The following is a 72,089-nucleotide window of genomic DNA, read 5'->3' on the forward strand; positions in this document are numbered from 1 at the left end:
TACCTCAGTACTTACACTTAAACAAAACGAGGCATGAGGCTTTATTATTTACAAACTTGAATAATTCAAATTGAATTACAAATTGAATTCAAATAATTTACAAAATGAATAAGAAAACGTTGACCATCATATTGTCTATCAAAAACCAGAAAATAAATTAAACCAAGTTGAACAATTATGATATTTTACCTCTCTTCTTTCTGATAGGCAAAACATCATAAAGTAATCCTCAATCTGGTTGACATCTTGCCTTTTTTCAATATTCACTACTTCTAGTTGTTTGTAGTCAAGCTGGTAGACATCTGAATAATGCAACAATCACTAAGATGATGTTTCAACAGACTTGAGTTGTGTAGCAAATTTCACATTTGCATTAGGCTTGTGAACACAGGCAAATTTTATGCTCGGAATGTTACCATCACAACTTTTCCAAGAGAGAATGATTACAAACTATTACAAACAAGTGATCTGAACTTAAAACTGTTTATCAGAGAGGCTGCTAGCCAACAAATTAATGTCATGTCAGAATTTTATTAGTTTTTGATTCGGACAAACTTACTCATAACTGAAGGTCGACCAAGGTCCGATATAGTAGGCCTAATTTTGTCTGAACTTACACAGGCTCTCCCAGTCTTTCAAACTGGTCATGAAACCAACAACACCGTAAACGTAAAGCAGCATAAACAATTTCACAGTCTATTTTTAATTAAACAAAGAAGTGGACTATTTTGTGACTGACAATAGATATTTGTAAAAAAATACAAAAGAGCATGCTGATGTGGATGGTGTGCCCGCTGAAGAGCAAATTGGTCAATGTGCTCTTCTGTTTTACAGCAACGTGTATGTCACCCATATAGACATCTCAAAAGAATTAGACCAATCCTGAAATCTCCGATGACAACAGCTTTGAGATCCTGATCTATGCAACAACGTTTAAGGAGAAAACAGAACCGATTTAACTGATGTTTTGTACCAACTAGTCTAACTTCTAACAAAGTGGTATTTCCTTCAAACAAGAAGTTTAAAATGGCAATCCCTTTGAACAGAGTGTCAGGAACCAGACAACCTCCCCTTATTAGTCTGCTAACGAAAACCCCATTCGCGTAACTGACCTTTCAGCAGCTTCTTCACCTTTTTGCTGTCTGGGCAATATGACTTTGAAAAAAGCACAACTGGTCGCTGCTTAATTTTTTGTTCTACAAATGTAGGAGCAGCAACTCCTGCCATATTATTTTAGTAATAACGAAATCTTGCTAAATAAAGCTGTTAACAAATATGCAAAAGCCGAACGTTATTCTATTTACTTTCACTATTGTGCAGCTAATGCAAATCGAAACCATGTTTATGTTGTCAGGACACGCGTGTAACTTACTCGCAACACCATGAATCGGATTTTCTAAAGTACTTTGAGTAAAATTGTTTAAACTACATGACTCGGAATATATTATTTTTTAAATAAAATCTACATTTAAATTTTTATTGCTTTAATTTATTGTATTTAAAAAAATAATATATATATAGTCAACAAGGCAATGCCGTAACCCCACACGTAATTTTAATATCCGTCACCTTTGCAGGGCGCCGAAAGAAGTACCCTAATTGTTTTTAGTCGTTATCGAACATAAAATAGGATTTACACTTGTCTAAAATTTTATTCAGTGAGATATAACAATTGTGTAAATGCTTTTGTTACAAACTTTTTCTGTATTTTGTGAAATAGTTCACAAGGATTATAGATATAAATTTCTCTCTCACCCATTTCATTAGCATTGTTGTTGCAAGATAGTTGTTTACCTTAGTAGTGTTGAGTGATTCGAGTGTTGACGTTAATGTAAATAAACTAAGTGGCTGGCCAGCCCTAATAATAGTAATAAGTTTTAGCTGTTAACTGATTGTCTAACGCCATCGTCTTATACCATGCTTGAACCGTAGTCTCGTCAACTCTCGTTGTTGTACTATTGGCTAATCCAGTGTTATCATAAATCTAATCGGTTAATACGTGACATAACAATTGCTGTATAGAAATATCACCAAAACATGTTACTGTATTGTTTTGGTCGGTACTTATCTTAATGGATGCTTTGGAAACTATACGATAACTGTATTTATATGGTACTAACGCCATGTTGGTTAAACCGGAAACTTCTCGAGCTGTGTCCCCATACAACAGTGTAAATACCAAAACCAGTCTACACAAACAAAATAGCAGATGTATACCGGCACCTATATACTAATGTTGCACGATAAAACGATATCATTCGATGTGGCGATATAATTCAGTGGATGATTGTATATCTGGTCAGTTTTCAATTTGATATGAATAGCGAAGTCGATAGTTTATCAAAAATAAGCCGATATTTTTTTCAAAACTGGAGTTGTCACTTACCTTATTGTAAAGAGGGGACAATTCCTGTTTTTAACTGATATTAACCCGCATCCTTTCATATCGTTCATGTTAAAGCCCAACACTACATATCGATAGAAGACTACTCCGAAGTTCGTTATTTTTTCAATATTCGATATATTTAGAGACCAAATAATCAAATGTACATGCAAAGATATTGTGCAGCACTAATATATACATATGTTACATCTATACATAATATACTTCTGGTATTTGAAACATTGTGGCTCCTAAACCCTCATTGCTAGCATCAGTTGCTGCAATAGTCTCAAGCTTAGGGTTATAATAAGCCATAGTTTGTGCTGATGTCAGGGGTTCCTTGATCTTTTTGAAAGCCGACTCCTGTAGTTTATCTTATAGCCATTCTCTCTGTTCTTTCAGTAGCTCCCTCGTAGGTGCATTAATCGTAGCCAGCTGCAGAATGAATCGAGCCATCTGGTTTAGCATTCCATTTAACCCTCTTAGCTCAGTCTTATTATCAGGTGAAGGAAAGTTTTTGAATGCCTGTACCTAAGCTGAATCTGGTTTCGCTTCCTCATCATCTATGACATAACCCAAGAGGTTTAGTGTAGGTGCTCTAAACTGACACTGAGTGATTCCTGGCTCCTGCATCGTTTCTAACACAAAGCCAGGTCATGACTTTCCAAGTCTTCACCATAAATGAGATGTCATCCATGTGAAAAATCACTCCTGGTCACTCAGATAACCTGTTCATAGCTCTTTGGAATATCTCGGTAGCACTAGATATGCCAAAAGGTAGATGATTAAAGCAAAATCCACCAAACGGTAATAAGAAAGTTGCAAGTTTCCTGGATTCTTCTTCAAGATTTACCTGCCAAAAGCTGCTGTTGACGTCAAGCTCTGAAAATATTCTGCTGTTTCTTAGTTGACTTAGACTTTCATCTATTGTAGCCAATAGGGGAATCTCTCTTCTTACTGCATTCAGTCCTGTTAGGTCTACCCAGTCTAACATCTCCTGAAGGTTTAAGCACAGTCACTAAACCACTACACCATTCTGTAACCTCTGTGACTGGTAATATAACTCTTTGGTCCACCATCCTGTCGAGTTGTTCCTTGGCTTGTTGTCTCAATGGGTGTGGTATATTTCTTGGTGTGTATATGCATCTAGGCTTAGCATCCGTTTACAAGAAATCTGATATGTATATCCTTTCAAAGCCTTAGACCTGTGCACATCTAAATGAAACTTAGCCACAACCTTATCTTTGTGAGAAGCCATTTTGCTTTCATCTATGCGAGAAGTAACCAGAGGTAGTGCTAGACAAGCTGACCTACTAAGAAAAAAGGTTGGTTGATCTTTAACAACGTGAACTACCTCTGTGTGGTTTCTCCCTTTGTAAGAAATTACAGCCTTCAAAGGTGCCTAAAACTTCAATTTGTTTTTAGCCTGGACCATGAAGCTCGATTACTGGCTTTGAGAGATTTACATTATTAAGCCAAGGTTCCAAATGACTAATAACTGTCCCATCTGCTGTCGTATCTAATTTGAAGGTAGTCTGGCAGCCATTTACATCGACCTCAGCTTTTCACGCGGCCACCTCATTTATTATGAGTTTATTATGAAAAAGTAGTCTTGACCACTGGTTGAAGCAGTTCTTTCATGAGTAGCTTTACTCCAGCAACACTTTGCCCAATGCCCTGTCTTGACATATTTTACAAGTAGAATTTAGTGCTGGGCCTTTTAGTTTTGGATGTGACTCCTTACCACATCTTGTGCATTGCTCCTTGCTGTTGCTGCCGACTTTTGAGTTATGTTGTCTTCTTTCTGTTGATAGGTTAATACGTTGCCTTGTGAAATTAACTTTGTCCTTAGGTCATCTTCTCTTATTCCTAGCACAATTCTGTCGCGAATCCATTTCATTTAGTAGTGTCTCACCGTCTCCACTATCTCTTTTAAAGTTATTACAACCACATCTTTCTGCTAATGTTTTGACATCAGCATAAAAGGTGTCAAATGATTTACCAGGCGGTTGATTTCTTGTGTTAAAGTTGTATCTTTCTTGAATGACATTTTGCTCCCCCACACAATATTGTTCTAGAATGTCAAGTATTGATGCACAACTCTGATCGGTGGCATATGCTGCAGATGACTCTAACACTTTTGTAGCATTTGGCTCAGCAGTGTATAACAATAACGCTTGCTGATACTCATTATCTTTTTTGAGAGTCAAGTGAGTACAGTCTATGGTCGGTACTTATTTTAAGAGAATGGGTGTTTTAGATTTTATACAATAGCTGTATGAATGAAGTACTAACGCCATGTTGGTTAAACCGAAAACTCCTCGAGCCATGTCCCCATAAAGCAGTGTAAATACCAGTGTGCACATACACACACAATAGCAGATATATATATACAACAGATACCAACAGAGAGTGAAGCCAGACCACAAGATAGGCATACAATGTGTGCAAGCAGCAAAATGTCCTAGGCATCCAAAGCTCCAATAATTACAAAATGTCAAAAAGTAAATTAAAAACTTCAAAAATGGCAGCAATTAATCATAAAAAATGAATCAATCGCCCTGCCAGAAAACCACCAAAGAGACATTGGAAACAAATCAGATGATTACATGTAAACAGATATGCCATCCTCTGCCAGACATGTCCTAATTACCAGGAGAAAGTCACGAGCTCCGCCTTAAATGTTGACATCACTTGCACAAGTTGAAAACTTACGCAAGCAAGATATATTTGTACACCTGGCATAAAGCATTGAGTTTTAACACTAAACCTTTTTTTCCTCAGGCTAGCCTTTCCGCATACTAGACAACTATAAAAACGATAAGTACTAGATAACTATAACAATAACTAGATAACTTTAAAACTACGAATGATTCAGCCTCAAGGGTATGCTGAGGCTTTCCCCTTGCCTATGAGCCTTTTTCTTTTCACAACGAAATGCAGAGCTCAGCTCTCAGCTCAGGCTTTTTCGGAAAGCCTGCTTAAGCGCCTCTGCTTGGTTAGGAGCCTCTATCTCCTGCTTGTATAGTCTTTTTTGCCCTGCGGAAACTTTTTACCTATTGACTGTCATGACTCTCATTTCACTGTCGAGACGCACAGCCTTACGGAACTGAGAACCAATATGAACAATCGTTCGAGTAAGGGTGTAATTTTGTGTGGCAATTTTAACCTTTTATTATTAGTATTATTGTTTTGAGTTATTTTAGTTGTGTATTTTAGTTGTTGGACTTATAGAATAAAGAAGTATCTTTCACTGGTAAATATCAACAATGTTTGCAATAGCTGAACGCCTTCACCGGTACCTGAACCAGTAATAATCAATTCAGTTTCCACAAGCTAAGCAAAAGTTCACCAACTGAACATAGTCAAAATAGAATAAAATGACCAAAGAAAGTTCAATGATACTAAAAACCTTCTAGTTGAGCGCCACCTCTATTTGACGCCCACTATGGATAAATGGTTAAAAGATAAAGCATCACCATTTAATTGAACGCCACCTCCATTTGACTGCCACATTGACATTCTTTGATCTTTACGAACCCAAAATAACAAGTGATGAGTAGAATATGTCTACAAAATCGTGTTAATAATGAATTGTTTTTATCAATTACAATTAATTCTTTCATTGTTCAATTCTAGGTTAGGAGCCTCTCTCTCCAGCTCCTGTCCCTTTTGCTCTGCGAAAACTTTTTACCTATCGACTGTCATGACTCTCATTTGACTGTCAAGATGCGCAGCCTTACAGAACTAAAAAAACGAACATGGACAATCGTTCGAGTAAGATTGTAATTTTTAGTGGCAATTTACCTTTTATTATTAATATTATTGTTTTGAGTTTTTTAAGTTGTGTATTTTAGTTGTTGGACTTATATATATAATACTTTATTGGCAATAATTTCATTTCACAAATAGAAATGTTTTTCAAATTAGGCCATACAACAATAGTAAAACAAAAAAAGGGGAAAAAACAACAGTTAGCCATTAAAATTGAATAAATAGTCTGACAAATAGTGTTTAAAATGCCTTTCTCTGCTAAGAGAACGGATATTTGGTGGAAGATTGTTAAAGCAGCTGGCAATGACATTTTCAAAATGATTGTTAGTGATTGTATGCAATTTGTTCACATCACGTATGTTGAAATGAGTTGAGAACCTGTAATTTTCATGTAAAAAACGAGGACACAAACCATGAAAAATCTTGAAACATTGAATTGAAGTAAAATAAATATTTAGCATAGGCAGAGTAAGAAGACGCAGAGATTTGGAAAGATCATTTGTTGGAATAATATAGCCCAAAAGACTTATAGAATAAAGAAGTATTTTTACTGGTAAATATCAACGATGTTTGCAACAACTGAACACCTTCACCGGTACCTGCACCAGTAATAATCAATTCAGTTTCCACAAGTTAAGCAAAAGTTCACCAACTGAACATAGTCAAAATAAAATAAAATGACCAAAGGAAATTCAATGCATACCAAAAAACCTCTAATTGAACGCCACTTCCATTTGACTGCCACATTGACATTCTTTGATCTTTGCGAACCCAAAATAACAAGTGATGAGTAGAATATGTCTACAAAATCGTATTAATAATGAATCGTTTTTATCAATTACAATTAATTCTCTCATTGTCCAACTCTAAATCTTTTCATTGTTTTTTCGTTAAAACTTTGAAAGCAGCACCATAGATATAATTAATAACTGTCTCAAACTCAAACTGTAGTAGCTCCTTGTTTAACACGGTCTTGATACTTCGAAGTGTATGAAAAATGGTTTATATTTGCGATGGTATATGAACGACTAGTTTTAGGCCAAAAGTTGTGCTTAGCGTCCATGCAGCTAAAAGTTCATCATAACATGTACAGATTTGTGCGAAATGCAACGTGTAAAAGTTTTGTTCTGCAAAAAAATTGTTTCGGCGCTCATATCAACTAGTTCAGCATTGCAGAAGAATAGTTAAGGTCAGAAGACATTGTGGACGATATTAAACAATCAGAATATGTTCATTCCATTGAAAGCATCAATCAGAATACAGCTGGCCGAGCAGACGGTGCAAATATTTTTGTTCTAAAAACGTTAACTTTTGCTTCTGCATGTAATATAAGCATGGTTCATTTATGTCACTTGTTCATGAATATATATTTGTAGCATTTGATAGACTATCATTGTATAACTTATAAATTTGCAGAATTATAGCATATTATTTGATAGCATTAGTGCAGTAATCTGATCTTACAATGGATCAACACTCGTAACTCCTCTTCTATTCCGCATTAAAATCTAGTTTTGGCTACAAACTGTAGCAAACATGTCAGTGAGTACAAGGAGTTTTTTGCAACATTGTTAAGTATAGATATAAAATAAAAAATTCTTCTCAATTTTGGAATGAAATAAAACTTGAATGCTCCAACAATCTGCAAAGCAGGATGTAGGTTATAATATCATCGCAGGTTAATTGCAAGCAATAGATATCAACTAGTAGAGATATTTCTCGGTTTCTCAATGCATATTTATTAAGATATCTTTGACAAGTTGGAGGTAAGTTAGCACCCAATAAAGCTTAATATTGCTCCACCGGAAAAAGGGGGCAAAATATAGACGACATTTGGTTTGCCCATGAAAGGGCTAAACTTATTTTCCCAAAAGTCTGACGAGCCATTTTAAAAGTACACCACCAGCCTCTATTTAAACGCCCCTATAGAAGAAGGGTTGAAAATTAGAGCGCCATGGCGTTCAATTAGAGGTTTACGGTATGTTGTTATTGGATTCGGATTAGTTATGCATAACACAATTTCTCCGTATCCACCTAAACCAGCATTGTATCGTTTGATTATTGGATATTCCAAGTCTGACAAACTGTGTTTGCTTTCTAGGCATGCATATTGTAGCACTCTGTTAGATTATATTGAGTTATGTGATAACGTGGAAGGACATAATTATTTATTATTTTAGGCATCTTACAGAAAATATTTAATAATAAGGTTTCTTCATTCTACTGCACTTTCCTGATTATTAGAGGACGCGTGGCAAAAGATCTTTTATAATTTTACAAATTAGTTGCAAGAATTTTTAGTTTTTGGCCAAAAATAAATGATCATTATTAGCCCTTACATGATTAGACACTAAAGTAATCCCATGTGCATATTTTTTAAAGAATCCGATGCTATAGTTATTGTGAGTTTTGTCTGGTTTTATTTTGTCTAAAATACATAAATCACTCTCACAGTCTGGCTCAGGTACCTAGGCTCATATGCTCTAGGTTCAATTACCATGTAAGGCAATCTTTTTTATGAAATAAAAAACTAAAATACATGATTCACTCTCATACTCTGGCTCAGTGAGATCCCTTTTCAGGCACCATTGTGATAGCAACTGTCACTGTCAACTGTTCCTCTGTTACATTTTTTGAAGTGTAAAAGTGCAATGTCTTTGGGCACCCTTCATCATGCTTTTAAATGCCCATGACCCTTTAAATCGTCTAACGAACTTATAAAAAACTAAGGGAAGTCACTTACGAATAATGAAAAAGTAAATTTACTAGATATGATAGATGCGGCCAGTAACTTTGTGTCTGCGGCAAGAAAGTATAGGCTCAACAATTCTACAGCTATAGAATAATATTATACTTTAGTACTTACATCAATTAAAACAATATTGATAAATATTAAATTTACACTACTTTTCAGATTAAGACCTATCTCGGTGGTCATGGTCTCCATTAGCTGCAATAATTGAGGGAATGCTGTAATCAATACAGTAATACTTCAACTTACGAGTGCTCCAACGTACGAGAAACTTGAGATACGAGCCAGCTTTCAAGCAAGTTTTAGCACTAACATACGAGCCATGTTTGAGATACGAGCACTTGAGTCAGTTGCCAAGTATGCCGGAGGTGTTTTATGAGAACAGCATCACTCTGTATTTTTCAACTGCTCAGGTTATACTGTTGTACCGTGTTTTTTGTGCACGATTTTCTGTGCAGAATTATGTGAATTAAATGTACTGTGCGTAGACCGAAAGTTTGCCAGTAAAATGAAAGATAATACAAAGAAAAAGCAAATGATAACAGTCGATATTAAACGGAAAAATATTGAAAAATATGCAAAATGTGTATGCGTGATTCAGCTAGCTCGGCAATATGACAGAAATACATTCATAATTATCAAACAGAAGGATTATATTCAGGGCATTTAGTTCGCAAAAGGACTAACCATAGTTTCTAAACGGTGCAGCGATCTTCACGACCGCTGATGGCATTGGACAAACAATTGGCCGGTGACAGCGTAACTGAAACGATGCTATGTGAAAAGGCCGGCGCTATCTATCCAAACTGTTTAATAGACATTCGGACAAGTTGGCTAGTGGTCGTGCGTTAACCATTTGTGACGGCACCTGTGTTCGTCCTAATCGCAACATGTTGCAAGGGCGACAAAGGCAAACGTCCTTAGATAGGTTTATCTTAAAACGGCCGGCTAGTCGTGAAAGCGAAAAAAAGGAAAAATTTCTCGCTAACCAGCGAGAAATTTCAAACTATGAACGTAGAAGAAATTTTAATTACGTTTAGTTGAAAATGAAAGTTTGCTTTTAGGTTTGCTTCTAAGTTTGTCTTTTAACACTTTGATAAAATCCAAATTTATCAAGGACAGCTGTTGTAACGAAGGATAACTTATATCTCCTTCCCTGGCAAATGCGAGTGTTAACTGCTATTGTATGTATTTAATTTTACATTTTAATTAATCACATTTCCTTGCATTATTTTTTATTTGTTGCTTTTTGAAAGCATTTAGTACGTAAGGACAATAACCAACATGTTCTTTCTGTTACAATATATTGTTTTTAGTGTTTTATTTGCTTTTTTTAGAGTATGGAAACCAATCAATATATATTTAATTGTTCTATATATAAATGAATTGCACCAACATGCGAGTAAATTGACATACGAGCTCAGTCTCGGAACGCATTAAGCTCGTAAGTTGAAGTATGACTGTACAACAAATCATGGTAGATTTTTTCAGTTATACCTGTGTGAGTATAGCTGAAAAAATTCTATGGCGAAGCCAATGCACAATCAAGTTGCAATTCTCTGCAACTCAGAATGTCCATTGGCTGTGTTAGGCTGCCGACGCACATCCAAGTTGAATTATCATTGGCAATATTAACCATAACAGTTAATTTTATGGTCTCCTAAAGATAAGAGCTTATATATGAGTAATGTCTTTGTGTCATGATATCTGGAAAAGCTTTGTGTACAGCTCGGTTCCCATATACCCCGCAAGCACCGGTGACAGCACCGCAGGGCACCGCTATCAGCGGTGAAATGTGAACCTACGTGCCGAGTACGATAGGGATACCGGTATGGCAACTCACAGCCGATATGGGAGCCAGGCTGTGTTAAGTATGAGAACAGAACATGACCAAAGTAGCTAGCCAATTATATGCTTGCTTGCAGACATTGGGCCAATCATCATTGCGATTTGCCTGAAGCTCTTCTACGTTTTGTTGCAGATCATAGTCAATATAAGATGAGTTTTATACAGCCTTCTCAAGTCAGCCAAAAAGTGAGCAGATGTTAACCAATTGTCACACATTTACATTGTCTCTCACATCGCCCATTTGCTCAATTATCTGATTGTAGATCCTTTACTATATGTATACTAGTACGCTTGCCAGTCCCGTGCTCTGTGAGAGATTGTCATGAGTAATCAGTAGCCATGTACATTATTATTGGATGAGGTGGAAAGGTGAAAGAGCTGTGTAGTGGTAGTGTGCTTGATTTTGAATATGATGCTCTAGGTTCAATTACCGTGTGAGGTAATCTTTTTTCCTGACACTTGATATGACTTCAGATTAGTGCTGGGCACGAGTACTTCTTGGTCAACGGGTTTAGACCCGCCCCCTTCTGTTCGGGTTTTTCGAGTATCGGGTAGCTAGTAGTGCTAGGCTCGGGTATTCCTTTGCCTACGGGTTTTTCGGGTATCGGGTTTTTTGATATGGATTGTATGTTTAAATTTTCTAAACAGATATATCTTCAAATTTACAAAGCAATTATACTTCTTTTCTGTTTATTTATCATTTTTCAGTTTTCATTGACTGACATTCGTACTCGCAGCATTAACAGGTGGATTGTTAAACAGTCAAGATAGTCTGGGGCTACAGGCCATTTTCATGTCAACAGGTGGCAGAAGATAGGGTCTATGGTAGCTTAATACTTAAGCATGTTCTATGTACCTCTCTGACTTTTTGTAGATGGTGCTCCAAATCTCATAAAAAACTTTACATTATCGGCTTTTCCGTTAGTAAGGCTGGTTGGCTTAGTGAAACTTGGTTATAATGAATTATGTAATCCATAATAGCTAGCTGTGGTAATCAATTTAAACAGAGTTATTAAATTTTCACTGCTACTATCAACGCTGATAGCTTTTTCTCACAAGGCGATAGCGGAAACAGACTAAGGACCTATGTGTTATCGGTGATAGCGAACACGCGCCGTATTAAAAATGGCATAGATTTGTTTACGAAGCCGATTTGGCTAATTGCGCAAATAAAATTTGATGTAAGTATTTCTTCTCACCTTTTAATGACAAGTAATCACTGCCTGACTACAATATTTCTAGTAGGCATAGTAAATAAGGTATGATATATTTTATTCTATCTATTAAATTAAAGACTTGTTAAACCCCATTGTCATGCCTCCTTAGCAAAAATGACACAGAAATGCCCTGTGGTCCCAGACTAAGAGCGCAGGGTGCAATAGACCAAGTTTTTGTTAACACTACCCGACGGATCCGTGTACCAAAACCCGAACTTTAAAGTCAAAACCCGAACCCGAAGGACCGGAATACCCGAAATCTCTATTACCCGATACTCGAGAGAAAATAAACCCGCGAGTTCAACGAGTATTACTACCCGTGCCCAGCACTACTTCAGATGGGCCTTAATAACAAGGATGACTTGTTGATGCTGATGTTAGAGTGTCAGTCTAGCAAGCTGAATGTGGCAATTGTCACCTTAATCCTAACCTTTAACTTTGGCTCCGGATAAACGAATGGACAAAAAGACACCGCTTTTATTACAGTAAATATATATTTTTATTTTACTATATTTTAGAAACATGCATGATTTTTTATTTTTTTCATCTCTAAAAAATAGGGAAAAATTGATTTAAATTGACATTGAAGGTGTGCACTGCCCTTAACTTGACGTAGAAATACTGTAATCATGAATCCTAAACCAAGTGTTAGGGATGAGAATAAAGATAAAAGTTGTCGATCACAAACCAACAATAATACACTTACTGTACATTCATTAAATTAGGGTGGTATGTTTAGTTTTTTCCTATTGGCCAAAGGGCTGAGTTTGTGACAATGCTGGAATTGATTGGACAATTTATATGTACAGTCATACTTCAACTTACGAGCTTAATGCGTTCCGAGACTGAGCTCGTATGTTAATTTGCTCGCATGTTGGTGCAATTTATTTATATATAGAACAATTAAATATATATTGATTGGTCTCCTTACTCTAAAAAATGCAAATAAAACACTCAAAACAAGATATTGTAACATAAAGAACATGTTGGTTATTGTCCTAACTTACCACATGCTTTCAAAAAACAACAAATAAAAAATAATGCAAGGAAATGTGATTAATTAAAATGTAAAATAAAATACATACAATAGCAGCTAACGCTAGCATTTGCCAGAGAGGGAGATATAAGTTATCCTTCATTAAGACAGTTGACTTTGATAAATCGGGATTTTATCAATGTCTTAACAGACAAACTTAGAAGCAAACCTAAAAGCAAACTTTCATTTTCAACTTGACGTAATTAAAATTTCTTCGGCGTTCATAGTTTGAAGTTTCTCGCTGGTCAGCTAATTTTTCCTTTGTTTCGCTTTCACGACCAGCCGGCCGTTTTAAGATAAACCTATCTAAAGACGTTTGCTTTTGTTGCCCTTTCAACATGTTGCGATCAGGACGAACAAAGGTATCGTCACAACGGGTTAATGCACGACCACTAGCCAACTAATCCGAATGTCTATTTTTATAGTTTTGATAGATAGCACCCGGCCTTTTCACATAGCATCGTTTCAGTACGCTGTCACTGGCCAATTGTTTATCTTTTAACCAATGTCTGAGCAGTCTCTCCATAAGCGGTCGTGAAGATCGCTGTGCCGTTTATAAACTATCGTTAGTCCTTTTGCGAACTAAATGCCCTGAATATTATCCTTCTGTTTAATAATTGTGGATGTATTTCTGTCAAATTGCTGAGCTAGCTCAATCACGCATATATATTTTGCATATTTTTCAATAATTTCCCGTTTAATATTAACTGTTATCATTCGCTTTTTCTTTGCATTATTTTTCATTTTACTGGCAAACTTTCGGTCAACGCACAGTACTTTTAATTCACATAATTCTGCACTGAAAATCGCGCACACAAAAAACACGATACAAAAGTATAACCTGAGCAGTTGAAAAATACAGAGTGATGCTGTTCTCATAAAACACCTCCGGCATACTTGGCAAGTGACTCACGTGCTCGTATCTCAAACATGGCTCGTATGTTAGTGCTAACACTTGCTTAAAAGCTGGCTCGTATCTCAAATTTCTCATATGTTGGAGCACTCGTAAGTTGAAGTATTACTGCACATGTATTTTATTGTTCGTATGATGCATAACCGGTGTAACATGAACGTTCGCAGAACAGATTATTTACGTTGTATGAGCTTTTACTGTAGTTGATATTCTTAGAAGACTCTTATATGGTGTTTTAACATTTTACTTAGCCTGTGCTCATTAATTTAGGCTAAACCTTTACAAAAAGACTGAGTAAGACTTTTCTAATGCTATAGGCCTATAGGGGAAGGCAGGGTAAGTAGTGCCATGGGATAAGTAGTGTCAATGCAAATGTTAAAAAGGAGACCGCATTTTAGAGTTTTCTTCTCTTCCATTAGACCTATTTCAAAAAGCTGGGTCTTATGGGCCTTTTCTGAACTTCCTGTTGCAAATAGTGAGTCAGATATTTGTATTTTCATGATTTTTTGCTCAAAATGTGTTTTTGTATTGGGTACTTTGGCAAACAGTTACTTGCTAATGACTACTGCTGTTTTAAATGTTTTTAGCATTATGAAAATAGGTTATTCTTAGGATTGATTTGCTGATGAGTAGTTGAATTTAGTGCATTTTCTTTGACTGAAATTACTATTTTTACTCAAAATGGCTGCTTGGGGTAATGCCACAAAATATGGAGTAAGTTGTGCCATGGCACTACTTACTCCATACATTTTATTTTGGTAATAATGAGTTAACTTGTTAAAAAGTACTATATGTTACAATACATAACATGTAACAGCGCGGTATGCTGTTCTAAGGTGGCTTTTCACTCCTAAAGCCGAAAGATTTCTTGAGAGAGAGTGTCGGGTCTTATAAGCATTTATTTAGCAAAACTGTCATGAGTACTGACAGGCTAACAAGACTAACAATGATCACTCTCTTAATAAAAAGTCAGCATTCCTTTATATAGTGTTGGTAGCATAATAGTCATTAATATTACTGTATAATGAGCCAAGTACAAGATACAAAAAGGACACAAATAATAAGTAATACTATTATAATTTTGTTGCAGGCACAATGGTCAGACAAAGAAGGTTAACATTGGCACAGATGGCAACTGGGTGTTTTACAAGATCATGTCCAGGTGTAATGGTGGAATCAGTGCAGTTATTATGTAAATGAATGTTTTAAGAAATGAATACTAATAAAACGTATGTAGATCTGTTACACAATCTTCTGAATGGAATAATAGCTGTCATATAGAGGAGATATCGCAATATTTCAATGTCGAGATAAACATATCTCACAAACATATATTATTGGCGCATAGCAAACGTAATTTTTTTTTTACAGATGCTATATAAAATTCTTCTTCACTCATAGTTATAATGCCACGAATCTACAAAAGAAAGACCAACCGAGCTGATATTAATGAAGATCAACTAAAAAGTGCTGCTCAGCTAGTAAAAGATGGCAGGTCTAGTATAAGAAATGCAGCCATAACTCATCAAGTGAATAGAATGAAACTGGCCAGGTACATCACCAACCAAAAGAAAGGTTATACCAAATGTGCAGATGTACATCGCATATTTACCGATACAGAAGAGAGCAGACTGGAAGATCATATCAAGGACATGGACAACTGTTTTTATGGTCTAAATAGAGAGCGAGCTCGAACACCGGCACATGACTATGCAAAGGCCACCGACATCAAAGTTCCATCAAACTGGACCACTGATGGAATGGCAGGTAAGCATGCATTGGCCGTGCATTTAATACTACAACCTACTATATACTATATGGAACGTAACTCTATCCAATAATTATCGACACATCATAATTAGGCTTATGAATCTATGCAACTGACTTTTTCACCTCAAATTTGACAAGATTTGTTATATTTCAGGTATTGAATGGCTATATGCGTTCATGCGATGACACCGCCTTTCTCTTCGGCAACCTGAAGCCACATCATTGGCAAGTCAAACAGCTTTTAATAGAGGAGCTGTGAACAGATTTTTCACCAAACTGACATAATGCATAGGTATGTTAACCTCCATATTAGATATCATAAATTCTGAGTCAAAGGAATTGAAATTTTGTTTAGTTAGCTGCATCAGTTGGGCACCTTATTTTTAATTATTTTAGCTCTGTGTTTGAAAGTGTCTATGTTTCTGCTGTACAATTTCATTGAAAGTTGACATCTTGCACATTTTTAGACCCTGCTTTGAGGCAAAAGACATATACAACATTGATGAAACCGGAATAACTAGCGTACAAAACCCTGGTAAAGTTATCTCTGCTACTGGGAAACATCAAGTAGGGACAACGACCTCACAGGAACGTGGTGAGCTCACTACCATATGTTGCTCTGCGAGTGCCAGTGGGAACCACTTGCCACCGTTTTATGTATTTCCACGGGTACACATGAAACAATGTTTCATGCCTGGTACTGCTCCTGGCGCAAAAGGAGTATCAGCTCAGTCAGGTTAAATGAACTCTGGTCTATTTTCAGACGAGTTTTTGTCATTTTTTATCCAAAACACTCGCTGCTATAAAGATCACCGTGTGCTTCTCATTCTTGATAATCATTCATCGCACATTTCCTTGACAACTGTCAATATCTGCGAAGAGAATGACATTCATTTACTGACTTTGCCACCCCACACTTCTCACAGGCTGCAACCTCTTGATAGATCGATTTATGGTCCAATGAAAACTTATTATAACCGGGCCATGGATGATTGGATGCGGGTCAATTCTGGCAAGCGTGTGTCAATTTATGAAGTTGGAAAGTTGTCTACGCAAGCTTTCATGAAGAGGATGACACCAGTAAACATAACTTCTGGCTTCAGTTCTACTGGTATCTCTCCTCTCAAATCTTTGAAGATCATGACTTTTGTCCTGCAAATGTCACTGACCAGCCAATGCCTGATGAGACAGAAACTACTGTTGTTTAGACATTATCTTCAGAGCAACCAGTATCAATTGCCACCAATCCTTCCATAAACATTCAGCCATGTTCGCCACAACCTTCGACCTCAACTGGTCAACCTTAAGGAGACCAACTATTAGCCACTACGGCAGGTTTTAGTAATCAAGAAATGGAGGATGATAATGCAGAAATCAGTTATCAACAACTAGTGTCAGGTCCGTTGCCGTCCTCAAATTCTAGTTTGTCCCTACCAATCACAGAAGTCACTCATCTTCTACCATTGCCTAAAGCTACTCAGAATCCTAGATTAAATAGACACAAGATCAAATCAGCAATTCTTACTGACACTCCTGAAAAGTCACGCTTAAGAAAATAAACAAGCAGAAAAAATGACTAAGAAGAAAGGCAAAAGACCAATGAGAAAAAAATACGCAAGCCTAAAAAAGCTTCTATCCCAGATGCATCATCTGATAAAGGTACAGGTGTGGCAGCCTTGGAGTCGAACTCAGAAAGTGCTGATGAAGATTTTTTTGAACCAGAGATTTTAGAAGAGTCCCAACAAATGAAAGTTGGAGCTTATGCTCTGATTAAGTATGTCACTAAACTCAACAAAATTGTACGTTGGTCAAGTATCAGCGCTCATGAAAGAGAGTTTTGAGGTCAAGTTCTTGCGAAAGGTTAAAGGATCGTCGGCTTCGTCTATATTTCCTGAGGATGACAAAGATGTTGTTACATTTGCTGATGTTGTTCTGCTGCTTGGTAATGCTATAGCAGTGTCAGGCACTAAGCGAGTAGCCACTAAAGTAAAGTTTAGCGTGGATTCGGAGAACTTCTCTATTGAATAAGGACAATTTGTGTTAATATAGTAATCAGATAGGTCTTACATTTCATATTGGTATATTATCATAGTGAAGTGTACATTTTACACTGCAAAAACCTTACTGCATATTTTATTTCATGCTCTATTGAAATAAATCAACTTGTAACATAGAACTTTGTTTTTTATTAAAAAGAATCTGCTGGCACTACTTACCCCAAATCAAATCAGCCATGGCACTACTTACCCCGGCCATGGGGTAAGTTGTGCCAGAAAACAGGTCTCACAAAATAATGATTTGCTGGTAATTAGTCAAAACAAGAAGGCATAGGTGCCTATAATAAAGAAAGCAACATATGTAACTACCTTTTAAGAATAACTCAATAGAAAAAAGATAATATTGTGAGCTCAGTCTAAAAAAGTCTAAAAATTGGCACTACTTACCCCACCTTCCCGTATTTTTACTATTTATTAACCAGATCAAAAGTTAATCAAAGTATAGATCAAAACAAAACATAGTTCTTAGGTTATCTTATATTATAGAAGCATAGATCAGACCTTAAGTTAAATCGAACATACTTTAATTAAACACATGTCCTATTTGAGAATGAAAAGGCCAAATACAAATAAGCTTGGCAAGATAAAATGTTTTGGAGTTATTCAAACATTGTTAACACAACTCTCAAACAATTTCTGCGTCGCTGATTGATTTTTACTGCTGATTAAATGTTATATAAAATTTTTATAACATTTTTTTTTGTATAAACACATCTTATTTACACAAGTATGTTATAAATATATATTATAGTGTATTGTATTGACGTTTTCAATGTCAAAGGTCAAAACAATGGCTAAAATTTGTAGTGAACGTGAGGTATGATTTCAAACCGAAAACGATCAAAAATTAGGACAAAATAAGGGAATGTTTGACATTTTCAATGTCACACACTCCATCATCACGAAAGTCTGTCAAATGCTAGAATTAGTTGAGACCTGCCGAATTCTGTCATATTCATCTTTCAATCATTTAGTGATGGCTAGTTTAAAATGTTGAATAATATTGAATTTTAATGCCATGAATTTTCGATAAAGCTTGTGGGATCAACACCAATTATGCTGATGAATGTGAAGAGCCTATGACCAAATATTGCTTGTCTTGTACAATGACACATCATTGTTATTCAGGCTACATGGCTGTGAGAAGAAATGATATAGCCTTAGTACCTGCCAATGGTTACCATTCCTACTACTCACCCCAGTCTCTCAAGCACTATTATGAACAGATTGTGAAGTATCATTTACTGAGGTATTGTTTGAGTTTCATATTTGACTTGGTTTACAGGCGTCTTATGTCGCCCATTGAAAATACTGAGATATCAAGTCATGATTATTGACTGCGAGTCTCTTGTCAAGTGCTGACCTTAGTCAGACTTTTGTTTTCAGGTGATGAAACACCTACTAACTCTGCAGGGTGCTGTCAGTTTCCAGAGTGCTGTCAATATCCAGGGTACTGTCAATATCCAGGGTGCTGTCAATATCCAAAGTGCTGTCAATATCCATGATGCTGTCACCCTGGATATTGATCACTTCCTTTGGAGTTTGAAATTTGTAAAATAAATTTTTAAGCAAATAGCTCCATTACAAGGTTAAATGACATCACAAATTTTATTGCTTCCACATTATCAGATAACATGACATATTGGTGTGTGATTATTTTTGTAGTTTCAACTAAATACCAGGTTTTATCAATATTTTCAAGTCATGAAAGAAGAATTACTTGTACACTCAAACTGATTAGAGTAATTATATAACCATCGTTCGAAGGTTAATGTGAGACGTAGAAATATAGTGCATAGTTTTTCGATATTTGTGGAATCTTCTCCGACCATGCGTTATGATTATCTTTCTTGTTGGTTAACCATAAAAACTTAGGGCAGTGGAGAAACCTATACGAATTGCTGCCAATGGAACTCATTTTGTCAAGCATTACTAAACATGAAAATACTGAACTCAGAGAGAACGAGCGTCGTATCTCTTTCAGGCATTGTGGCAGGGATTTCGGCAAGTAGCATATCGGCATCTTCGTTATTCCGGCATATTCAACGCACCAACTGCCAAATTGAAATTTTGAGAGATGTTTTTGTGCATGTCAGATGGTGAAAAAATGCCGTATCAGGGGGACAAAAAAACATTGTGTTCCACATTGTGAGGACGGAAAATGGTAAATCAGGGACATCGTAACTGTTATAAACTACACTGTCATATCTTGACATACCTTGACATATGAGCCTGATGCATTCTGGGACTGAGTTCACACGTCATTTTACTCATGCCTCAAGGCACTATTTACTATATAAAATAACTAAATGCAAATTAATCTATTACCATACTATGAAAACCACATTCAACAGGATCTTACGATGAAAAAATGTGTTTTTAATGGCTGTAACTCATTACCTACGCTAACAAAGTAACAAATACCTATTTAGTTATTAAAATCTGTATTAAAATGTAATATTTATATGTACACTAATGTAGGTTTTTAGCTTCAAGACAGACGTAGTGGCTGATGGCGGTCTGAGAAACACTTGACAGCCATGCGCTCAGTACACTAAACTTTTGTGACGCTACGTAACAGAAACTTTGAATTTAACTTAAATGAATTTAGCTTACTAAACACACACCTAAAGCTAAGTTTTAATCTTTTACTAAACTTAATGTTAATGTTGTCGTCCTAATTTTTGATCGTTTTCAGTTTGAAATCGTACCTCGTGTTCGCTACACCTTAGCCAATGTTTTGAAAAAATGTCCAAGCTGAAGAGAGAGCGAGCGATGCTGTTCTCAGAAGCAGCCTCTCGCATACTCAGTCATTGAGAATTCCTCGTATGCTCGCTGTCTCAAAGATTACTCGTATTTCAAGGAAGAAACTGGCTAGAAATTCTGATCGTATCTCAATTTTCTCATATGTTGGGGCACTCGTATGTCGAGGCATGACTATTTTTTCTCTGTTTCCCCTATTATGCATGAATTTTGCGTTTTATTTTTGCATGATGAGAAATTTTTTTATAAAAAATTTTAACAGATAATATATATTTTATATCATCATATAGATTCATAATGAACAAGCAGAATAATAGCTAGCAACCACTTGCCCAGTTCATAAGCATTCATAATTGATGAATGAAAAAGGGTTTATCTGTTTGATTCAATGAAATAAGTGTTCTTCATTGGACAGATTACAATTTCCTTTGTAGCTCCTTCTCTCTAAAATCATTTTCATTTGAGATTTGTTTTAGAGGGCTCACAGATTCATCAAATGAAAAGTGCTGAAATCTCGACATTGAGCCAGGGAAATGCCACCCATCAAATCTGGGTCTCAAGTATTTGTTTGCCTGCAAAGTGATGCCAAGGTCTTTAGCGCGCCTACGAGTCACCGCGTCCATATGTAGTCACAATGAGACTGGTGAAAGCCTACAATACAATCAGTCGCAACTAGCCGTACTTCCGTATTCACACGCAATCACATCCCAGAACTGGTCAAGTTGTGATTGTAAAATAAGCCTGAAGGCTGGTTCACACTATATCATATTTTCTCAGCGTTGTCCTCGATTAGTACGGCGATTACTCGTCGTCTATGTGCACGGTAAACTGATGGCATCATCGAGGCCACATAGATATATCAGGACATTCGCAGCTGTCAAACTTTCCAGATAGTTAATCGAGCATCCATGGCAGCGTAAGCAATGTGCACTGCTTCAGCGATGACGATTGGCCATCGTGGATTAGTTGATTTATATTTATTAAATATTTAATAAATATTTATTAAATATTTAATAATGATCTTTAATAACGGTTGCTGTCGGGCTAGTATTTCATCGTTTCCGTAACCGCATTGTATAATGAGCACGCTATACCACAGACTAGTTGCTGATGTAAACGTAGATGGGTTTATGATCGTGTGAACATTGTTATTACAGAGGATCGCTGAAGTATCGGGTGATTAACACTTACATACGGCGATATAGTGTGAACCAGCCTTTAGAGGCATTTTAAATCTATAGCTACTCCCGACCCATCAGCCATGATATTTACATCCTGATGCATTACTGGTACTTTTACAAAGTATGTTGTTCCCGACTAGCTATGGTTCAATGTTTGTCCTGTTTAGTTCCGTCTTTCCAAAAGGGGAGAAATTGTATTATTGCTATAATTCATAACTATTTCTGGTTGTATGAAACAACTTATATTTCAGGTTTTGTCACTTTCAACCATTTTTTAAATAAACTAATGCTTCCCTTTACTCAGTAATATTTATGTAATGTCTGGCATTCACACTCATAAAACAACAAGAACAAAAAGGAATAGAGAAGATGTGACAGCAAGCTTCCTCCAAATACATTTTGGGCCACTAATAGGTGGACCTTGTATAGAAGATTGTAGTTCTGAATCAGATACGGAGTTAAAGTGCCTGACACAACACAAGCTTCCTGATTGCGTCATTCATAGAATAGTGATGGTACATCGGTTATAGGTACAGTGTGCGAAGACAAGCTAGGTAAAATTATGCTAAGGTGCTACGATTCCGTTGTGAATGATATTGATGTCAGTTTAGTGAGAACACAAGCTATTCGGCTTCCATGGGCTGATACCCAAGCACATCGCATTAGTCCATTAATATGCTGAGTTGTACATAGGTAACAGAATGCGAAGAACAGTTTTATGGTGTCAATGCATTGTGCTCGTTATCACGTGTTACACAAAAAAACACATTCAAAGTGAAACTTACGAAAGTAATTTGTCCCGGAAGCCAATTTTTGAGCAAATATTTTGTAACCAGAAACAGATTTTATCAAATAAATATCCGTTCCAAAGCTCCACCAAACTCAGATATGATATTTGTATAAGTTATAAATACTTGTAATGGTTAGAACCTGTAACAAGTACACGTTGAAATTATATTACTACATAATAGAAAAGTTACACAGCGAAAACTGAAATGGCACAGAAATACCTAATAAAAACTGAGCGATAAGCTTGTTTACTTTTGGCAGCCTACACAAGGTTAAGATAAGGCCATGGGAAGATGCGGTTAGAAGAGGTGGGTGTTGTACTGTAGGCTGGTTTGTGTTTTGTTCCAAATGAATGTTTTGAAAAACTCAAGTGGAAATATTTTACATGAGCATGAACTGGAATAACTGGACATAAATAAAACACAGAACTGTAATTGCTAGAATCGAAAGTTGTCCTACCATTCATGCGACATGATGACTCCAATTATTCTAACGGACAAAAATAATGCCTTTGTCATTTACTGATTTTCAATAGAAAAATAAGTTGAGAGAGGTTCTTTAAGACACCTATGAAAGGCGAACGGACCAAAGCACGAAACTAACAAACAAACCAAAATAGATAAGGCTTTTTGGCCTTTCGTACTTAGAAATATCTTTCATATGTTAAAGCCAATTTTCTACCAAAAGTTGTTACATAACTTAAAATTCCGTATGTAGTGTCTCGTAAGTAGAAGTTCCACCCTGTGTACTTTATTGACATATATGTTATTTGTACATATATAATTGTATATTAGTTCTTTATTACAATAAACACTAATAATTTTTGATTTCATCGATATAAGGAGAAAGCTTGTAAGAAAAGGCGTAGGAACATTATTACATTGCATCATTACTCAGTATGTGACAACGGCTGTGCTCATTGTGTGGATAATGTAAGGATTTCCCAGACATAAATACTCACCGCAACGCAAATGATTTATTATTCCTGTGGTGTGTAGTCTTCCTGAGATGGGTGAATATTGATGGTGTAACCTGTGGAGTTTGACCTAGATCCTAACGCAAGCCTAATTATGTCCATGCGTATATGGAGTGTTTAGTAATCTAGATATCTTATATTAGTATTATAATAAATTTATTAAATATTATTTAATAAATTTATTCATTAAATAATATTTATTAAATATTAAACGAGTAACAAAATTTTAGAGTAAGTAGCAATAACCAAAATGCAAGTTAAATAGTATCAAACAATCCCTTATGCCAGAACAGCTGTAGTGCTCTTAAGGTCAGACCTGAGCGCTTACGAGATCTTTTAGTCCATTGAGGATGATCAATTGTGGCTGTAATTTTTTAGTTTTTTATTAGTCTGTAACTAAGGTTTGTGTATATATGTTGTAGGGGGTTGGTATGAGCAATGATATAAATCCCCACAGGATAGGCGACGGCTATCTTATGGGTGGGGTTTAATGATCGGGCTCTGTTGGGATGAACCCGAACACGGCACCAGAACAATGAAATATGCTGAATAAAGCCACTTGTAAATTTACAAATATTATGAACAATAGTGGTTATTTTACTGATCTGTTGATTTCATTTTGTTGTCAAATAAATATAGTTGCCAAATATTGTCACCGTTATGATCAATCAGTTGCCATACACGAGCATTCATGATATTAATAGCTGCCATCGTGAAATAGCCGAAATTCGATTTTAGAATTAGAGTATGAAAACTACACTGCACAGCTTTGCCTGTTGTCCGATCTTATTGGCCAGGTCAAACAATGTGGCAACAATGAAAAACTGTCATTTTATATTAGGCGTAGCAAAATATTAATAAAAAACTAGGGACAAAAGAACATTGTTCGGGTGATTTCGGGTAAATTATATTTAACTTTAGGCATATACTACGACCTCTACCAATCTCAAAATTGGTAAAAATAGGTAATTGTCAAAATGTCTATTTTTCATGGATCCTAGCATATCGCTAAAATTGAAGAGGGAAAGAGAGAATTACGTGTTTGCTGGTTACAGGTTTAGTTGTTTTGTACTAGTAACCGGAAATCAGGTATTATCCGCGATCGACGCATATAGGCGATAAAAATCTAGACCCAAAAACCTAATAAGGCAACGCGACCGCCCCGTGGGAACTGTGTTAGCCCCAAAGCCCAGGCTAGCACAATCCTAACAGAGCTCGATCATTAAACCCCGCCCATATGATAGCCGCACCTATCCTGTGGGGAGTTTAAATCATTGGTATGAGTAAATGCTGTCATTGGGTACGTAAGCAGTTGGGTGCGTTTTGAGTAGGGGATGATGCCATTATAGCATAACTTATCTTCCATCGGAGTGGTTGCTGCTTGTATACACTAGGGTAATGTACTGGATTGAGTTGATTATGAGTTCAAGTGCAAACACAATAGGCAATCTTTAGTGTGATATCGGGCTGTGTGGCGCCAATCTGTGCAAGAACTCCTTCGACGAGCTGATGAAGATCGATAACACTAGACATCCTCAATCAGAACTTTTTCGCATGTGAGCTGCATTTTGATTGGTTGTTTTCCTCACCCCAAGGTGCACTGCTCTAGCTGCGAATTTTTTGGTATCATATTGGCTTTTCGTTAACGGTTGTCACAGTTAAAACGTACCCAAAATTGAATATCGAACTTTACATCGATTTGATAAGGGCAAATCCAGTCTTTTATGATACAAGACACAAAAACTATAACGACTCGTAGTTGAAAATCACATTTGGGAGTCAATCATGGCGCAGGTTGACCAACTTGAGAATGATAGGTAACTATTATTTATTATGAAAATGCTTTCATTGCGCTAAATAATAGTAGTTAATACATTATCTACAAGACAAGTAGTTTTCTTATAAGGGATGTAACTATTAGTTATTTGTTTTTAGTCAAAAGATCCAAGCAGCACCGGAAGTCATCTTTAAGACTGATTTTGAAAGTTCATATTAGAAAAAGGAAAAAGCGCAGAGGTCTGGGGCTCTGGCCTGCCAAGAGTCGAGATGGAAATGGTCTTCATTCATGAAATGGCTTGAAGGCTATTGCATGAATGAAAACCATTTGAATTCATGAAGTTTTACTTCATGAATCGAAATGGACCAATGTTAGTTAATGGAATAGAGATAAGTTTGCAGTTTATATATAGACTTTATTTATAATTTGATTGCCAATATAAACTACAATTGGATATCTTAACTATTACCTATAATGAGTGAAGGCAATTTTGATTTACAGCAGCTATTGTAAACCTCTAATGCAAGCTCAGCAATTGCAGTAAATTATTAATTATGTGCATACAAATACATACACCGGCGTATATTAATATCAACGATCTTAATACACTTCATCATTGCAGCACTACGCGCATGATAGCTACATCAGAGGAGGTGGCAAGATAGAGTCACCATGCGCATCTGCAACCATCTCCTCACCACAATTAAGCTCAGCCTTCCATATACATGTACCTGTAAGATACCTGTATCTTGACTATGACCTAGTTTCATCTTGCCTCTGCCTAGCTGCGGTTTCTACATACCGATGTCAGAACAACTCTCATGTCAGAGCTACATATCGTTTATACATTAAGTTGTTATTTTACTATACGCAAAAGATAAGAACGTAACACTTTTCTATAACATTTCATCATTTGACATCTGACAATTACTACAAGACCAACATCTTTTCCTGCCAAGACTGTCTGTGTCACCATTCGTGTCAGCCTCCATAAACATTCCAACTAGCTAATGATCTGCCCGCATCCGCTTGCTTATCTTTGTCTGTGCGCCTGGAACAAAATTAATTGTGTAAATATTATTCTGCAACCTTTTCGTATCTTGTGTTTGACTCATGCCACCCATATTTTATGCAAGTCATTCTCTCCTATATAAGGGAATCCCATCTTGTTTGTGAGGAGTCTTTCGTTCAAACATACATACTGATATTCTTACGCTCATATTTTATGATACATTCTCACTACATAATATAGATCGTTAAATATACTGTTCTTAAATACAACCTCTGTCTCGTTATCGCAGTATTAAATCTTGTGGTAGAAAAACAGTTCTACAAACATTGGCTTAAACAGAAGAAGCCCCCTAAGGGTAACATTGCTAAGAAGGACGTTAGCAACGGGTTATCACATACCTCAAGCCCCCTTTTCATTAAAGGGTTAGTATTTTTCCTTAAAATTGTATACAATATGCAACAATTGAGCTTAGAGTTGTTGAGTTTCGCGTACATAGACATCTTGCCATTCCACAGCATCATGTCCGACAAAGTAAGATTTAATTCTATTTCTAATGTCAGTGGTGTCTTTAGTATAGCTGTAGTTTGTTTGTACCTGTTATCAACAGGTCTCTAAAGTCGCCAGGTACCCTCTACAATTTCTCCCCAGGTGCTATGGAGTCAGTCGGCAAACCCTGGTTGACTATACCGGTTTATATTGTGCTCCCTCATAACGTTGTGAAAAACACCAGTTGCTAGGATAACTCTTTTCGCATTATCTGCTGACATGGAATAGTACCTAATATAATAACATTTGTTGTAATTTACAGCGCTGTCAAGCAGTACCGGAGATCTCAGATGATTCGTGTATTGAGAACACTGACCTAGAAGTCGTTATGACAAAAACATTTTGAACGGTCCTGCATACCCTGCTTAGCCGATAGTTGTATACTTTTTTATCATGGCAAACCAGCACCCTCCCAGGGAATGAACGCATAAGCTATGATTTGAGAGGGAATGCCTCACCTCTCCCCTTATTATCGCTCCCCTCCCTACTATCACAAATTTTAGTGACTGAAAAGTTCCTAAAATAAATACAAAATCATCAAATAACTTCTATTATACACGGCACTCTGGAGAATTAAAGATGCAATCTAATGCCGATGAGTATTAGGTGGTATTTCAGTGTTGCCATGATCACCAAATATCTGCTCAATTACAAAACAGAAATGAGTTAACATGAATAAAAGATACCGAGTCACAGTATAAAGTAAATGTGCACGTCCGGTTGACAAGAAAACGTTTACTCGAAGTATGAAGACATTGTGGAAACATTTAAAAAACAAGAAAATTGTGAATTGACAAAAAACATTAACTACCTGGCAAGGTTGTTGGGGTTTTTGAGCTGGCCAGACTCTATTGCATCATTTAATTTGAAGACTGGTCAAAAGTTTCACCATCTGAATATCTTCCAGGGGTGCCAACATTAATGTAAGTGAACCAACCGGTACTCAGCATCGTATATTGCCAAAAGTACAACACTGTAAAATAATTATGAAGATATTTGTCATGTAACAAGCAATGTGCTAGTTTACCAGCAGATTGCCAAGACCCAACACTTGGCAACATGGTTGTATTTTATAACATATTTCACAGGTTGGCTCATCACTAATTAAAAAAACTGCAACTCTAAAAAGAGATGTGTTGAGAGAAGGTGAGGAAGAGGGAAAGATAGTATGATAAGAAAAAAGTAATCCTATAAGGGATGCTTTTCAAACATTTTGTTACCTAAAGGTCATCTTGTAGTTCAAATATATGATACCACTGTTACGTGGTGCTTGAATTTGTTTTCTATCTATACTTCTCAAACAACGGAGAAAATTCCATGTTTGCGCAAACTTGTAAAACGAATAGAATCAACTGCCAATACAGACGGTTCCCAACCTACAAACGAGTTACGTTCCGAACGATTGTTCGTAAGGTGAATTTGTTCGTAAGTTGCTTCAGTGCTATATTTTGTATTATAATTTATGTTTAAGGCCTATATAAGTATATTGAAGGTTTATATAAGTATATTTAAGGCTTGTATAAGTAACCTGCATTGGTTTGTACTGAAAAAAATATTTAATAAAATGGAGATAATACTTTGGTGGACTCCGGGCCATGACACTGCATTTCTTATTTATTGTATGTCTTGTCCTTTTTTATTATATTGTCGTTTTAATCATTATGCTATCACTTATCGTTTTTGTCTTATTTTTTTATATGTGTTGTCCTTTTATTATATCGTTGTTTCACTCGTTATGCTATTGTTATATCTGATATCCTGTCATAACACTATCACTGGCCATCACTTATCGTCACTTATATTGTTGTCATACCAACGCACTAGCGGTCCTATTTATTCACCATGTTAGCCGGTGTTCTTACCGTTTGCCGTCAGCCGGAACAGTTGATGTTATTGTATATAAAGGATCACGCTCACTTAGTTGATCAGAGCAGTAGCCGTATGTTCCTCGCCTAGTGAAATTTCCTTCGCTAATAAAAAGCTGAATGAAACTACACGCACTCTCTTCTCTTTATTTATTATTCTAGATCGTGCCAAGTAAAGGCCGACAAATTCCTTTACAATACGTACAGTAAAAATAAAAAAGTTCTTTGCGCACCGGAGATACGTTCACGCACTTATGCGCTGCAACGAACTGGGCAGAGAAAGGTGGATGCTGGGTTGGGCTTCTGAGTAGTGCCTATTTCCGCCGCTAATACGTCGGTAATACAGTCGGTATTAGCGGCGGACATACGCGCAGACCTGTTCGTATGTACGGGTTGTTCGTAACTCGAATGTTCGTAAGTAGGGAACCGTCTGTACATTGTAGAGACATTATGTTACGTGGTGCATAAATTGATGTGAGCAATTAGAACGTTTGAGATAAAATATAGTGTTTCCTTATACATGATAATCTAGCAAGTACAAAATAGCACTTTTATAAACTATATGCTTTTAATCAACTGAGAGAAACTAAACAATTATTTAAATATCTTACCCTTTAGCAATATCGACCCACGTATCGTCAGTAGATGGAGTCGACAAATAAGTTGTTCATGTGATTCCAGATAGCATTACAGGTGGTGTAGATAATTCCCCTAGCTGTAGATGCCCCTATTCTAAAGAACATAGCTATTAATTTTATGCTGTCCTTGGTGGCTGGGTAGGGTAGAGCAACAGTAAGTCACAGTTCCGGTGATATTGCCTCGCTTAGCTGTGTGTCCGATTTAGCTATGTTATCTACTTTGCTAAACTCCAATACATGGCTAAAACATTGGGGTGTGACAAGGAGAGCTTCTCGGCAAAAATGGTTGTAGCGTTGGTCAGTTGATACACAACTGAAATGCCGTTGTAGCCAACTTACAATGATCTATAAGGGTTGGGGGTTTGAAAAAAAATTGCGTTTTGCTGGTTTCTTCTCATGGTGCGCAATTTGTGAAAGCGAAGTAGGCCTAACAAAAACAGAAGTCATCGACGTCGTAGTCTTGACGGTGCCAATTTTACTCACATTCTTTAACAACTCCAGAGAAGCTGGTTACACGGAATTCTATTGGCTATTTGCGAGCGTGCCCACGTTATTGACCATTGGTGAATTGCTTAAGTCTGTTTAACCCTGGAAAGGTCATTGTAACATGAACTTTTTACCTTCAAATGAGGACTTAGCAATTCTTTCCATCAGCTTATGCTTATGTTTTTAAGAAGCGCCATGTACTAAATATACAAAAAACTTACTGCAATCTGATTGGACAATAACTTCCTATGATCTCATGTCAAAAAGCAATGGCTTCCAGCATGGCTTTTGGACAATAAACAGCTTCTTTATCCAAAAAACAGTACAGAAGGTGAGTACCAGTTTGGTAATAATTAGTGATTTTATATAGAATTGATATAGATACACCTAAAAATGTCAATTTTTGAAAATAATTCTGCTGAGCATGTGGTGATGGTGCTGCTATGCCATGTTACGACATGATGTTGCCAATGCTTTTTTGAGTTATAGCCAACCCAAAGCATCTCTTTGATCATCACAAGGTTCTTGACATTTTGGAAAGTATCGATTGTAATGAAAGCGGAAAGGGTGGAGGAAATGACAGTGAAATTGATTAAGACTTCAAGGCCCGTATGCGCTATTGCTCAAAATGACGATTAGTGATGCGATAGACCGCAACAACGGGCTGCGATGACATCATTTTGCGATGAGTGGCCAACGCAATCATTGCTAGCGATGATGCGATGGATTTTCAACATGTTGAACTTGATGATCCGATGATCGCAACTGTCTGCATCTTAATTGGCTGTTTGTAGACGGCATCGGATCCAACTTCAACAGTTGCGAAGTTCGATGTCAATGTCATTTGGCAAGCATGGCGAAGAAGTAAGCGCGCAATGTATTAATTATTAGTTATGTCAAAGAATATCCATGCCTCTATGAATTAACTTTAGCTTCATACAAAAAATCTGAAAGCACAAAGGTGAATACTTTCCATCAAGCAGCTGGGCAATCTTGAAGATGGTTAGTATACAAGTCTTGTCTGCAAGTATTGCTTTCAGCAGATACTAAATAAATTCATTAAATGTTTCATTATGAGTTTGGGCTGTTGCACGAAGCATGTAAAGTGGTTTTGTAGGATTCATTCTGATACCTCGCTACTTACTATTATCCATGCTGTTAATATTTTGCAGGTATCCAAAACTGTTGGAAAGACATTCGGGATATGTTTGCATCGTATTTGAGCAAGGAGGAAAGCAAGAGTGGTAGTGGGCAAACACCAGTGATCACATGGCCACTGCCGGAGCCTCCGCAATGGCTAAGGGCATTGAACTCCAATTTGAATGCCATTCCAATCCCTGGAATGGCAATCACGTGACTTTTACATTGACAGCGACACATAATGCATCCGCCATATTGGAGAGCTAATCGTGTACTAGTTCCATATGTAAACAAACAGTGAAAAATGACAGACACGTGCGTATATGTTGAATAGTTTTCCACCTAGGTATGGATGAAAACTTCTCCTACACAACGTTTAGAGTGCCCTGATAGAAGAAAACCTAACATATGGAGTGGGATATAATAAATGATAAGTGGATGTGAACTAGCTTCTAGTGGATCATATTATTCATACAAACTGTCGTATTACAGATGCATAAACCTAGCAAATGATATATTCAGGCAAATAACAACTGTTCCATTATATTACAGATTATATAATAGATGCATAAACCATAATGGAGAAACTTAGCACACGAAGTATTTCGATAAAAACAACACATATGCTGCCAAAACAGAAAATGTTTTCAAGATTTATGTGATAATAGCTCATGAATGTATGATATGTATAATGCAGTATCTGTGAAAAATGAATCAAGCTACTGCAAAAACAGTAAAAACAGTTGTAATAGTGGATAATCAAAATAATGCAAACAAGAAAATGCAGGAATTAATGTAATCAGATGATTAAACCTATACATGCACGTCACAGACACTGTGTAAAAGGAGATTTGTATATCACTGGATACTGAGCCAAGGTGAAATAGAGTTTCTTAGAACTAAATCAGATTAGAAATAGCAGTACAACAACTACAGATGAATATTACAGTGATTACATTGTTACTGGCCTTTAAAAAGTACTGCTTTACTATTTTATGCTGCAAAGATACGCCTTGCAGTTTGAATGTACGATTTTAACATAATGATGCTGTCGGAGATTATAAAACGTCTGAATAAGGTTTTTCATCAATGAAGCAGCAGTTGGATATGCCTTCTGCTGTGTCCGTAAGGTGTTTCCCAAAGCATAGCACATCACTATATCCTACAATACTGATAGCATAAATCACACAATGGAGTGGATCTGACTTTGCATTAATACGAATGTACCGATCTGCAACCAGGAGGATCCTGATGACACTGTCTGACGGATACACCAACCCTCCATTGTTTTGTAGCTTGAGTAGAGTATATACATGTCGGTAATGGATACTTGGCTCAGTGGTAACCAGCGACTGACGGCAAATGTCATGTGACAGCACTTTAGTTAGCTCTCGCGCAATGTAGCCAGCTATATAGACTAAACTGTTACCTATAACAGAAATTTGACATCTGAAATCCTTGTGGGCTCCACAAACTGATCAACTTCTGGAGTAGCCTGTATGATGAGAATCTCATTTTGAGCAGTAACATTACCTGTCTTACCAGGATCAGATTCTGCACCATATTGGCTAATAAGTTTGTGAAAGGTAGCCTTAAACTAAATAATAGTAGGATTATTATTCCAACTACCTAAACAAAAGCATCAATTATAACAATTACATAAAATCAATAAAAATGAATGTCTTATTCACATAAAACATAGTACCCTTAAGATACAACAATACAGCTATGATCATGACTACAGCTGCAGAACGTTGCAGTCATGATCCTGAAAATAAAATAGGTCAAAATGTTATCATATCGCTATGTAAAATGAAAATGTGGCAATTTTCACTGGAAGTCATTCACACAGCTTAGGCATAACGCTGAAAGGTTGAATTGCAACAAAATTCACATTACAGTTATTTGGTATCAAAAGATTCACCATGTCTTACTCTGTTGTGTTGTAGGTGCCACATATGTGGAAATGTGATTACAAGCTCTTAAAAGCTCAAAAACGAAAAGCCGCTGTAGATTGGAACCCGTTTATTTCTCTGACGTAGCCATGACAGTTTGGTTATTGTCTTGTCACGTGATGTTCTGACGTGAATTAAAAGGCCAATAAAAAGCTCAATATAAACTTATCATAGCACTAGTTTATGACAAACACTGGGTTTTACCGAAGACCCCATATCAAATATAGATGCTCGCTACTTTACAGTTGTGTTTCGGCTTAATCTGATCATGAGACCCAATACTTCGCAAATAATTTTTGTAGCAGTTTCGATTATCACTGGTGACCAACAGGCTCGTCATGATTATCAGACAATGATATGTACTCCTTCGAGGTAAGGTTAAAAAATTAAATGAATTTTTACGGTAAGTTATAAGATATCAGTGCTAAAAGTGACAGCATCACAATGACGATAAAACAGACGCGTAAGAACAATAGACATGGTTTTATTGAATGCGTGAAGTATATTTGTGAAAATATTTCGATGAATAAGGTTGCATGAAAGTGTAAACAGAAACCATCTACCACAACTACGTCACATTTGAGCCGTTTTGGAAAGAGAATCCAAACTACGGCGGTCTCGTGTGGCTGTGATTAACTGTTCGTTTTTGAGCTTTTAAGAGCTTGTAATCACATTCCCACATATTTTGCACCTACAACACAACAGAGTAAGATATTGTGAATCTTTTGATATCAAATAACTGTAATGTGAATTTTGTTGCAAGTAAACCTTTAATAGAAATTTCTTCATCAAGTATGGATTGCATCCATGAGATTATTTCAATAGAGATGACAGCAAACAAATTGAAGAAATACTGCAAAGAAGTACTAACCATTGCCACAGATGCATTACTAGAGAGATTCACATCAACATCTTCTGCTAAGCTGCAGACATTCATAAGCACTTGCTGTGGCAGCTGTCGCTGTTTTGCGTGCTGTTTGAGGTTTCTGAAAGAAATTTAGATATACATGTATCTACTTTAAGTTGAACAACCTGGCAGCGCTGTGCTTGACACTATTGTTTTGAATTCAATCAGAGAAAAGAATCATTCAACATTGAAAAATAAACCATTAAATGACTGGACAGTGTAAACAGTGTGGGCACAGCATTTAGTTTCAGTTGAACATTTTGACCTGTTCTGTCAAAACCGATCATTGAAATGTTCATTGCAGACAAGTGCCCAAGGACTAGGCATATTCACTCGTCTGCAGTTGCGATACCATTGTAAATAATGAGAGTTCTCAGTTACTTTGTTTGGAAATCCAAAAACTAAAATGAAACTGTAGTAGTTAGTTAGCAACGGTAGTAATAGCAATAGTATTATTACTTTTATCTCCTTACTGCTAGCTATATCCAGGTACAACAATAAATAATATTAAATGTATAAGCACTACAAACATTTTTTCGAAATATTTAGAAATGACGCGATGGTTTGTAGTTCCTAAATATTAATATAAAAAATTCAAATTTAGATAATAAAAAACCTTCATCTTGAAGTAGAAAAAAGTTCACCAGCTAGCTTATAAATTCATATACTACCGACAACATACAGTCAAACTAGTACACTCAGTAGTAACACTGATCGACTATCGCTCACCTAGTGACTAGTGTAATAGAACTATAATATAGTGGCAGTACTAACTAACAGTAGCATAACTAGTAGTAGTAGTAGTAAACTATAGCAGTAGTAATAGAACTAGTAGTAGTGACTCACTTGTGAAATGTCATGCCTTTTGTTAGTTTTAAAAGTCCATTCCTGCGCTTTTTGTGGTTCATGGAATAGCAATAGCACTGTGCACTTACATCTTTCTGTCTCTTACATAAATTATTAGTAGTAATCTCAGTAGTCTGTCCCTTTGATTTAGCGGTGTATCCGTGATTTTTCATAGCTGTTAAATCTGAAACTATATTTCTTTCTCACATTGTACACAATGAAATTTACTCAAACTCTAACCGAACATGGCGCCGGCTGGATTTCCGTACTCGCGAATGAGATTGGCCATTCCAGGGGTTTTGAGTTCAATGCTAAGGGATTACAACAAGAAAAAAGGGTAAGTTAATATATTGTTAATTTTTTAAAAGTTTTGGTTTATAAATTTGTGGTGATTGTTTTTGGTTCAATTGCTTTTCAAGTTGATTTGAGCAGATGTGATGAATTGGGTTGCCTCGTGTCTAGGCTGTGCTACCACAAAACTGCATACACATCCTATCCTAGGAGAAATGTGTAAGGTTCCCACAGACCTATTCCCACGGATCCGAATTCCCACGATCGAAACAGATTTCAACATGACATTCATCCTAACATCTATACAGCTTTACTCAACCAGAAGATACATCTTACACCAACAAACTGACATTTTAAAGACAATCTATTAACGATTCAAATGAACATAGAAATACTCCGTCTAGGGTTGCATGACTATGTAAAATCTATCTAACCGAAGTAGATTAACTCTACCCATCTTGGCTCTCCGTTTTCCGAGTTTATGGTTTGAAGCAACCATAAAGCTATTTCACAGTGACCATCGTGATATATTTTTAGTATTACTTATTTCTCAAACATTTTTAATCCTAACAAGGCGTGGCCTCACTCTTTCTATATATACGGCCCCTTCATTGTTATCCACAGCTTGTTGAATTAACCTCTGGAGACACATATACTCTTATTTTATTCTACTTTTAGACACTTGTATTATTCTACTACTCACGCTCTCCCGAAGCCAGGTAGTTACCTACTGTGTTTTAGTTTCATATTTTATCAGCCATTGTCTCACTTTTTAATTAACTCTTAAACTTGTGCTTATTTCCTTGTGTAATTAATAAATCATTCTTGTTTTGGTTTCCTTATAAAATAACTTGCTGATTGATCCCTTTGCAAACTAATTATCAACAACCTCAAGAGAGGACAACCACCAAGAACCAGGTCCTACATAATAATACAAAGATTGCCTCTATTTTTGGGCAAATCTTCACAAATGCAGCTTTCATCTGCAACCGCACCATGGCAAGTGGTGTGCATGGATTTTGTGGAACCGCTGCCAAAGTCAGCCCGAGGGAACCAATGGATCTTCTGCATAATGAACAAATTTACGAAGTGGCCTGAGTGCATGGCCCTTCGAACAGCACCAGCCCCTGTTGTCGCTCAACCATTTGTGAATTTAGTCGTGACAAGACATGGAGTTCCGCTAGTGCTGCAATCAGATCGGGGAAGACAGTTTACCTCCGAACTCTTTGAAGAAGTGTCCTGCCTGCTAGGAATGTAACAACTTTTCTGTGCCTACCGGCCATAATCGCAAGGCCTTGTAAAAAGATGGAATTGCACGATGGCAGAGATGTTACGACAGTATGTGAGGACCAAGCAATCAGACTGGTGTGTCTACCTGAACTGTGTTATGTTGGCTTACCGCTCGTGTTCACTCTTCCCACAGATTACAGCCCTTTTGAACTGCAGCATGGAAGGCAGGCGCGCCTTCCAACACATCTCCTGACTCTGGACGATTCCCAGGTCTTTGAATCAACAGATGAGGAGTATGTTCAAGATATGCAGACGGTTGAGAAAAGCATATAATGTTGCACGAGAAGCAAATTGGACATCAATCCCGAGACAAGAAGTACCATGACAGGAGCGTGAACCCATCCAAGCTAGAAGTTGGAGAACAAGTGTACCTTCTGAGGCCTGACCTAAAGGTTGGCCTTTTCCCAAAGTTGCGGCCAAATTACAAGGGACCCTACCAGATGAACATTGTTCTTGGAGCCAATAGACTGATTGGGCCAGTACCTCCTAATCCTGGAAAGACGATGCGGGTGCACATAAACCATCTGCGGCGAATGGCGCCTAGACAGATGCCAGAGCACTGCTGGCTAGCCGAACATTGCCGAACCTAGCCCAAAGACAGATGCTGCTTCGTTGCCTCAGCAGGAAGTCGACCCTCACCCCGGTCTGAGTTTGGACCTTGATCCAGGAGCTGAGCACGAAGAACAGCTCCGATAAAATCTTCGGAGTCACAACAGATGTACAGTGGACAATTAAGCAGAAACCCCTATGAAACAATGTAGAATAGTTGACTTTCTGACTTGAAAAAAAAATGCTGATGCACGGTTAGTTGAAAGTGCTTGGTAACATCTTCTGTAGACGGTGAAAAAGCTATTTGGTCTTGTACAATGCATGTCTAATTATGTTTAAAAATGGCACAGGTAGCAAACATTTTCAAACGGCTGGGAAAACGAAGCCAGGAGTAGGAAGCGCTGTCAGAGCGAGCTGTAGAGAGGAAGTGGAGGAGAGTGGAAAGAAAGGTGCGATATGATGCAATGAGGGATGAGGTGAAATACCTGAAGGCCAAACTAGCTGAGCAAAAGGTGGTGCGACGGCTCCAGGCATCGCTGGAGGAGGCAATGGACAAAGGCGCTGCGCTCACGGATTGCGAAAAATCCGATTGCAGCAGCACTCCTCCACCAGCCAGCTAGATTCTCTTTCACTGACCAACCAGTGATGAAGTGAGAGCTGATGTGGCAGCGGACGCTCAAAGAGCAGGTTGAGCGACACAATCCGAGGCTTCCTCATGACAAGCCCCTTCACCCAGACCTCCACTGCCAGAGGCTCTGGGAACAGCTCATGTGCTACCTTGACAAGGGGATCGGGGACTACTTTGGGATTGATGTCAATGCCGAGGATGATTGACATCAACCATCTGATCGCAGGAGGCAGATATACCTTCCAGACATTGAACCTGATGTGGGGTGCACCCTTCTGGCGCTACTCACATCAGGCAGTCCAGACTTCGGCTAGAAATGACACGTCCCTCGGATGTTGAGGACAACACCTTCTGAAAGAGGGAAAGTATAAGCAGCCTCACTTGAACACATGTTGTTGTAATGATGTTTGACTGTGGTAGGCATATGCTAACCATTCGCTTGGTTCAGCATGGCAAACGAGATGTGATGCGGAAAACCGGATGTCCGGTTTGTGACAGGAGAGGAGGATTGCGGCATCTTAACTGCGAGAACGAGAGAGGTAAGAAGCAAGAACTAGGAACTTAAACCAGGAACTAAAAGGCTCAGAGTAAAAGAAAGGCTTGACAATAGAAAGTGAGGAGGTTAAGAGCACGGATAATAGAAAGGGTTTAGAAAGAGAAAGAGCGAAAGAATAATAGAGATGGAAGACTACACAATAGTCGGGAACAGCGTAGCTCACTATATCACACCACCAGTGGGGGTGAAAAAAATTGCTTTAGGAGGAGCTGCTATACAGGTGTGGAAGCCCCGGGATAAAGATGATCATTTCCGGAGTTCTCGACATCATGGGCCGAAAAGATAATGCCGTGGATGGGGACAAGGTTTCCTGGTACGAGCAGACCTGAGAAGGGCATCAAATAGACCGGGAGTAATCCTTTGCTCCTTTTACCCCTCTACCAGGGTGCCAGCTGCACAGTATGGCGTTATAGGTCATCTGAATAGGCTCATTTGTACCCTCAACTCCAACAAGAAGGAGGGCACGCCTAACTTGTGCACCCGCCTTTTTGGAAGAGGTCAGGATGGCGTTTTTCTTCAATAAAGATCACTTGAAAGACGACGTCCACCCTAATGAACACTAGGTGAGGGTGTTATCCGAAACTATGTCTAGATACATAGCGACCAGGAGAAGGGGTGTGATGGACTTGAGGGAACGTCTGTATCGGCCTCCAAGGAGAGAAGAGAGAGATATACTAGAGCAGGAATAGAAAGGGGAAACAAGAGAGAAGAGGTCAATAGGGAAAGGTTGGATAGAGATGGAAGTTCAGAGGAAAGGAATGTCGAAGCTGCTAGAGAAACCCAAGAGAGAGAAGGTAGTCAACAGGAGGAGGAGAGCATATGGAGGAGAAGAGAAAGAGAGGTGATAGAAAGAGCAAGACAAGATAGAGAACAAAAGAAAGGTGAAATAAGAATAAGGTTCGAAAGCGAAATGGCAGCAGTTGAAAGAGAATACGAAAGAGATGTGGTAAGAGCTAGAAAAGATAAGCGAATAGCTGAAACAGCTATTGAAAGAGAAAGAGCCAGGGGGCAAGATGCAGAAAGGGTCAACAGGGAGGAAAAGAGACAACAAGAAATCAGAAGGATAGATAGAGATACAAGGGAAAGTCACCAGTCAGGCAGCGGAGAGTTCGTTTTGCTGAACAACCCGAGATAAGAAACGGAGACATCCGGCAAGATGTCTCTACTCTTCGGGAGTATGTGAAGTAGAAGAAATGAATGGGAACAATAGTCAGGGCTTAAGGAAAAGGTAATAGTTTCAGAGAACAATAGAGTGGATAATAGACGGCCAAAGACAAGAGATAAAGAGAAGGGAGAGAAAGGGAGATGCGATGTCCAGGTTTGCGACAGGAGAGGAGGATTGCGGCATCTTAACTGCGAGAACGAGAGAGGTAAGAAGCAAGAACTAGGAACTTAAACCAGGTAAGTTAGACGAGATAGGCATTAAAAGCACTGAATGTCCTTGTGAATAGCTTTTGAAAAAGAAAGCACGTCAATCTCTGGAGATACCCGCAGTAAACGCCAATCAACCTGTCATCAATCAGACTTACACAGGATGGTATCAGAAGGGCCAACAAGATATTTACATGGACAATTGCCCAAGCCTACACATGGTAGGTACTTTACAGACAATAACTTATACTGGAACCCCAACCCACATCAGGACCTATGACTAAGGTGAACTAAAGACCTCTGCTGAACCCGCATAGCAGAAACCGCACTTCTCTGCTGTCATGAGCCATGTCCGGTTTTGGCTCATGACAAACAGATTTTGTTACCACATTTTAATATTTTTAGCGTGCAACCTTTTTTAGATCAGCCTGATGTTAACCAATAGAATTACAAGCTATTTTTAACCAGCTATATATACAGAGAATATTTACCATTATTATAAAAGTGAAAAGGTTCATTATTTATCTATACCAGTAACCTAGGATGCACTCTCGCTGGCACACTTACACTCATAGCTATATTTACAGTTGCACACTCTCAGACTCTACCAGAGCTATTCGCTGTCCATGCAAGTAATTCTGTGTGACACAGCCTATGGGCAGAGTGGTTTTTCTAGAGTGGTGGAAACATTTTGTTTTTATGCGATGCTTTGCAAGTTTTAGTATATCTTGCGGATTTTGTCCTCTGCTTTAACGGATAAAATTTGATAGGCGGGCATGTGCCACCAACTTCATCTGGTTTTGTTACTTGGCATAGTGAACAGTTAAAAGTCGTCGTTGTAGAAGCACCTCAATTTGTTAGAATTTGTCACAAGGTAATTTAGCATAATTAGCCAGATTGATTGACTAACTCTAAATTGGAAATATCACAGGACTCAACGTTGCCTCGCAAACTAACCTGCATGACTGGGACTTAGATTGCTGGTATTTTAAATCTAGACGTAACAACTACAACCCAGATTTGCTCTTCAGCACACCATGGTCAAACAAAGCTTAACAAATTGGACACCGCACAATTGAGCTAAAAAATTCATTTGGTTTGGTGGAGACAAATCTGAATTGAAAACGTATTACAATATCAAAGGCAAGCCTAATCCTTGGGAGTTGAAGATTTGGGTTCAATCGAATCCAGTCGGAATGCTATACGACTTCGATGTTTATCAAGGAAGAAGTGGTAAGAAACAAACGTGAGCAAGATGTTGTGATGATGCTTACTTCAACACTGGAACCTGGCAAGAATTATAACATATATGTCGGCAATTCATTCACGAGCCATTGATGGTTGAGCTTAAGAGAAAAAGCATATTTTACACCAGGACAGTGAGGCAGAACCGAGTAGGAAAATGTAAGTTTAAATTTGAAAAAGATTTTACAAAACAAGGCCGCGGAGCTAATGATGAAAAACTGACAGAACACACAACATCAGTGCTGTACGATGGTTTGATAACTGTACCGCCAATATGATTTTTGCTCTGACCGGCTGTAAACCAGTTGTCTGCTTAACACGGGGACAAAACTGTTAAACAACAAAAAATATGTTACCATGTCATCAGTTATAGGTGACTATAACTGTAATATGGGGATTGATTTGTTGGATCCTTACTTGGCAAAATGAAGGTATAAAATGCGATCTAGGCGGTGGTATAATTTATGTACATATTTTGGCACTTTGTCAACGTTGCTTTAGTAAATGCATGGAATCTGTTTCGTAGAAAACATGCACTATTGAAACTGTCATAAGATGACCTTCAGTGTCACTTTCAGTCAACACTTGTAAACAGTCTAGTGCACGTTGTTGCTCAACGTAAAAGGGGTAGACTCTTAGAAGCATCTGGCAATTCACCTGTAGTAACTCCAAAACAGCAAACTAGCCATCCTATGACACCAGACATGATAAGCATGATCACAGGCCATTAAAAGGTAGTAAGAGAGGAAGATGTAAGCTCTGCTCTATCAATCTCACTAATACAAAATGCTCCAAGTGTGCAGTGAGGTTGTGCTTCACCGAAAAACGGAATTGTTTTTTGATCATCACCATTGAGAGGAATTGTTAATGTCTTGCGCTTGTAAAACTTTCACAACAAGAAATTTTTATTGCATGTTACATTATTTCATTATGAGTCAATTTTTGTATAAAGATCACTGACATGTCCAACAAAAGCTAGTAAAACCCATTGCTACATGATTGTAATGCTGACCGAAAAAGACCCAATTTTACATATATGAAACAAAAATTTTTTTCACTAAAATATACTAGCTGGGAAAAATACTAAATGAATCTTTATCAAAAGGCCTAAACTAGCAGCCTACAACAAAAAGAAAAAAATTACTGATGGTTTTCTGTATTTGAGCTTTCCAAGCTCAAGCCAGCGACATCTCTGCGCACCTTTCTCGTTATTGTGGTCATATCTGAAGGTGGTTGGTACAAATAACCAGATCCAATTTTCCTTGGCGATTTCCCTGGTAGGCCGATTGACAGATTGTCTCTGCTTTACTCCTTCCACACTAAGTTTCTAAACTGCTTAGGGTTGCTTTTATGGTAGTTGCTTTTCTCCAAGTGGTCTTTTGATGTACCAAGTGTTTTATTGATTAGAATATTCTGCTTCTCCTATGGTTTAGGCGTAGCTCCCTTTTAGTACCTGCTTTTGCTAATATCTCCAAACTAGATTTTCTTGCACTGTTAAAGAACTATATAGATATCCTCATATTGGTGTCAACATTCTATGGCAGAGTCGGCGTACGATTAGGGCTGCTTTAATCTAAAAAATGTCTGGTTCACAATAAATTTATCCTAAAAAAATTCAGCAGATTCATTACCACATCAAAATGAGGTATGCCACTTTTTCTACAGTGGCAACAAACAGCTTCCATATCAATGTTAAGCCATCTAAGGTGTGGCTTGTTACCCTATAAGAGGATATTCGATGGATTTGAAAAAGTTGCAAAATCGCGAGGAGACAATTCCACGAATGGTTAATATTCGCAAACAATTAGTTGTTGGTTCTTTTTATTAAATAAAAGGGGAGAATAACTATCACATAAAACCAAAAACTTGTCAGTAAACGTAGCTGAGTTCAAAACTTTTTTGTAACCATAGTAACTGAGAAAAGCAGATCTAAAGCATTAAATTCAGCTTTTCCATGGTCTACATCACACCCCGTCAGTACGAAAATCAGCATACCATATGAATACCTTTGACGGTTTACTCCAGACAGCGTCGCAAGCAACACTAATCTATATAGCATACAAGTCTGGCAAACTAATTAACATTAGTATCAAAAACTTGAAAAGGCAATGAAAATTACTTTTATATGCATCTAATGAAGATGAATTATGTCTGGCAATAATGAGCGAAGGAAACATTTTATCCTCCTGTAGCTGTGTGATGAGCAAAAATCGGTTTCAGAAAATTCTAGCCAACCTGCATTTTGTCAACAACCTTGCAGTAACTGAGGACAAGAAGGATAAACTGGAAGTTATAACCTTTCCTTGATTAAATAAGAAAAATTTGCCTGAAGCTTACTCCTACAGAATCTTCCTACATTGATGAGATGTACCAGTTGTGTGACAAAACAAGTCAAATTCAGCAATATCTGAAAAGTAAACTGCATGCATCCCTGGGACTTGAAGATCTGGGAATTAACGGATCCTAGTGGAATTCTATGTGACTTAGATGTCTACCAAGGTGGCACCGAAGTTGGGACACAGCATGGTCAAAGCTCTGAGGTTGTTTTGTAGCTGACATTTTCACTACTTGACAATGTCAATTATAAGGTTTAAACAGATCATTTCTCTACTGGCACCACACAACTTGAGAAATTGAAGCAAAATTGTATGTTCTACACTGGGAAAGTTACAAAAAAACACAAAATTAGTCGCATGTCCACTTTTTGAAGACAAAGAATATTAAAAAAGGTCATGGTGCACTGGACTATAGCATCGACAAAAACTCCTAAATTGATGCGGTGAAATGAGAAGACAACAGTTGCAGCGATGTTATCATTTCTCACAGGTGCCCACCTGGTTCTACAAGCAAATAGATGGGATAAAAATGTTAAGATTCCCATGCCATCAGTAATTCGAAACTATAACAAGAAAATGGCTATAATAGACCTTTTAGATTCGTTTCTCGCATCATTCAGATTCAAGACGCAATCACATGTACAGTATGTCTATCTCTTCTGGCTTCTCCCTACTTACGCTAATGCACAGGTAAATTTTAGTAATAAAAATATTCTGTATTCTTATAAACCAGAATCTATTATACAAGCAACAAAGTTCTAGAATAAATAACTCTTTACAAAGCTAAACAGCATAAAATATGCTTTTATGGTAAAACAGCTGTACTGGTCTGAAGCTCAAACTCGTATGTGAATGATGTAGTATTTCTTCAGGTATGTCATCTGCTAAGTGGGACTACAGTAGGTAATGATGCTATTGTTGCGTAACTTATCCGCTTTCGCGAGGTTGATACTTGCAGACGTCAGAGTAATGTACTGGATTGAGGTGATTATAAGTTCCAGTTATTTGGGGCATGTCTCCAAGGTGGTTGGTGGTACGTGTCATTACATCCAAGCTTATTTGGCAGTTTTCCTGGTAGGCTAATTAACGCACCTTTTTTAATGGATTCTTGCCAGAAAGTTTTTAAGATGGTTTTATGATAGTTGTTATTTCTGATAGTTCTTTGACATATCCTGTGTTTTTCATGGCAATATTGTATACATCGCCTGTGGTTTGGGCTTCACTCCCTTGTTGTATTTGCTTTTGCTTATGTCTCCATACAACACTGATAAAGCCAAATGAAAAGTAGTTTAACAATTATTCAGAAACACCTACAGCCAGTTGATCGATGCAAGTGTTGTTAGATGGTCAATCTACCAAACAGTCTGTCACAAGTTAGTCTTGTTCACAGCTATCTGTTATTCTAACTTCTAATCCTGGCTTTAGGCAATCAGATAGGCAGACCCCATTCTCATAATAGTAAGGAGATATTTTGCTTTTCTTTGTTTCGGCCATTTACAATAATTTTTTCCAGTGTGAAGCTTGCAGTCAGAAAAAAAAGAGAAAAAATTGATCTACGGGATATTGACAAAGTGTGCACTACCATTAACGTAAAATCAGTGTAATCCTGAACACTAAAACAAGTGAAATATACAAGAAAAAAAGAGAAATGTTGCCGATGCAAACCAACAATACCGCAGCAGCTGTAGTATTTAAACTAAAAAGTCAAGTTCAGTTTTTCATTTTTGAAGAGTAAAGGGTGGGTTTAGAAATATCTTAAAACCGATTAGACAATTACATATAGTGTACAGTTTGTATAAAATAGAATTCCTATAACGTAAATGTTACCAAAACAGATTATTCATGTTGAAGAGGGGCCTACAGTACAAATAGAAACTTGGCTGTTTGTTCTCCCTAGCGGCCACCATAAAGTTGCTCGTCTGCTCATTCTATTGAGAAGAGTAGCAGACGAACTACTGTTAAAAAAGGTTAAGGATGGATATACAGCTCTGCACAGGGCTGTGTTGAAAGGTGATGACAGATAGTCAGTAGAGATACATCATATTGTAATTTCTGAGAGGAAATATAAGCTGATAGCTGAGAAGGGTGGAGTGGGCCAGACAGTTCTAACAAGGGATGCAACAAGAGGATTTACGGCAAAGGTAGAAACTTTACTCAACTACCTAATAATAAATCTATGAGTCTCTCGGCTCATAATACATACTATTGAACAGGATGTGGCACAGCATATGGCGACCTTCTAAAAAAGCATTGTAACACAGCAGTTCATGCTGACTTCCGTCACTCCCAATAGTCTCAACTCTTCTCAGTATAAAGAACAGCAACAGAAAAACTCCTCTGGAGGAGGTCGAGTCGTGGGGGTAGAAGGAAACAGTATAACTGCTCAACTTTTTAGCGACAATTATTAAAAAAAAATTCAAGTCAAAAATGGCCATATACAATCTTTCATAACTTCATAAGTTATTGGTATATCTTCAAACTGAAAATTGCATCTTATTCAACAAAAAGTTTCCTTTCTAATGATATACATGTATAAAATAGCTTTACTAAATCCTATTTCATAAAAACGGGAAATATATAAGAGAAATGTTGCCAATGCAAACTAACAATACCACAGCAGCTGTAGTCTTTAAATTAAAAAGACAAGTTCAGCTTTCAATCTTTGAATCGCCAAAGGGGTGAGTTTAGAAATATCTTAAAACCGATTAGACAATTACATATATTTCACAGTTTGTATAACATAGAAATCCTATAACGTAAATGTTACCAAAACAGATTATTTATGTTGAAGGGCCGACAGTGCAAATAGAAACTTAGCTGTTTGTTCTTCCTCGCGGCCACCATAAAGTTGCTCGTCTGCTTATTCTATTGAGAAGAGTAGCAGACGAACTACTGTTAAAAAGGTTAAGGATGGATATACAGCTCTGCACGGGGCTGTATTGAAAGGTGATGACAGATAGTCAGTAGAGATGCATCATATTGTAATTTCTGAGAGGAAATATGAGCTGATAGCTGAGAAGGGTGGAGTGGGCCAGACAGTTCTAACAAGGGATGCAACAAGAGGATTTACGGCAAAGGTAGAAACTCTACTCAACTACCTAATAATAAATCTACGAGTCTCTCGGCTCATAATACATACTATTGAACAGGATGTGGCACAGCATATGGCGGCCTTCTAAAAAAGCATTGTAACACAGCAGTTCATGCTGACTTCCGTCACTCCAAATAGTCTCAACTCTTCTCAGCATAAAGAACAGCAACAGAAAAACTCCTCTAGAGGAGGTCGAGCCTTGGGGGTAGAAGGAAACAGTATAACTGCTCAACTTTTTAGCGACAAATTATTTTAAAAAAATTCAAGTCAAAAATGGCCATATACAATCTTTCATAACTCCAGAAGTAATTGGTATATCTTGAAACTGTCAATTGCATCTTATTCAACAAAAAAATTTCTTTTTTAATGATATACATGTATAAAATAGCTTTACTAAATCGTATTCCATAAAAACGGGACAACAAAATAGTTTACGGAAATAATTTCCATATCACCTCTACAATGCAGGAGCTTATTAACTACAATTATTGACTGTCAATGCAAGAACAAATAATGAAGGCATGTGTTTGTTCATGAAGGCAGCAGTAGGAGCAGCAGCTAGTTTTTTTTGCTTTTGCTACTACGGCAGAAGAGGTAGAGGGTAAATCACAAATAGTCACACAACTCATAGAAGACCCAGTGGGTTCAAAATTGCTTGTGGAAGGTACAATTGAATCATAAATACTTGCATAAGGAATGTTATTATAACAAGCAACACTAGTACTAGTAGCATTATTGTTGTTGTTACTGCTACTAGTACTTGCAAAAGGTGTATCAGAATGATTAGAAGAATCCCTTTCATTGCCGTGTAAATTATCTAGATCTGCCAAAAAATCAGGATCATCCCACTTAAAACTACCATCACTACTTGATTCCCTGCTTATTTCAGCCTCTGAATCCCAAATGGAATATTCTGAGCGTTTTCAGCACTTGGAACATTTGCAAGGCTATGAGTAGCTATTTTGCAAAGTAGGGTGAGTTTACCTCGATGTAAAGTGAAAACGGAAAATATATAGTGAGACACACAACTTGTTATTGCCATTGAAACTAAGCCTTATGCTTAATAGCAATCATTTCCGCACGAGACTAAAATTTGCTTCGATACCTAATACCTAAAGGGAACTTCCAAACCAAAAGCGTCCATAAAAATGTGTAGTTCGGTAAGGGTAACTAGTCAGTCGGATCGGCTGATTAGAAATTTTGCTAAACGCTTTTGATTGGTTGAAACGGAATCAAAAACTGAAGATTTCACATAAGAAAATTGATGGTGATTGTTTACTTATTTTTGTAATAGGTCTAGGTATTAATGTTAATATTATAACTGCACCATCAGGATTCAATTCAGTATTCAGTATGTTGTCAAAGACACATTTGCCTCTTCTCTTATGTATATGATGCTATACTGAAGGGAAATTACTTATAGAATGATTCGTCTGTTGATTGGGCTCGTGCTGCTGCCACTGACAAGACAATTCATCATCTTATCTTGTAATAGCAGTATATGAGCCCTGATTCAATTCTTGTTTTAGCATTGACCAATCCGAGGACGGAGCTAACAACACTACAGGAAGCAGACAGTCAAAGAGCAGAAGGCGAAATTCTTACTTTCAATAGAAATGGACTTTCTCCTCATGATAATAAATCAATGTCTCCTCACCTCTTAATATAGTAACAGTACATGATCTATGATTTTCTCGTTGGTTTAGTATTGGCCAATCAAAGGGAGGAACTAACAGCTTTACGGATAATATACAGTCGGAAGACGAATTACTTAATTTCAGTAGAAGTGGATGTTTTTACAATAAAGTAGCAATGTTTCCACACTTCTTCACATAATAATAATAGATGAGCCAAGATTATATTCAAGCATTGACCGATCAGCGAGAGGAGCCATCAGCTTTACAGAAAGCAGATATGTCAAACGACAGAAAGCGATTTTCTTTATTTCAGTAAAACGGGATATAATACTGTCTCTGCACCTTATGCCGTAACGGTAATGTACAATCACAGGCATTACTCGCAAGTAACCACAAGTTATTCATGTATGGTTAAATTGAATTCTAAAACTTATTGAATAAAAAGACAGAAATAATGTTCAAATGTGTTAGCTTGTGTAGTAAGTTGTGCATTGTCACTGAATCTGATTTCCCTGAAAGCTTAACAGTCAGAAATGTTGGTGGATCAATGTATCAAATAATGATATATGCTTTCCCTGTAAGTAAAAACAGTCGGACTGTTGGTACATCAACGTAATAAACCTGCAGAGCTGTATGGATGTAATATGTCGCCCATGTATCAATGGATTTATGCTTTATGCCTCCCGCAAGCGAACAAGTCAAACCGGTTGGTAGATCAATGTTAAAAATGTGGATCTATGCTTTCTCTGCAAACAAGACAGTTAAAAGGGTTGGTAGATCAATGAAGTTTGAAGTTTAGGTTACAATGAAGTTGCTCGTCCGCTCATTACCTTGACAAAAGCAGGTGAGCTGACGTTAGTAAAAGAAAAGGCTGGATATACAGCTCTGTACTCAAGGGTGATAAAAAGATAGTCAGTAAAGCTGATACTCCATACTGTATTTTCTGGGAAGAATTTTAGGCTGATAGATGCGGAAACTGGATTGGACAGCTCTAGCAATGGCTGTTGTGGAAGGACATACAGACATAATAGAGACTCTACTCATCAACATAACAATAGATTCACGGAGTCTACCTCCTCAAGATACAGACTATTGAACTGGATACAGCACTGCATATGCCAGCCTTTTGGGGACGCACTGTAGCTCTTCAGTCGATGAGGACCTCTGTCCCTACAGATAGTCTCTTCTCTTCTCAACATGAAGAACAATGACAAAAGAATTCCTCTGAAAGCAAAGTATAAGGGGAGTATGGAAACAGTAGATGCTTAAGAGCTGGCAGCGGCTAGCAGTGGCAGAAAACATTGGTATACAGTGAGATGCCAGCTACTCGTATTACCTTGCTGCTAAATCCTCTCCAGTCTCATCAACTATCTAATGTATTTACTGCTTGTCCCTGGAAATCCTTGCAAGCATACACAGGAACTTTATCTTTATTTTCCTGGCATAAAGACTGCAGTGGGATGTAGAAGCAGTATCAACCTTGCGATTGGCTCTGGGTTAGATTTAAAATCCTGAGGTATCGCTGACACAACTAGCAGTACCAGAAGGCACAAATTGTGGGTGAACTTCAGTTGATTCTTGAGGCGAAGACTGCTTGGTTTCAGTCTAGAGTCACTCATCTGGGCTGAGTCGGTATGTCTGGTTACACAGGCTCAATTCTGTCAGTCTCTGTATGAAATTCTGGCAGTGCAGCCTCCCGCAAACACACAGCCCTTGCTAACAACTCATCACCTCTCCTCTCTCGGATAATTATAGTCTGATTATTTTAAATTCTGATTGAAAACTGCTAAGATTACCATGATATTAACACCACAACAAATGGTGGCAGCTATTAGTCAGCACTTAGCTGTGGAACAACTCCACAACCACAGATGTTCTTATTACTCACTACAGTTTGAATAGAAGAGCTATTTGATGGCATTATAGTTGTAGGTACAGGACTTGAGACTATTGTAAGACTGCATGAGTTTGTAGCTATTGGCTGTGACAAGGGGAATGCTGGGGTTCAGTATATAGTTCTAAAGACCTTTGTGTAGTAAGAGTAGACGAGTCATGATTTTATCGTCGTTGTAGCATTGGCCAATTAGAGGGAAGAGCTAACATCTTTAAAAGAAGCAGACAGTTAAATGGCGGAAGGTGAATTTCTTAATTTCAGTAAAAACTGGATTTTTTCCTATGCTTAGGTATTGATGCTTTTACATCTCAAGACAATAACGGTAATGTGCAAGCATAGGCATTATTTGCAAATGACAACAGATTCTCCTGCTATAAAATTAACCACTGTTTGAGCCTTGGCCGAAAGGAGAATAAGGCTTCTACAGAATGAAGCTGAGCAACATGCAGAAGGTTAAAACAACCTACTCATGGTGGTAGTAGTACCTTTAGTTGATATTTCATTGCTAGTAGCCGCTGTACCAACATATTGACAAGTTATTCATCAATTTGTTTTGTGAGAATGTTGAAATTTATAAGCCAAAGCATTGATCACTTTTACTGCAAAAAATGTATTTCTTGTCAAAGTACATTTAGATATTTCTATTTTGTGAGGTTAATACGTTTCAAATCGCTGAAGAAAAAGGTCTGTATAAAAAGTAAATCACAACTTTCAACAGCTGCATAAAAGCAATTTATGTAAGCAAATCTTCAGATGTAGATGGAGTTGAACTTTAAAATAAATTTAGGATAAAAAAAGTTGCCTCTAATGAGGCAGTCTGATTATCTTGCAGTGCAATCACACTTTACTCTCAATGCTTTAAAAACAAAGAAAGACAATCACTATAGACTTTCAAGTAGGGGAGAGAGGGGGTAGTTGGTCTAGGTGGGCTAGTTGGTGCAGTGGGTATTTTGAAAACTGTAAAGTTGAACCCTGAATTTGTCAAATGAAAGCTTTTTACGTCAAAAATGGGCCATGTTGAATGCAATTCTCACGAGCACGTGATTTCTGGTGAGTATTACTTTTCATGATTTTACAACAAAACATTTAACTTTTGAATTAGAAAGTAAACCTACATTAGCTGAAAAGTATGCTGAAAAGCAATACGTCATTTTGTAAGACAATTGCAGCATTAATTTTCCATTATATCAATAAATCATATTTTTGAAAAAAACTATTTTATTCGATAAAAATATTATATTTATAACTTTTGCAATACTGGGGCCAGTTGGTACGTTGCCAGGAAAGAGGTTGGTGTAGTGTACCAACCTGCCCGAGATGAATTAGCATTTCAACATATCAAGTTGTGGTTAACTTATGTCACTAACTGCTGTATGGTGCTTCTCACTGCCAGATAAAAAGTATTTTGTTCTGCTTAGTAGACCATGGATCAGTTATCAACGAAAAACAAATCATGAAGGTTTTGGAAAAGTTGCTTGAACACAAACAATCAAACTAGTAATTGAGGAATGTTTTCACTTAAGGATGCTGCTAAAGCCACACGCAAACCCTTTAAAAACGAAAAATTGTAGCTGGTACAACATCAATGGGTTACAAAAATTCTGGAAAGATAATTCCACTTGAGCTTGAAAATAACTTGGCTGAGTACTTATTGAAGTGTTCGCAGAGGAACCAAGGCCTTGAGACAAAGAAGACACGGCAACTAGCATACAACTATGCAGTTGCTAACAAAGAAGTACCTGCGAGCTGGGCACCCAATGGGCTGGCAAGGATTAGCTTCAAAAGTACTTAAAGCGTCAGCCAACATCAATCAGGAAGCCTGAAAAAACCAGTCTAATTCGCTGTACTTTGTTCAAATTTTTTCAGTAACACAGAATCTCTGATAGCTGAGCCTAACTTCCCAGCACATCAAATCTATAACATATATGAGACAGCTTTGACAACAGTTCATCCTGAAAAAATTGTCGGTGAAAAAAATGTCTAGCAGATGGGTCAAGTAACTTCCGTAAAAGAGCTCTCACACCAACAGTACGCTGTGTAAAGACACATGGCATCAGTATTCCTCCAGCATTCATTTGGTCACGAAAGACAAGTAATGTTGGCCAAAACATGACAGGAACACCTGTCGGATCTCTGGGTTTCGCCAGTGAAATTGGAAGGATGACCTCAGACAATTTCTCAACCCTTTAGCTGCCATAAACGCATTTATGCGTTTTCTAGGGTCGACTGCCATTGACACATTTTTGCGACTTTACAAGCAATTGCGAGGTAACTTAATTTTACTATTCGTTGACAACATAACCCATGGTCTTTAAGACTATGAAATTGACAGTGTTGTCTGAGAGTTTTCTATAAAATTATCCTAAAACAACGAAGCAATTTTAAACTTTTGTTAGAAAATTTCTAATCTAAAAACAAACATTTTTGCGAGTTCATTAAGTACCACGCGCCACTCAGAAAACAGGTAATTAGTTACATTGATGACATTATAGCCAATTCAGATTCAGATTTTCGCGGCTATACAGATAATTAAAGTAGCAGCACTGTCTCTGATAGTGCTGGAAGTAATGGTTTTGTACAAGTAAGGAACATTGTGGAGGATCGTTTTAGTTACGCTTCAATCTTAGCTTCACATTGTTATATCATCGCACAAAGTATAGATCCATTGAATTTTTGCATACAATAAAATGCTCTAAATAGAGATTGAAATTGAAAAAATACTGTATACATATGAAACAATATTGGCAAGTTTCAGTACAATGGCTGGCCCTAGCAGGCCAATAGCTGAATTTGTACACAGTTGGCAGTGAAAGGGTAAAATGGATGAAACCACTTCATGTCTCACACATCTCCGACAACCGAGGTGCCTGTGTTGTTGATACATGATAACCATATCTGCCACCTTTCACCTCAAGTAATACCGCAAGCAAAAGATAGTGGTGTTCTGCCACAAAACTATCAAGCTTCAGACTCTGAATGTGTCCTTGCATGGGCCACTTGAATCATATTATCATGCAACCTACAATGAATTTCTGCTACAATGAATTTCTCTCTTAAGGGGACCAGCAGCGTCTTTGTAAATGACGAAAGCTGTCATGTGCCCGAGCCTCTTGGTTGCCGGCCTCCAGGGTGCCGTGACCTTTGCTCTATGGGCCTCTTGGTTGCTAGCATCCTGGTGCTGGTGACCTTGAGGGGAACGAGGGTACAAGCGTAAGCCTCGCCTCATTGCGCAGAGAGACTCGTACGGATCAGTTGGCTTGGGGGAGCACTGTTCACCACCCGGCTGGGGGAACAGCCCGTACTACTAATGCTGGATCCATCTAGCCTGGGGTGTAGACGTTAAACTTGCACGGCCTTTTCTAAGGTTCCCCATGAGTTGGCTGACATCCACCTCATGATGCCCTATTACTCTTGTTCCAAACCAATATTCAGCGGTAATTCGCCGGTCGACGCCCAGTCAGCGCCGCCGGGAACAAGCAGAGTTGGTGCAAGGCTCGACCACCTGAGCCGGTGCGATGAGTGCGACAGTGAGGCTGAGGGGGCCGGGCGCCACTTCAGTTACAACAATATTAATACTAACAACTTCAGTTACAGCAATATGAATTTTACTGATTGATATTGAGTATTGCCAAAATGAGTTTAGATTTAAGATGATAATCATAATGAAAAGTGACACCTGAGGTAAAGTATTAAAAGACCCTATATGTATTTTGCAAATAACTAGACAGCATACGACCAGCAACAAATTAAATCCCCCAATTCTACTTATTCTCTAACGTAAATAGATGAGAGTGGGGCAATATGCTGGTGCATATTGTCCCACTATTTCACAGACATTTTTCAGTGTGTATATGTATGTAATGACTCCGGAGAGGCTGCATGGAAAAGTATACACAGTAATTAGTTTGTGCATTTAGGACTATCACCATGGTTAGAGTCTAAAAGAACAAGTCCAGCCGAGGAAATTACTCTGCTGAGACTACATCCCTTGCTCTCTCGACTGTTAACCCTTTGACCAGGTATAAGCCCCCCCAAAAACAACCGAGACTCATGTAATTTAATTTCGAAAATTCAATAAAATCGATATTTTATGAACATGCATAGCTCAAATCTTAAATTTATTTCTATGAACAAAAATTTTTGTACATATACATTCATTCACAAATCTACTACTCAAAAAAAATTACAACCATGTGCAATTGTCCCTGTATGAAATGCTTGGAAGCATTTTTTTTGGTAGAGTCAAACGCTATAACGTAGCCGTGCGAGCCACCATAACGATCGTTTTTTCTGCATATTCCAAGTATATTAGAAGTCCAAAAAGTTTACATCACTTCTATCATTTGAATTATTTTTATTCTGATTAGACAAAAAATCACTAACGATCGCATGATAAAATAATATTTTATTTTACCGTTTTGAAAGTCGAGCCGATGTTGACTGGTTTTTCCAACTTTTAATCTTTTCCAAGGAATTGCGATTTGTTTAGCTTTTAGCACAAAGCAACGCCTCTCAGACAATCGTTTCATATTGTAAATCATCGACTGATATCTTGTTGATGATATTTAAAACTTACTAGTGTTCATATCCTTTGTTTAACGTTACTAGACGACAGCTTTATAAACGTCTACCGAAATAGACATAAATGTCGTTTCCCCACGCAACCGGTAAACGACATTCTGGTCGTTTCCCCTGCCAAAGGGTTAAGGATGGGTCTTCTGTTCGCCAGGCAGCAAAAGACTAAGATTCACGATTCGACACTACTGAGGTACCAGCAAAGGGACAGTGTTGGCTTGGTAAAACCTGAAGTCAGCAATGTCTTCACAAGGGATGAGGAGAAACATTTTGTTCAGCATATCATTGACTGCGCCAATACATTTCATGGGCTTTCACTAACCAAAACAAAAGAGATGGCATATTCTTATGCTATGGAAATTGGAAATCTAGTTCCCGATAGTTGGAAAAGAAACAAGTGTGCAGGTGGTGTGCTTAGTTTAGCCATACAATCTTAATCAAAATGTTTAGATCATCTTCAGAGTGAACACAGCATAGCAAATAGCCTTTTTTATGAGCATCACTATTTTGTATTTAGATACATTCAATTTGTGGTATATTTTAACTTGCTTAACACTTTCAAATGTAATTTGAAAATACATTTACGCAGGCCTATTTTTAAATAGTGACGCATTTACCTTATTTTAGTTTTTCTGAGGTACTAACCTAGCATTCTCCTGCATTTGTCCTCACCTACGCTTCACATTTATTGTGTATTATTGCAAATTGTAATTTTATCGACTTTCACGAAAAGACTGGGCTTTGAACTTAAGGAAGCGCGACATCTAGAGCTCGCGCTTCAATCACTAGAATCAACTAGCATTGCACGGGCTAAGGCCTTCAACATAGAAGCAGTCATCTTATTCTTCAACCTGCATGAGAATCTGCATGACAAATACCACTTCAAATCAGAAAGGATTTTTAATTTGGATGCAACTGGCATCACAACCGTCCAAAAATCTGGAAAAATATTAGCAGCCAAGGTGAAAAGCAAGTTGGTATGCTCTCATCGGCGGAGAGAGCATCTGTTGTCACAATGTGCAATATGGTGAATGCATCAGAAAATGCATTACTTCTAGTATTCATCTTTCCTCAGGTGAATTTTAAAAATATGTTGAAAAATGCTCCTCCAAGCTCTTTGGGTTTGACTGCTCTCTGGTTGGATGTCTGCTGAACTGTTTCCAAAGACATTGCAGCACTTCAGGAAACATGAATGTTTCTCTTGTGAATTGCACACTACTCTTGATGGACAACCACAGCAGTCATGTATCGCTGGCAATTCAAAAGATGGCTCGGGATGCTGGGCTGAGCATACTTACTTTCCCGTTTCACTGCTCCCCGTCTCCAGCCTTTATATGTTACAGTCTAGGGGCCATTTAAAAAAGTTCTACAATGTTGCAGTCGGCAACTGTATGACTTCAAATGTTGGGAAGGCAGTGACTATATATGAAGCGGCCAAGTTGGCAGGCTTTGCCAATAACAAAGCAATGTGAAAAGACATCATTGCAAGTGGCTTTTGAGCTACAGGGATTTTCTCAAAGAATGTTGAAATTTTCACCGAGGACTGTTTTCTACCATATATAACACTTCTAGGGCAACACAAGTCAACTTCTGAAGTCTAAACATTTAAACTACCTAAGAAAGCAACCAACAACACTTCTCGTCATCAAAAAAAGTCGATCTGGTGTGGCTAAAATTTTGAAAGCAACACCACCAGCTGAAACAACTCTGGTAACAGAGGCTTCAACATCTTTTGGCATCCTATCATCTCCTCCGGCAAAGAGACCATTATATAACCAAAAGCACAAGAGAGTGCAAGACTCGGAGTCATCTGACGCGATGCTCAAGACGTTGTTCAGTGAATGATGAGTCAAATAGTGAAAGAGATATGAATGAGTTAATTGTGTCTCCAACCAAAGTTGATACACCAGTAGAGCCTAATGTCATCAAAAAGGGAAACTATGTCTTTGTGAAGTTTGATGGAAAGCGTCGATCAGTCTGCTTTGTTGGTAAAGTGCTGGAAGTAACTAAGTTTGAGGTCCTCATAGATTTCTATAGAAAGACTGAAAGGTCAACGATCAAACTACAAACTAGCAAGGATGAGAAGCTTGTAGAAAAAAATCAAGTGATACATGCATTGTCTGATCCTTTCTTCAAAGGCCATCAAACATCCAGAACACTTGGCAGCATTACCTTTAAATGTGGCTTCAATGCAAAATACGATATCAACTCTGAAAGCCAAAATATCTTCAACAGTTCATAATGAAGTTTCCGGTTTGAAGCATATGCGATGTAGTTTGTGTTTCTGGGAGCCAATAAAACAAAATCTTAAATATATTTTACATACAAAAAATTAAATTTGTCATACAATGCTGGCTTACAACCAACTTGAAAGCTGTTCCGAAAAAAACTAGCTAACATTCTCCAATGGGTTTGACACGGACCCAGGTTATCCAGACATTTTACAGCAGTGAGGTTATGAAAGGGCATCTCTTTTCTCACGCATGATAATTTCAGTTGGACATAAAATAAGCACTCTAGATAGACGTATATTTAGCTACTGTTCCTGGTTCAAATTAACCCCCTCTAACGTTGCGTAATGCCCCAGCTCTACTTTTTTGCAATATCTAATATGCTATGAAAATTATAAGGAGATGAAGTAACGCAGTGTGGGCTTTTTGAAATACTAAGATCTATGTTGTGTTATATTTCTTGCCCAATATCATTTAAATTGTTCAAACCAGAGTGAATTGAAAAAACATGGTACATATTGCCCAGTGAAAGCTCAGATGGTGGTTCAGGTAATACAAGGGCACGGAGAGGTAGAATACATCGCAGTGAAAGCTCAGATGGTGTTTCATGTTATACAAGGTCACGGAGAGGTAGAAGACATCGCAGTGAAAGCTCAGATGGTGGTTCAGGCTATACAAGGTCACGGGGAGATAGAAGACATCGCAGTGAAAGCTGAAATGGTGGTTCAAGTAGTCGGAGTACAAAGAGTAGAAGGCAGCACTCCTCAAGACACAGGTATTTATTTAGTCATCTACATCTAATTGTGCAAAATTTTGATATGAACTGGTTTTGACAGGATTGTAGCATGCAGCGTTACAATTCGGTCAAAACTACTTGTTGAGTGGTTCTGTCTGGGTATTCTTTATACAAGTAAACTGTATGTAAAACAGCACTTACATGGATTCTGTGCAGTGTAATAATTAAAGCTAATTATTTAAATGCATATTGATCATTCTGGATAAATAATTAGGAGTAGGCCCAGTGAATTATGAGCACTGGCACCAATACTAGTATAGCATAACACGCTGTAATTAATTTAAATATATTGCAGTGAAGAAGAAATATGTAGAGCTGAGACAGACATGCCACCAGAATTTTAAGTATTGAGTGGAGGAAGTTGGAAAGGAAAAGACTTACTTGTTAGCACCCACACACATTTTACACCCGCAAACTAGAAATAGCCTCCGTGGTTATCTGATGAAGTAAATAGGCCTAAGCTAAACGAGTTTTAAATTGATAGCATAGCTTTGCATAATCATTATTATAATGGTGATACCAAAAATGTAAATGAATTGCTCAAGAGAGGAAATTGAGAAATTCAATGAACCCAAGAAAATAATAAGACTATATAGACTGCAAGACTATAAACTTCCATAAATAAAATAATAACGCAAAAATATAATAATTGTAATATTAATAAGTTTACTTATTATTATAACAAAAATCTAAAAAACCCACCAAGCCAGTATCCACCTATGAGCACGACTACCAATTACAGACCTTGACAGGCATGTTTTCACTGTCTTGAATATGAGAATAAGTTAAGATAAAATCAAAAATGTAAAATCTATAATTTATTAATTATTTATAAGAATTTAGAAAAATATTTCGGGATTGGGACCAACCTGTTTCGAAATTGGGACAAACCGCTGTCGAGATTAGACCAATCGTTGTGGACATACAAACTCGTCGAGCTTCAAACCCGTCGAGGTTCGGACTATAATTCATCTTGTATACTGCATTAGGCGTGTGAGAGCAAACATTAATGGTGTAATGAGTTGTAAAGGATGAGTAGCTAACAGGTGTAAATCCCTTAATCTAATCAAGCAGCTAGTTGAGAGATCCAGAATCAGCGCACGCACACCGCAAAATATGCCAGGATTTACAGCAACTGGTATATCTCCAGGAGCTAGGTAACACTTCTAACATAATACTTTTAACACACTGTTACGAAACCTAAATGCAATGCATGCTGTTAAACACTGGCTAATGTCTTTAACGTATGATGCGTACCACTTGTTGATGCTTTAGCTTGTGCAAAAGATGAATAGTGAGAAGAACTAGAACTTGTCGCGTTGTCCATCGGTAGCTTTCGCGCATGCGCGATCTATAGTCTAGATTAGTGCCGGTAGTAGTTCGGCACAACATCGTCCCTTCCATCTATAATCCCTCTATAATATGTTGAATCCATAAATATATAAACCTAGATTGGCCAATAATAGCTATTCCCATCGGTTACCTTGTCAGACCTAAATAGCATGATGTAACGTCATTGTATTGTACCTCACGCTTGACTGCGCTGTTGTTAACAATGGAGCTCATCAGGAGAAGGTGATAAAATCACATTTATTTTCACATAAAAACCTTCTTGGATACATAATCCAGTAAACTAAAGCAATTCTGTGATAATATCTGATAACCACCATAGATTAAAACTAAAAAAGCTATGAATTGCTGCACACAAATCATGAGCCATCAGGGCTTTATTTGCCACCCTCTCCTATCCCCATTCTCTCTTTTCTCCTTCTCCAAAGAAGAAGTGAGAAGGGGAAAAGAGAGAAGGGGGAAAGGAGAGGGGATGTTATCATAGATGTTACCAACTATGATGTAAACCAATCAATGAATTCCCTAATCACAGTTAAGAATCGGGGTGGCTTGACTTTGTCTTCACCTGTGGTGATTGAGGTTTGTAACCACAGTGAGAAAACGACGAGAGTGTTGCGTAGTAGTGCTAGATTGGTGAAAAACTTTCCCAGGCTAGCACTAATTGCCACCATGGAGAAGTTGCTGAGATTCAACATCATGCTATTGCTTAAGTGTAATCATCAAGCCTAGCTCGTGAGATAGCAAAGAGATATATTTCGATTAGGGCGCATTATGAAGCTAAGAATAGAGCTGGCATGGGTAGCTCGTCTGGTCTTGACCCACCGGGTCAGAGGTGCCCGGGTCGGGCCACCCCACCCTCGGGTCTTCCTATACAAAGACACGGGTAGGTTTATGGCTAAACAACAGCGGTTGTATATCGCTTTTTAAGTGCGATTGAAATTGAGTCGCATATAGTCCTAGAGTGGAAGGACCAGGCGAAATAAAACAAGATGAGTCAAGACTATATTTTTATGCCTGCGACAATAGTCTTTGGACTATAAGTTTCACAACGTTTTTCGGCAAGAAATAATCAACATGTCGGTGGTCTGGGAGTTCATGGAGAAGCCAGTCACGAAAGGAAAATACCAAGTTATTTGTACAATATGCAAAAGCAAGTTAAAGGTTGACTTGCAACAAAATTCACATTACAGTTATTTGGTATCATAAGATTCACCATGTCTTACTCTGTTGTGTTGTAGGTGTGAAATATATGGGAATGTGATTACAAGCTCTTAAAAGCTAAAAAACGAACAGTTAATCGCAGCCTCACGAGACCGCAGTTGTTTGGATTCGCTTTCCAAAACGGCTCAAATGGGACATAGTTGTTACATGATGGTTTCTGTTTACACTTTCATGCAACCTCATTCGTCGAAATATTTTCACAAATATACTTCACGCATTCAATAAAACCATGTCTATTGTTCTTACGCATCTGTTTTATCGTCATTGTAATGCTGTCACTTTTCGCACTGATATCTTATAGCTCACCGTAAAAAGTCGTTAAACTTTTTAACCTTAGCTCGAAGGAGTACATATCATTGTCTGATAATCATGACGAGCCTGATGGTCACCTGTGATAATCGCAATGTGCTGCAAAAATTGTTTGCGAAGTATTGGGTCACATGATCAGATTACGACTTGACGATTGAATAATGCCGAAACAAAACTGAAAAGTAGCGAGCACCTATATTTGATGCGGGGTCATTGGTAAAACCCGAAGTGTTTGTCATGAACTAGTGCTACGATAAGTTTTATATTGAGATTTTTATTGGCCTTTCAATACACAAAAGAACATCACGTGACAAGACGATAACCAAACTGTAATGAATGCATCAGAGAAATAAAGAGATTCCAATCTACGGCGGCTTTTCGTTTTTGAGCTTTTAAGAGCTTGTAATCACCTTTCTACATATTTGGCACCTACAACAGAGTAAGACATGATGAATCTTTTGATATCAAATAACTGTAATGTGAATTTTTTGCAAGTCAACCTTTAAGGTTCAATGCTTCATGTCAGACGCGCGGAAATATCTTGTTTGCATAAGTCTTCAGCTGGTGCTCGTGATGTCAACATGCATGGTGGAGCTCATGACTTACTCTTGGTATCTAGGTCATGCTCGACAGGACTGGCAGATCTGTATATGTGTACTCATTTGATTCGTCTCTAATGTTTCTCTGGTGGCTTTCTAGTGATGGTGGTTGATAGGTTTAATTCCTTTGACATCCCTTTGGCAAGTTCTCCATCTGGTGCTGACGCACTTTCCACGATTGATTCCCTCCAATTTTGAAGTTTCTAATTTGTTTTTAACGTTTTCTAATTATTGGATCTTTTGATATCTTTGGGTGTCATACTGTTTGTACGTATTATATGCTTGTCCTGTGGTCTGGCTTCATCCCCTAGTGATATGTTGTTTTCGCAAGTATTTCCATATAACAGTTATTTTATTTTGAAGTATTTGTGTTAATATCCCAAGCTCCCATCCCTCTTTTTCTTTATGTCATTGTTTGAAATGATGGATGACTAACAAGTCGAAAGAAATAGTAAAGTGTGGGCCGTAGAAACAACAACTGCTGCAAAAACAGCGCCTCAAACACCTCAATACATCAAGAAGCAAATGTGAAAATCTAGAGCATTTTTTATGCTGCTGAAAATATCAAGTATGAAAGTTTTCTAACCATCACAGCTGATGCGATGCAAATATATGGGACATCAGTTGGTTCGGGAGTTGTCTGACCATTATAATGAAAACTTAAGAATGAAAACAGCATAAAATTCTAACTAAATCCTGGTTATTATTGATCAACAATACTTAATATGAAGAAGATTAATTAGTTACAGCAGTTATTAAGGAATATTTAGCAAACAACTTTACAGAGTGGCAAGCATAAGCAGAGGTATTTTACCAATATTACAGGAGCCAGCCAGATTTACAACTTGTTGAAGCGCTGTAGCAGTCAACATACACCAGATCAGGGATCAGTCATCAGTAAGACAAATGTTTACAACGCTTTATTTAGTATATTTAAATATAGCTTATAACATCATTTCATTTTAGACAATGTTGTATTGTATAGTAGTAGAAAATATAACATAATTCATGAACTGCAATATTGTATTTTACGAGAAAAAATTGACGAGATGCCTGTGAAAGGCATGAGATGAAAAAATCTTCTTGGCTTCATATAAGTTAGCTCACTAGTAGCATCTTAGGATGAGAACTACTGCAAAATTAGTTTCGCAGCGTCGCAACTAATAGTTTCAAGTTATGGCCAGTTTTGTACAATTTGTTACCAGACTTGAAATATTTTTTGCATATTTACTTGGGATTCCAACATCAGTAAGGAATGTTAGCACAACGCATTGATCCTAAAATGGATATCACACAAATAATGATACAATAACTGCAAGTAAAACACAATTAACCAATGACAGTTGACAATGACACAAAGACAAGTATAAAAAAAGGTGCAAAATCAACGAGAAAGCAGTGAGCGGGTGGGCGAGGCAAGTGCAGAGCGGAGGCGCAGAGAGAGGAGACAAAACAGGAAAAAACTAATAGAACCCTAAGATAGCCAAAGAGCCGGCAGCAAACAGCTTGCCAAGGATCGACTCATCTAGAAGGAACTGCGCAGCAAACATGATTCACCCAAAAAGGTAACAAGTCAGGAAGTCATAAAGCCTTGAAAGAAGAGAGTTTATGCAGCTCCCTGCTAATAGAAATAGCTATCACTACATGCCCAGTAGACACACACTCATTGAACCTAGAAAGGCCACAACAAATAGGGTTAAGTATGCAAGCATATTGGTATTTTTGCTTGGGCTAGTAAGTATTGACAGAATAATGGTCATTTTGATCTTTTGAAAAAAGAAGAGTTCACAAACACTCGGAAACAAACCACTGGCCTGTTATTGTTGACTGTAAGATAATTACTTACAAACAGTTGAAATTCCTCATAATCCTAACATTGATACTTGGGTTCATTATTGGCAACGGTACAATACTGTCAAAACATAATTTCAAGGAAAATTGCAATAGAGCCTATCGCCATTAATTGATTGGTTGGCTCAATTTTGCTTTATACGTAGCAACAGTCTGATTGTTGTGGGGCAGAAATGCCACTTTGTCTACTGTGAAAACTTGTCTTCTGATAAATTGAACTCAAGGTCCATAGTCTACCCATTACATATAAAACCATGGAACCATTTGGTATTTTTACCCAAAAGAAAAAAAATACAGTACATTTAAAATTTACATTTAACATAAGAATTAACAAAAATAAATTATAGATTGCTTATCAGTATTATAATTATCAATACAAAAAATAATCATCCAAATTTCTTCCTTGACACTTGTTAATATTATCACTTGTTGTATGACAGGCTGATTGTGGGGACTAACTTTCAATTGTCTCTGCTCGCCGGTTAGCTCAAATCCCAGTTATCAATAACCAGAACAGGCCTAGCCAAAAGTAAGGAAGAATATTATTCCTAGCCTTAACTGAGTACAATGTGACAGTATACACAACACCACTTTACCAACTTACTGTAAACAAATGCAGCTGTGTCTTTTTTGTCAGCATCACTCTTTAGAATAAGATGAAATGGGTCAGTAGATATGCAATGTTTAGATGTTTCTTAGTAGTAGTCAGAACCAATCACCAGTATTAGTTCCTAAACTACTGCTGCAGTACCCATGCTGTTTGTTTGCAGCTTAAAGATGGTGGCTACTCCATTACGATGTATACTGTATGTGCATTTGGCAATTTGAGTGACTTCTAAAAATACATAAAAAAAGCTGAAACACACGGTGAAAAATATGATCAAGCGGCAAGACACGAGCTTTACTGTTCCACTCAATACCAGTACGCTCTGAAACTGTGGTTACATACAAGTTTAAACAGGTATATACTTACATATCAATATCATATATCAATCAGGCCTACCTGGGCTAGCAATGACTCATGAGTGAAAAATTTAATTGCATGTATAGCAAGCGTGACTGATCAGCTTTCTGTTTTTGTTTAGTGGTATTACACTATGTTTTTTAGTTTTATGCCAATAGTGTATGAATTTTTGAACCCTTGAAAGATAATGCAATGTATAGATAGATATATATATATATATATATATATATATATGTATAAACTTTTTCCTTCCATTTGGAGTGGTCTAATCTTTTTGTTTAATTAATTTGTTATTGCAGAAAGTCTTGCAAAGAAGTCACGGCGCTTCATCAGAAAAATCTCAAGCACGATTGTTGGTTTGAAGATAATGTTATGCCAACATGGCCCAGATATCATCAGAAGGAAGAAATAACAATATCAAGACAAAGTTCAAGTGAGTGACAGCGGTATCATCATGTATAAGGGGATGACGTACTGCACTCAGGATAGATGTCAATAGCAATGCTACTTTTTTACATGTATCAGACTAGTCTAATTTTATCTTACCAAAATTATAATATGCATTTTGTTAATAGCAGTAATTAATTGCTACTTCTTGTTGTTTCAGCGTACATGTAATCTTTGTATCTGCCTCACTCAATAATGAGAAAATAGTAGGACTTTTTCAATTATTGAAACATCCCCATGGTAGGTGGTATTTTATTATAGCAAAGGGTCAAACTACCGAGAAGATTTTTTATGATGATGAAAGGCATATTTATAGATAATTTTATATTCGTACTTTTGTTTAACAAGCCGATCTATGTTCATTTTAGTTATTCTGCACATGTCGAAGGCCTCATGATGACATCGATTTGAACTCGCTTGGTGATGAGATGGTATTGTGTGCCAGTTGCAACGAGTGGTTTCATCATCAGTGCATCATTATGAAATCCACATATTTTGACTCTTTCACTGGTTCTGCGGATCATGAATGGCGATGAAGGTGTGATCCTCTAGTAAAGGTTTTTATTTTCATACATGATGCAAGGTTTAGGTTATGGCATATGTATAAGCTTGTTCTATATGGTCATGAGGAAGTTTTAAATCTGCTTGCATCAACAGGTATTATTTGTGTTATGTTTTGAAACGTCTCTTTTGTATGATGAGGGATGTGCTTTTTTTGGTTTCCAACATGGCCAATTAGCACCACAAGCCATCAGGATGGTATGTTTATTATGTTGCTAATGTGTTTCTAATATATATGTGTACGTGTTCAGAGATTTAATATAACACTTGTTTATTGATATTTTAATTTATTTTGAGCTTTCTATGTTTTCTATTTTAGGTTTTCTATATCAAAGACAATGTGGATATAACAGAGATCCTTTGTCAGTTACGCTGGCCTAACATGCATATTCTGTTTCAAGGTAATTGATTTTTTATAGTGCAAACAATAAATGAGACAAAGTGAAGTTGTACATACTGTACAGTGAAAATATTTAGTTGTTGATAATGATATTATAGGTCCTTCCTGCTCACTCAACCTGTTGTTCAGCTCATAAGCTACAATGTTTTTTCTGTGACTTTTCTTGACTCTCTGTGCAACTTTTGAGGAGCACAATTCTGACTATTTTTTCATTGTCCATTTGGCAGAGCAATCCATCTTTTTTGTGTCCTGAACCAGATTTCGTTGTTTTTTTTACTGATGGGATGATCAAAATAAATCTCTTATAACAGAGTTAAAAAAGTATTCCATATGATGCAATGAAACATGAATTTACTAAGTGAAGCAACAAGTAACAATTCATCACCAATATTAACAAACTGTATATTATAATATTTATTATATTATAATTTTGGTAGGAAAAAAACAGACTAGCCTGATGCATGTAGAAAAGTAGTAGTAGTAGTAGTAGTAGTAGTATTACTATTAACATCTATCTTGAGTGCAGTACATACACGAAGATACCGCTGTTATTCACTTGCACTTTGTATTACTGTTTCTTTCTTCCTGTTGACATCTGGGCCATGTTGGACTTCTTTGTAAGACTTTCTGCAATGAAAAGATTGGTAACTAAAAAAAACAATTGGAGCACCCCAAACAAGCAAAGTATATTTATAACTATATTTATATATAAATATATATATGCACATTTATATATAAATATTTACAGTATATATGAATATATATCATGTATATATATTGATCTATATATGAATCGGCAAACAATTGAAAGATTGCGCAAAGTGTAGATATGTAAGTATAGGTATCTATATTATATATATATATCTATACTTATATATCTATACTTATATAGATATATATAGTGTATAGATAGATATATATAGTATATATACTAGATATATATAAGTATATATATAAGTATAGATATATAGGTATCTATATTATACATATATATATATATATCTATACTTATATATCTATACTTATATAGATATATATAGTACATAGATAGATAATATCTAATATATAATTTTATATATAGTATATATACTAGATATATATATAAGTATATATAAATATCTATACTATATCTATATACCTACTTGTATATCTATGCTTTGCCGAATCCTTCAAGGATTCACTTATTCATACACTATTAGTAACTAAACTTAAAAACCTAGTGTAATATCACTAAACAAAAGCAGAAGGTTTATCAATCACGATTGCTGTACACGCAATAAAATTGGTAACTCAAGACTCAATGCTAGCCTTTAGGCCTGATTAAACATTATATATATCTATATATATATAAAGCCTATTACGTCTCCGGTTGAAGTGTGTTTCGAACATTTCAAGTACATCAGGAAGCCTCTCAGCAGCAGTATCAACATCATCAAAACAAATTGATCCAGTATCTCCACAGTCTCTTCACCAATACAGTGCCTCAGAATGGTAATTGGTCTTAATCAAATAGCGGGATTGCCAACAAGAAAATTTCCATCTTCCCCAGTAGGAGCAGCAACTAACTTAACAGCAACCAAATAGTTTTCAAAGGCCCTCCTCTATTTCCTTCACCCCTCAGCTACATTGCAAGAATCGACGCACAACTCACCCGAGGGAGACAAACCCAATGCATCCATGTGAGTAGGAGCAGCGAAATCACAGCCGTTCTGTGAAACAATAAACTCCAGCCACTAGATATGATCCAGCAACTCAAACCAGACTGAGATAATCAGTCACTACGAAGAGACAAAAATTTAAAACAACGATAGCTGTACGCTAAATAACCAGCAGATTCCACCATACATATAAGATCTTACCGAGCTATAATGGTAGCAGTAGCAAAAAATGTGGGTCTATTTTTCTTAGACTATCACCAACATGCTGCTATCATGTTATGATTTAAGTATGACCAGTCAGTGTGGTAGTTTGTCAGCATTCAAGAAGTCTACTTAAAATGGCTAGCCAGCCCTAAACTAGCTATAAAGTTTAGAAGAACTTTCTTTAGTGATTGTCTATACCTGTTGAAACTTGTACATAACCACAGTTTCAGAACGTACTGGTATTGAGTGGAACAGTAAAGCTCGTGTACTGCTGCTTGATCACATATTTCACAGTGTATCTCAGCTTTTTTGTATATCCTTGGAGGTCACTCTACTTGCCAAATGCACATACATGGTATACATCGTAATGGAATAGCCACCATCTTCAAGCTGCAAACAAACAGCATGGGTACTACAGCAGTAGTTTAGGAACTAATACTGGTAGTTGGTCCCGTCAACTCCTACGCAACGGCTAGGCCTATTGCATATCTACTGGCCCATGCCATCTTGTTCTGAAGAGTGATGCTGACAAGAAAAAAGACACAGCTGTATTTGTTGTATTATTGTTAATTAGAAACGTACATAGAGAAACTGGCTAGAACACCAATTTTACCTCGCAATTATAATCCTAGACAATCGGCACATGCGCGACAAGAAGCAGATGAAAAACGCACGTGAAGACGACAATCACTTAAGAAAGTTCTTCTAAATTTTACAGCTAGTTTAAGGCTGGCTAGCCATTTTAAGTAGACTTCTTGAATGCTGACAAACTACCACACCAACTGGTAATTATTAAATCATAACATGATGACAGCATGTTGGTGATAGTCTAAGAAGAATAGATCCACATCTTTTTGCTACTGCTACCATTATAGCTCGGTAAGATCTTATATGTATGGTGAATCTGCTGGTTATTTAGCAGACAGCCATCATTGTTTTAAAGCTTTTGTTTATTCGTAGTGACTGATTATCTCAGTCTGGTTTGGGTTACTGGATCATATCTAGTGACTGGAGTTTATTGTTTCACAGATCGGCTGTGATTTCGCTGCTCCTACTCACATGGATGCATTGGGTTTGTCTCCCTCGGGTGAGTTGTGCGTCGATTCTTGCAATGTAGCTGAGGGGTGAAGGAAATAGAGGAGGGCCTTTGAAAACTATTTGGTTGCTATTAAGTTAGTTGCTGCTCCTGCTGGGGAAGATGGAAAATCCCCTGTTGGCAATTCCGCTATTTGATTTAAGACAATTTGCCATTTTGAGGCACTGCATTTGTGGAGAGGCTGTGGAGATACTGGATCAATTTGATTTTGATGATGATGATAACACTGCTACCGAGAGGCTTCCTGATGTACTTGAAATGTTCGAAACACACTTCAACTGGAGACATAATAGGCTTTATGAGTGTTATGTGCTTCGGTCTCTCACACAGTCGGAGAGTGAGTGTATCGATATGTTTGTGAAGCGCTTGCGAACACCGGCAGCTAAGTGTGAATTTGGAAAAGTGAAGAAATTTATGATGCTCTGTAGGTGTGCCTCTGGCATAAAGGATACTGAAATTAGAGAAAAGTTGCTCATGGATCCCGAGGTCATATTAATGCATGCAGTTAATCTCATACAGCGCAAGAAATGACAAAAACACAGTTGGATATCATGAATACAAACAAGTTGGAAAACGCAATTGTTCATGATAATACTAGAAAGGTCAAAGGCAGTCTTTGACCTTTGACCTTACCTTTTGAGCATGTCAAAGGTAAGTGTCCTGTCTATGGGAAGTACTGTCATTAATGTACACAAAAATATCACTTTGAGAAAGCCTGTAAAATCAAAGAAGTTGGTAAGGTAAAAGCAAGTAAGAAAAAAGCAACTGATTTCAATGATTACTTTGTTAGTATAATAAAAAGAAATGAGCGATGAAAGTCCTGGACTAATTGCTGTACCTTTGCAAACAAATACTATGAAAATGAAGTGACATTCAAGGTCGACACCAGTGCTGAGGCCAATGCTTTTTTGGAAGTAGCACAAAGACTCGATGCTGATAATCTACCCTAGCTCTATTGGTTTGACATCATATACACGCCACAAGATAGACAATGCAAAAAAAACTCTCTGCAAAGCAAGATTATCCTTGTCCACTCCAATCAGAATTGTGTCCATGTGACTAAACTCAAGTTTTCCAAAAGCCTCGTAATAGCAGTCAGGGGTTGTTCAGCGTATTGAGGTGCAAACCTGCATGTTGAGATGCTGTGATCTGATGGGTAGGGGCTAGGGTCCTCGGCACCATCGTCAGCCTTTTTAATATATCGCCCAGATAGTCTGTCTCTTTCGGCATTCTTGGCGTACCAGGTTGCTACCCATAGTAGTCCAGAGGGCTGGCTGCCACTTTCAAATCAGCTCAGCCTCCGCAAGTTTGCAGGGTGTCTCGCTTCGTGCTACTTGATCTCCCTGGGTTTATTTTCTACTGGTACCTTAAGACAATTGCCGGATCGTGTAGAGCTGTACCCTCTTTTTCTACCTTTAACCCTTTACCTCGCAACCAGAATCAGATGCTTGTGTAATAAACGATTAAAGTTAGGTAGGAATATATGAAATACAAAATATGCACTCAACAAAATAGATAGTTTGCTTCAGAAGATCTTCTTGAACTATTTTGTCCTAGCTTGGCTTTTTTTATGTAGCATAGGCCTTGCCTATGCCGACTCCGGGGGCCATGTGATTATTTTTAGGCAGGCCGGTGTCTGGCTGGTTGTTTCTACGATTGAGCCATCATTTCTTTCGGTTGGACCGAGCCATCTCTCCTGACAGGGTTGAGCTATCTTCATGCCAGTCAGGTAAAGCTGTGGCCGGTTGGTGTGTTGGAACTCCAGCCAAGATGGAAGATGGCTAGCTTCCTCTACACTAGAACACTCTTTGACTATGGCTGTCCTTCATGAATCTTTGCCTGTATGTTTCGTTATGTTTTCATACACAACACATTGCACGACTTGTAAATGGTTAGCAAGTTAAAGGATTTTTCAATACATGAAGTAAAACTAAGTTTAGCCACCTGAAACAAATTACATCACTCTTTTTTCAGCCATGACTAGTCTTTCAACTCTGATTAGAGGAGTTGCGCTCCTTGCTCTCTCATTTTACATCTTGGATCCTGTAGCTGTGCTCACTGCTAGATGAAGCTAAGATGTGGTGATTCAGTAGTTTGAAAGAGAGAGGATATTTTTTTTCTAAATATCAGGCTATGTTAACGTAATCAGTCAGCGCAACAGTAAAGAGTGATAAGGCAGACTCTAGCAGATTGCTAAGACTTAGCTATTCTGTAATTTAATTAGCATACAGCAAGCGGTTTGCATCAACCAGAAAACGAAAACAAGATGGAATGGAACGAGGATAATTTTCCAAAAAATACGACATCACTTATTTAAAGCCATTATATTATTTTTATGATATATTAATTTCAAGGAAATATATACAAATGGAACAAATTGTCACAATAGCACATTATCACGTCTCAGGCAACACTTCGTCTTCTTCCTTCAGAATTCCAAGGAGTCGGAGGAAGTTCCTTTCCTCCTCTAAGAATGCATTGTATTCATTCTTGTCTCTCATATCCTTCTCCTCATCAGTCAGAGTAACGCCCGGAGCAATCTAAAATAATAAATATAGTTGTTCAGCATATCTTTAATTAGTACAAGATTGTAATTGCCAATTACTAAACTAAGTAAAGCTTTCAGTATAAAGTTATGAGTTTCTAAAAAAACTTATGGTATATACATGTGACACTATTTTACTAAAATACTAAAGCAAGTAATATCACAGGTCCAATACAAATGAACCATTAGTTAGCAAAAGCAGTTGATGCTGTTAAAATTATGTGAAGAAATTCAAACTAAAACTTGATGCTGCTCAGAATGATATAAAGTATTTTTAAACTTTTGTGATCTATCCTCATGGGTGAGCTTGATGAGGACTCATGGGGGGACAATTCTGTAGTAGATCAGTTCATCTGGGTAAATTTTCACATGTTTGCTTGATACTTAAAAAAAATTTGCTTCTATAACCTTGTTGATAAAAGCCACTAGAGTGTGATTAAAGTACACAAAAAAATAAAAAAGATAAAAATACAAAAGATTTTGAAATTTCTAAACAATCCTGCTTTCAGGTTAATTTAATGGCTTTTTATACTTTTATGAATTATATTTTATTTTTTGTTTGTTTATTTTCCAGTTCTAACAATTGATAAAATTGAATGCCTCAAATTTGACTAAATAATTGCTGCAAATAATAATAAGAATAATAAATCAGCTGTCTGATGTAAGACTGCACAAACTTTTACAAAGAATGTTGAGCCGAGGTCGGACACAAAAGATAAGAATCTGTCAAGCTGTCATCAAGAACAAACGCTGCACTACAGGCTGGTTCACCTTACATAGCCGTATGTCAGTGTTAATCACACAATACTTTGCTGATCCTCTGTGATACTAATGTTCACACTTTCACAAACCCATCTGCGTTTACATCAGTGAATAGCCAGTGGTATAACATTCTCGTTACACAATGCAGTCACGGAAACGATGAAATGCTAGTCTCGCAGCAACTGTCATGAAAGAAAAAATAGATCAGGCAATCCGTGATGGTCAATCATCATCGCTGAAGTGGTGCTGATGCTGTCATGGATGCTCGGCGAATTAACGAAAAAGTTTGACAGCTGCAATCTTTTCCGAAATACCGGCGTTGTCTCGACAGCGTCATCGGTGTACGGTGCACAAAGTGGACAAATAATCGACGAGAGGTCAACTCTGACGTATGGCAATGTAGCGTGAACCAGCTTTACCAAGTATTAATAGCAGTTCAGCTATTTAAAAAATCTCCTTTTCAAGGTCAATTGGTTGTTCTTTTCATGGAGTCCAATCATTACAAGAGTCATTTAAATTATGTTGCAATAGTATCACAAAATTAATTAGTTGAGAATGCCATAAGTAAATAACTAGGCTATTTTTTGTTTTTGTCAAACACAGTTGCATAGGTATTTTCATTGAAAAAATTAATAGCCAATTGCTGCCTATTGGCAACTTATTTCATATTAATCGTTAGAAAATTCTGCATCTAATGGTATATGATTTGTGTTGGTTTCTAGGAAAATTAAGGTTGTAAATCGTTACCAGCAAATGGCTCTAAAATCTCAGGAAACCTCACAATTTCTGACGACACTGTAACAGCAGAATAAAGGCGAAAGAAGCTCTGAATGCCAAAGAGTAAACACCCCATCCGGGCAATACTCAATACTCACTCCCATCTTCTTCTTATGCTCGGCTTCAATCTCTCGTTTCTCTTCTTCTCTGAACTTCCACCTCTCGACCACAAAGTTTCGTCTGGCTACTTCTCTGTCGAGATAGGCCTGTACTCCCTGTTGCTG

The 72,089-nt window shown here is 37.4% G+C and overlaps 3 protein-coding genes and 1 long non-coding RNA gene across 5 annotated transcripts in view; 1 reads left to right on the forward strand and 3 right to left on the reverse strand.

Annotated features, from left to right (window-relative positions):
- Positions 1–1,879, reverse strand: part of LOC137388476 (uncharacterized) — a 4,820-nt gene extending 2,941 nt beyond the window's left edge. The window contains exons 1-2 of one of the 2 annotated variants that reach the window (XM_068074963.1): positions 1,756–1,879; positions 190–302 (exon numbers count right to left, since the gene is read on the reverse strand). In XM_068074963.1, coding sequence (XP_067931064.1) covers positions 190–302; positions 1,756–1,759 — 117 coding nt within the window. In that variant the 5' untranslated portion in view covers positions 1,760–1,879. Of the gene's footprint in view, positions 1–189; positions 303–1,112; positions 1,318–1,755 lie in introns of those variants that run through there. The other variant, XM_068074962.1, reaches the window with a different exon arrangement.
- A 29,571-nt stretch (positions 1,880–31,450) lies between these two features.
- LOC137387568 (uncharacterized) lies at positions 31,451–35,079 on the reverse strand. The gene is made up of 3 exons (XR_010977920.1): positions 34,632–35,079; positions 33,750–33,864; positions 31,451–32,352 (listed from the first exon to the last, which is right to left on the reverse strand). It is a non-coding gene; the product is annotated as an uncharacterized lncRNA (long non-coding RNA).
- Positions 35,080–38,187: 3,108 nt separating this feature from the next.
- On the forward strand, positions 38,188–39,080 carry LOC137388439 (octapeptide-repeat protein T2-like). The gene is made up of 2 exons (XM_068074925.1): positions 38,188–38,250; positions 38,538–39,080. The coding sequence occupies exons 1-2, from the start codon at positions 38,188–38,190 to the stop codon at positions 39,078–39,080; spliced, it is 606 nt and encodes a 201-aa protein (XP_067931026.1).
- A 31,060-nt stretch (positions 39,081–70,140) lies between these two features.
- The window catches only part of LOC137386770 (dynein axonemal intermediate chain 3-like), an 11,156-nt gene continuing 9,207 nt past the window's right edge, over positions 70,141–72,089 (reverse strand). Inside the window, exons 10-11 of the mRNA XM_068072910.1 lie at positions 71,964–72,086; positions 70,141–70,321 (exon numbers count right to left, since the gene is read on the reverse strand). Of these exons, the coding sequence (XP_067929011.1) occupies positions 70,178–70,321; positions 71,964–72,086 (267 nt within the window). The 3' untranslated portion in view covers positions 70,141–70,177. The remainder of the gene's footprint in view (positions 70,322–71,963; positions 72,087–72,089) is intronic.

Source organism: Watersipora subatra, chromosome 2 (genome assembly GCF_963576615.1).
Source record: "Watersipora subatra chromosome 2, tzWatSuba1.1, whole genome shotgun sequence".
In the NCBI taxonomy this organism is placed as follows: domain Eukaryota; kingdom Metazoa; phylum Bryozoa; class Gymnolaemata; order Cheilostomatida; family Watersiporidae; genus Watersipora; species Watersipora subatra.

Excerpts from the sequence above, each read along its gene's own strand:
- LOC137388439 (XM_068074925.1), top strand. The coding sequence starts at position 38,188 with ATGATCATTTCCGGAGTTCTCGACATCATGGGCCGAAAAGATAATGCC. Across the intron at positions 38,251-38,537 it reads ATGCCGTGGATGGGGACAAG|ATACATAGCGACCAGGAGAA; the intron begins GTTTCCTGGTAC and ends AACTATGTCTAG.